Here is a 72,089-nt window from a genome sequence, read left to right on the forward strand (position 1 = left end):
TCATATGTGTGATATCAGTTTGGCAGTTTCTCACCCTTTCAGCTTCCTCTTTGTCAGAATCACAAAAACACAAGGTCACAACCGAGAAGAGGTGCTGCACGGCCCCTAAACCCCTCAACCCTGTGCCTTTCAAATTAAAATGCGACACACCCCAGCTAGCTCTCGCATTAAAGCTACCAAGGCAACCCGCTATGATGTCAACCATTGTTTGTGAACTTCAGTTTTGAAGTCTTGAGTCTGGCATTTGACCAACGCAATCTTGTTTTTTTTTTTTTGGAGCCAGATGTGACCATATATGGACAAGTTGGGGAGGAGCAAGGGGTGGATCTGACTGAGAACCTGAGGACACAACGCCCACTGGAAACCTAACAGGTATGTCAATCTAAATGGCTAAATTTAGCTAATGAACCCACAATAACACGTGTGCAAAATGTATTGACTTCGTATTTTATGAGACAAATGTATGCTTTTTGAACGGGATTCTATTGGAGGGTTTTTGGAGCCAGCCCCTATTGGCCGTCAGTGGTATTGAATGTTAGGGCACTTTTGCATTGGCTTCCATTTACAGACCTGACAACGAGGCCTATTTTTAAATACAGTCTGTGAGGCAACAGTATCGTTTCCATGGCACTGGATATGGCTACTTATTTGCCTTCAGTATAAATCGTCAGGAGGAAACGGGAATATAAGCCATATGTTTTTCCTTTTGATGGTATTCCATTGATGCCTAACGTGGCATAAACACAGCTGGGAGAATAACATGCTTTTCAAATGCAAACTAGGCTCTAAAATGTGTCATTTAGGTAGCATGTGTGTAAATCATTCACAATGCTCCTATTCGCAGTGGTTTTTATATTTTCCGACCTGTCTCTGACCTTCGGAAGCACTTTCAGTGGTCTGATGGATGCAGAGAAGAAAATAAAATATGTATTGTCTAATAAGAAGTTTGAAGTCTGAATATTAATGCCAAAGATTAACTCAGTTCACATTTCAGACTGTGCCCCGATAAAACAAACAGTCCTGCTCGTGTTCCCTTTACCATTTGTGTGAAATTAACATTTTCTTTAAAACCACATTTTCTTTTCGATGACCTCTGTTTCACAACCTTGCTGGAGTTTCATCATGGTCACCTTTTGTTGATCAGGGTAACTTTGCAGGTATCTTTTGTTGAAGCTCAAATACAGATTTTTTTTTTTTTTGGAGCGGAGCATGCAAAATGTATGCTTTGTGTTAAATTGTGAACTGCACAAGGCCGTCTTCTTTCACTTAAAAAGACTTGAAATGAAAAGAAGACAAACAAAAAAAGAAACTTTGTACTTCAAAACTCATCAGCTGATGTGCAGGCACCTTTAATTGTCCTGCGGCTTTGATCGACCCAAAACTAGTTTCATACATTTTGTGCAGGAAAACAGTGGCATGCAGAGCAGTAATGTCAGTAATTGAAAATTGGGAAATTGATTGAATAGACAAGCTTTACACGAGCGTATATGTCACAGCTTCCCGAATGAGCGGCTTCACAAGAGCCATTGAACCCTGAAATGGGATTTTTCCACCGAACATTTCAGATACTCGTTCAACAGTGTTCGCATGCTGCAGTTACATCCATTGCTAAATGCAGAGATGCATTCAAATAAAATGCAAATCACACTGAGGTGACCATTTCAACAGCACCACAGATGTCTGGTGGTGTTTTGTAGCGAGAAAATTCATCACATCTTGTTTCTTTTAGTCAGTATAAACTGTGGATTTTTGCCTGTATAACAGCCGCCTGAAATATTTGCTTGGCAATTTGTAAAGTAGCACATGCAGCACATTTGGTTCTCGCTGATGCGCTGCACCGCACATGGGGGGGCTTGCCTCTGCCTGGTACTGAATCGTTGTATCAATTGGCTCAATCAAAGAGAGTTTGCATGGTACAAGTGTATCTAATCCCCAAAGCGAATTGGATCCACTTGAAGATATAAGGCCAGGAAGTCATTAATTGTTATCCCAAAAAAAGCACATTGCATTCCTGCCACCACTGTAGATATCTCCACGGGATAGAGATAGAGAACTGGCCAAATTAAGATTCAGGATGTTAGTAAGTGTCCCTCATTGGAGGAGGGAGTTGAGTTTTAGTCTTCGGGGAGGGAACTGGATAACAGCTTTGCCAGTCTTTTCCAAGGTGCCATTGGATTCGGTGTGACCGCAGAGACCTCCATTTAAGGAAAACCATTCAGGGCAACACTTGTGAGACTGAGAGAGGAAGAAGCCGAGGGGGGGAGGGAAAAGAGAGGACCATGGGAGGACGAATCATGTGGAATACGGAGAGGCCGTTTGAAGCAGAAGAAAATGAGAAGTTCCAGAAAAATAAACTTTCCTTTGTTTCGTAGCTGAGAATTCCCCACGAGAACATCCCCTGACAGGAAGAATGAAAGGACCACAGTGTGCATCACACTTGAGGAAAACAGCAGTTGAATACATTTAGTTTACAGGAGTAAGTGGGCAGAAATTTTGTTCATGCAGGCAAAATTCATTTCGCTCTTTATTTCTCAGTGGTGCTAAGGATCCTTGTTAAGCCGGTCTTTGTTTTTGAAATATTTGTGTCAAAGGGAATCGTAAATGCTTCTGGTGTCTGTGTATCTAAGATAAATAACACGTGTGCAGCAGCTCTTTCTCCCCTAGCGTGTGAAAAGGCATGTCTCCTATTTGGAACATACGATGCAAAGAAGGTAAAGGGTGCAGCTCTTTTGTGATGCATAATACAGTACAGAATCCGATCCGTCGCCTTTTTTCTCACTGCTATTTTTATCGGCTTTTGATCAGAGCAGCTCTGTTTTTTTAAAGACGAGCACGCACAGAATAATTTTGGCAAGAATGACACGTCTTGTATAGACACTTCTGGATGAAAGGGACTTTTGAATATTCAAGCAAACATCTAAATGAAAGAAAAAAAATGTTCAAGCGGGTTCGTTAATGATGAATCCGTTTTTGATGTCGTCGACAAGCATAGGCATAGTGCCCGGCCCAGGGCCGTCCCACTCAGCAGGTGATAAGTTAGGGGTCCCCGTGTTGGGATGTGGCAAGAAATAAGTCAGATCCCACTACTTTCCCCGAGGTTTAATGGAGTAGGATCTGACAGTAGAATATTCTGAGTCTAACAGGGTGAAAATCTGTGAAACTGAGGAGAGTAACCTTTGCGCAGGCTTCTATGCGTGATATCTTTGCTTACTGACAGCCAGGAATTCAACTGCCAAAAACAAAAATAGTGCCAAGGACCTAAATGTCAGCTAATGCTGAATTTATTTGACACGTGTGTGTCAATGTTTTGTTTTTCATGAAGAATCATGAAGAAAATATCAAAATATCTCCTGCTTGACAAGAGGAAGTATTTCGTAGCTTTAACAATGAAGCAAGCCAGACCTCCATGTCACATTTACGGCGCACTCTACACTGGATTATTATAACATTGACTCGTTGCGTAACACAAACAAATACGTGTGTCTTGTGTCTTTGCGCGTTCTCGACGTGGCGTCGGGCCCACGCGCACCTGTGGCTTATTTACGTCTGAGACTCGGCTCAAAATCGCCAGTTAATCAGACACAAGTAATTAGGAATTGTTTGCACAGGCTGAGAGCAATTGTTTGCCCAGATGGAGAGCTCATACCTCCCAAAGTGTTACCTGCTCAGCGACACGCCGCATGTTTAGAATTTCCATCACAAATTAAATCTCGGTTTAGACCGTGATATCTCATTCCTCCCGACTCATCTTATCTCCTGTTCCCACTTAAGAAGTTGCCTCAGAGCGGCGATAAGCAGCAGAGGGAGAGGATCCTGCTCCTGACAGACATTTTTTTTTTTTTCAAATTCTTCCTGTTAATGTGGTGGCGAGGCATGTGATTATTTCGGCGATAGTCGTGAAGAGAACGATGGAAATGTGCCACAGGCAATTGACTTGTACATGCTGGATGTGCTGAATGGGACAAAAGCCAAAGACTTCTGACAAATGTAAGTGTTGTGATGACAATTTAAAAAAAAAAAAAAATGATGGCTGAAGATGGCATACGTATGGACTTATTTGCATAAAGCGTAAAATCGATTATGTAACGTATGTAGTGCATAAAGTGTGGTGGGTTAAAGACTGACGACCTCCGTGATTGCAGCGCAGCAAAATCTTTAGCATTATAAAGTGCATCGCCTTGCAAAGTGACTCCGTTCTGGTAGAATAAAAATATGGAATTTATAAGTGACACAATTGTCATTAGAATTACATCTCAAACTGCGACTAAAACGGATAATAAAACTGCAAAGACTAATAATGTCACGGTCTCTGCTGCTCCTGCGTGCTGCCTGCAACACCCAACACACCTGCTCCCACTTCCTCAGTCAGCACACCTGCAACCACTCAGGCCAATCACCTCGCTCCATACATGCACTTCCATCTTGCTGGATTTGTGTTTTTGTTTGCCCGGTTTAGTAAGTGGAACTGTAGCGTGTGCGTACAACTTTTGGTCAACCTCTTGCCTCCGCTTGCCAGCAACAAATGTATCCAATGAGAAAACCAAAGAAAAGCTTTCAGAAATGCAAATCACGTTTATTTATGCACGTCAATATGAGTTGACTCGTCGTCTGCGAAAACCGTTCATGTTTTCTGTGTCTCGTGAAGAGCTTTTCCAAGATTGAGAAAACAGCCGGGGCGATGTCACGTCACCGGCATCCGAGTTATCCCGGCTTGTGGTCGGCGGCTGCAAATGTATAGAGAAACTATAAATCAGAGGTGTTTACCAGGTTGAAAGAAAGAAACTACCAAGCTGAAGAATTGACCATCACATCCATCTCATTCTTTCATGATAGTCAAATGTGTGCAGGGTAAAAAGGATCTAATTTTATAAGGTGGTTCCAGTTGTGTCATATATCCCAAAATCCCAAGTTACCCCAGACGACTTCGCAGTCTGTCCAAGACACCCTTCGTTACCTCTTTTAATTCCTAACTTTATTTAATGTACATGAATGCATCTTGCCAGTTTGATTCTTAATTTACGACCTTTATTTGAGATTCAAGTTTTGTGAAAAGAACACCATGGCATCACAAACTATCACTGTTTCTGTATTGAAGCCACATCTTTCTATTTCTCTCTCTCCCTCTCTACCCTCCATCCAGATATTATTGAGCTTTTGGTAATTCCTGTTTCTATGGCAACATGAGTCAAGTCATCCTGTGGACGGCGGGGGGAGGGAGCGAGAGAACCAATGGGTAAGTATCTGGGTGTGCAGGCAGTTTTGAAGAGTTCACTTTTTGTCTTTCCAAAACTGCCATATTTCTTCTTTAATATTGTTTTAACCCTGAAAAGTTCGACTCGCATTCACACTGGCTTTGTCAATGACTAAATGTACAGACATGAAAAACAATAACAACCAATGCAACGTTGATTTTTTTTTTTTTTGTTGGAACGCTTCAGCCTTGCAAGGCCTTTTCCAAGATAATTATTCAGTTAAAAAAAGATGACACTTTATCAATTAAGAACTGGTTCCCTGATGTGACAGTCCAAATATGACCTAAAAAGTCTTTGAAAGGATTTGGATCTCAAAAGTGGGGCACGTGGAAGAAAGAAACAATCCCCCAGCCAGATGAAATCCACGAGGCGTTTGAGGCTCCCAAGTTTAGCTGCCAACATATTCTTAGGAATGCAACAAATATCGGCCGTGCTGCAAACAAGTCAGGATTTCTTTCTTTTTTTTAAAGCAATCAGGATTATTATGTGATTTTAGCAGTATCACATATCGGCCGCAATTTTTCACCCAGTGTTTATGTTCGAGCAGCTCAAGTTTGTCGTGGTGCATGTTTTCGCTGTCTTCCTGTCCTCAAATAACATGACACACTTCCAGATGCCTCCACATGCGCAATTGTCCCCAAGCCGACGGCATCTGACACTGTGAGTTCCTCATCTCCTAAAGGGAATAATTCATAATGAAGTTTCATTCTCCTGAGTGGTGGTGGAGTATATTCAAATACAGTCCCGCATGCAGGTTCATGCGATGTCTTATTACAGATAGGAGGAAATGATAATAAACATATATAAGGCGCACATTTAAAACAAGAGATTGAGCCTCAACATCATGCAGCTGCAGACATCTCAGATCAGAAAGTACCTTGGCCTTGTAGAGCCCAGCATGCAGCCAACATGTATTATATCCTTTAAAATAGTCGCTGAGTAGATTAAAAGCAAGAGGTGTTTCATAAAATCCTTGAAAACTGAATTTTCAGTGAATCAAGGATCAAGGTTTTTTTTTCCCCCCCTCTGACAGTTCTGAACACATTTGCCTGAGCCTGGAGGGCCTCAAGAGCACTACGGCAACACTAATGCCAGCTGATAACACATCAGGGCTTAATGGCCGCACAGTGACGTTTAAGAAAAATGCTCATATTGTAACATTTTCGTTTGAGTTTTGTTACATTTGCCGCAGCTGGACGTCAGGAATGCCAGGTCGAGTCAGTTTCTGTTTTCAGACAAATTTTGTTTCTCTATTTTCTCCGCCGTCCAAGGATAGTCGGTACAGTAAATGAATGGATGACCAAATGATGCCCAATTTGTGTGCATAGAAGTCCATTTCACCCAAAATGGAAATATAATATAATACGAGCAGGGAAAAGGTTAAATAATACTGAAGCAGGGCTACTTAACTGTTTGGTCCAAATTAGAAACTTACCTGGGGCTACACAAGAAGACTTTGTCAATTAATAGCTACAAATAACAATTGCAGTAGAATGTCAATAGATAGCTATGTATTCCTTACACTAAAAAAATGTTGGTTTATTACTTACTGTTTCTGGCAGAGTAAATAAATAAGATACGTCCGTTCATTTTGGAATTGGTGATTTTTACAATCACCGTTGTCTTCGAGAGACACATTTTGAAGCTCGTTGTTTGCTTGGCTCACTTTAGTATTTCTGTGCCCCCCCCCCCCCCTCCGTGTCCTCCGGTTTCCACCCTTCGTTCCTCCCGATGGCAAAAATGCCACATTCGAGGTTTAGAAGCAGCAGTTTAAAAACCATTGGGTGGGTTGCTTCTCGGGCTTGACTTGAGCGAATGCGTGGTGGGTGGAATTCTGTTGCAGTCACTAGGCACATACGGCCACAAAAACAGACACACACTGGGTTCCCCTTATACTCCCACAGAGATTGCCACCTAGATTACTTAAGATGCACACTCCTACTTACTTACATCCTCATATGTCTGTGATGCAGTTGTCTCTAAACGGCTCAGAGATATGTACCTTAGATGTATTTATCATATCACACATGCCAGCCTGATCTGCAGGCAGCATCTTGCGGGCCATAGACAACTTCAAAGGGGCCCTGCCTTGGCTGCAGGCCGCGACTTGAACAGGCTTCCATTCAAGGAAACATTGAGGTGAACAAATAAATTCATTTTTATAAATAAAGTACACTCTGCATCAAGTCATGCCAAAAGATGCATGTTAAGGAGTTCTGGAAAGCAAATAGGCCATATTCCATTATTGCTTAGCAAATATAGATAGATAAATTTGCAAAAGTTTTAGGTAGTTCAGGTTTTTGCATCTTTAGGTATCATGCACATTTAATCCAAAACAGTTTCAGGCTTGCTTACTGGTACTAAGCGGAAGTAGAGCAGTTCATTCCCTTCAAAAGAAAATTCTTGCAGGGTATATTTAACTGAGGTCTCATGAGTGTTTTAATTTCCTTACTGCGATAATTGTGTTGATTCTACTTATGTATTCTTTTCCCAGTGAATAAACATTGATATGTCGACATGTAAATAAGAACTGAATGAAGACGATTCAAGTGATCAATGTCGTTCGTTTGCAGTATTAGAAGTACTCGTCTTTGCACCTTTATTGCCAACATGTCATGTATATCGGGATACATTATTTAGATAATGGCATGCAATCCATTGTTTGTTGCATTTTCATTTGGTTAGTTGGTGAGACTATGTTATAATTCAATCTCAATATGCAAAGGCAGGCGATGGGGACTGCTCAACAAATATTGCATGTCCAATATTTGTTGATGGATGGATGAATGAATGAGGATCATACATTTTTAATCACTTTCCGAATTGGACAAGGCACAGCTGGGTGACCTGCAGCACCTTCTGCATGCTTCCACAAATGGGGAATGATGCTGTTTCCTGGTGGCAGTCAGTGACGGTAAACCACCAGTACATTCTTAGAGGGGCAGTGTGTTGGATTTAATGGTGTCTGGTGGGAAAACTTGCGAATTAATGAACACTCCTTTACCCTCCCTTTACAAGCAAGTAGGAGAATGGCCTAAAGGCAGAAATGCCTCTGTAGGACCAGTGTTTGGTTTGTCCCTTCTGGGTTGCCTTATAAACATGGTGGTGCAACATGGTGTCTCTGTGGAAGAGGATTGTAGTCTGAAGTGATTATACAGTGATGAAAAGATCAATTTGAAAGTATGTGCAATTTCTTCCAATTCTTTTCCCGATTTCTTCTTTCTTCACACTGAACCTTTTAACCTCAAAGAACAAGCAATAGAAGTCTAAGTTAATTTTTGCAAGACCTAATTTAAAGTTTTCTCAGAGAGCAAATGTCAAAAGCCATTGTGCAAGTGTTCCCTGCAATATGCCCCGCTATTCATTTGCTCTAATGTAGAACAAGTGGTCATTTGGGAGCTGTGTGTGCACATTTCCGTCGCACGGCGTTACTCATGATGCTCGCTGCGGCATCATGGAGGTCACATTACACCAAAGGTAGATCTTTAGATAACACCCAAATTGGAAGCAGTTGCAGCCTGGCAAAGCCGTTGGTAAAGATGACATAGATATTAATGGTGGCACTAATGAACATAGATGATGCATACGAGAGAGACCTTGTCTTTGTGTTTCCTTGGCGCCTGCACTGCGGACACCAAAGGACAACCCCGATGAAGGATAAGAAAGAGGAGAAGGAATAAGTGTTTCTCGTTTATTATGATATTAGCCCCGGCCTTCAAACCACCTTCTGCCCTCTGGTCTCTCTACATGTCTCTTGCAATGATTGTTTATGAGTTATTGAATGCAATGTCAGACTCCTCCAGCATGTGACATTCATATAATTTTGCACTTTATGTAGTTCATCTATTCTGGTTCCTGACAAAATAACAAAAATGGTGCATCATTAATGCTATTTGAATTTTGTATTAGGTGAGGGCAATGGTTTTGTCTGAGATGAAACACAGCAGGAGTAAGTCAGGCTTAAAATCTTTTAAAAGTTAATCCAATTTATTGCCAATGGTAGCAGCCGCTAAATCCCTGAGTAGTTAAAAAAAATCTACCAGCTGGCCATGACCAATGCTTCACACCCCAAAAATGCTTAGTCACCACACACACACAAAAAAAACGAGCCTCCTATTATTTAACTATAGAGATTAATCACTTTGTTTCATAACAAGCATAACTTCTCCACGACTCTGAAAGGAAATAGGGAGGGAAATTACAGCAGACGGGTTATTCTTGACATCCTGTGATAGCAAGTTTACAGTCTTTTACCCTAAATCCCTGTGTGATATGTGCTTATCCTTTCATCCTCTTTATTCTTACTCCCCCTCAGCTCGCTACTTCCCTTATAATATTGCCCTATCGTTTTCCCTCCGCTCTTTACTTCCCTACACCTTCTTTTTTCTTTTTTTCCCCATTTCCATCCACCTTACTTTCCATTACTCCCATTTCTCTCGTCCTTAAAGTCTTTCTTCAAGTAATATTCTGCAGCATTTGTGATGAATCAGTAAGACACCTTTCTGTGGTGTTTTTGCATTGCACATCCTAGAGATTACTTGTCGGTATAGCAGTGCGGGAGACCGGATTCCTTCTAGGTGCCGTATTATTACCAATAGGGTCCAACCTATATGACTCACATGGACTCAGTTTGACTAAGATGATCAAAGTTGCTCTCACAATCATTGTGTTTCTGCTCGACCAAGAGCTGTGCAAAACTTTAAAGGCACTTTAGATGTTTAAATTCTTATTCATCATGCGATGCCATCTGGGAGGCATCGCATTGGTCCCAAATTCATTCTGAGGCAATGCGTTGAATCCTAACACACAGCCAGAGCCGTAAAGAGCTATCTAAAGCCACAAGAAGAACAAGGAGTCCTGCAGCAGATTATACAACCGTGTACCTTGAAAAATGGTGTCAGGTGTACCAAAAGAGAACTTTCAAAGATTTATTGATCCGATATAGTTTGTTTCTTTTTACTGCAGTTTGTATGAAGTCAATTGATCATTTAAAAAATGAATTGTGAGAGCCTCCTTGTTTACATATAGTGCCCTAACACTTTACTGTCAGTGTCGGAGCTGTGAGGCTTCCATCCTCATCGCGTACCTGTTTCCACTTTGCCATCAGCCTCTTCTGCAGAAATACTCTTCGTCTGTTCTCATGTCATTCGTAGCATCTCTGGTTTTACATTCCTTTCCCGTGTTTGTACCCTGACTGGACTTCCCGGGATTAGATTGTTTTCCTGTGAACTTTGTGAAAGGTTGTTAATTTACCAAACGTGTTAAAGCCGTTGACGTGAAAAGGTCACGGCTTGAAGTAGAAAAGCTCTCGGAGCTGGCTGTCGGCTGAGCTCAAATATTGATTCTTGACCTTGGAAATAGTCTCACACACACACACACACACACACACACACACACACACACACACACACACACACACACACACACACACACACACACACACACACACACACACACACACGAATAGGTAAATACAAAATTATTGTCCACTTTGTAGCCTCTTTGGAACCTTTGAAACACATCTCTGGCCTTCATTGGGAAGGAAGTTCAAGCATTCATATTACTTGTTACTGTAGTTTCTGTATTGTGCTCAGAATATAGTCAAAATGTGGATTACTTACAGAAAGTAGTGTGCCTGAAAACCTTCTCTGTAGACACAGGAAGCTGCTGCTGCTCAGATAATGTCCCGCTTATATTTATGTAGATATATTTAATCAAATGGAATCTATTAATTAATCAGATACTGGAACCAGCTATGTTTTTTTTTTTTTTTTTTTTTTTTTTAAACAACAACAACAAAAATCACTTAAAGCCATTTCCATCAAATTAGAAATTAATGAAACTATTTTGAGCAGCGCTGAACACAAAGATATACTCGGTTGTACCTTCAAAGGGGTGTAACATGCACAGAAATGTATGTTTTGGGGTTATAGTTCAGGATGTTTTCTGTACTGCAGAGAAGACAAAAGAAATGCATAAAGAGCATTCTTGCAAAATGCAACATTCAACAGTGTTTCAGTGGTCATGATTCTTAATGTAACAGTTAAAGATCAAGGCAAATACATCCTTATTCCCCTAATTGTCACTTTTACTATTATGTAAAACAAAAAAAAGGAAATCTTAACATTTGATAGGTTAAAACTTTAAACATTTTTGTTTTAGCAGTTTTCCTTGGATAAAATATTAAACAGTGAAGCAACTCATCAGTGTTAGCTCTTATGTCTGCTTTTCTGTTGACTTCTAGCTGCGGATCTCCACTTTCCTCGCCAGACGCTGTTCACTTGTCTGTGTCTTTGCTGGCCAGGTTACCTTTACTCAGGAGACTGTTGAGCTTCAAACATACCGTCAATATGGAGCCACCGAACCAAGGTCATGAACTGCAAGTCGTTAAAAAGCTTCCTCGAAGTGCCGGCTTGCGCGTCCATTCTCAGTGGGTTCGGTACTACGATTGACCCTTTCTCATCACATCAATCGTTTGCTTGAGTATTCATGTCAAAAGTATCGCCGATTGCGGGTTTAAAATTCAAGTTCCTCTTCCTCCTTTTCACTGGCACACCCACACCTTCACCCCCACCCGTCACCCCCCGCTCGCACACTTTCTTGTAATGTGCAATAAGCAGACGCTCTGTACCATCTTCACTCAAATCATGCTGTGTTTGGTGAGCTGCCGTTGTACCCAAAATAGTTGTTGTTCTCCTCAGCATCCGATTGTCAGGGCTTTGAATCATATCTCAGCTTCTCCAAAAACAGAAGGCGCAGCAGCGTCTTAAAGCATCCCCCTCCCACCCCCACCCCCCCCACCACCCTCACCCGAACTCAAACATCAAGCAAGCAGAAGTGTCCTACTTAAAAAAAAAAAAAAGAAAGGGGGGGAGAGGGGGAAGCGACATGAAAACCCAAACGGCCTCCCAGAGGAAAGAACAACAAGGATAAGAAGACGGAGGATGAAGCAGTGAGACCCCATATACAGATACACACTGACGTACGCGAGCATGTGCATACACAGCAAGACCCCTACAGGAGAGTCTCTTGGTGTGTTTTTTTTTTTTTAAATTTTTCACTATTGTTAAACCCCTCAGTCCTCATGATTCACAACGCGTGAGAGCACGGGGTGGTGGCTGACAGGCCTAAGATGAACCAGTCCATACACAAACACGCAGCGGCTAAATAAAAGTGCACACACACACACACACATGCACAGGAGCAGAAAGAGAAACTAATTAAAATCACACCAACACACACACAATGACCAGCTCTGTTAATTATGATACTGCTGACAGAAGTGCCTCTTCAAAAATAGTACACACCAGAGGTGCAGTATTTCTCCAGCCTGCAGTCAGTGCATGTTGAGTACTTGAAAAGTTACGATACACATGTTCATTTCCTTTTCCATTATGCAATGCAATATTAAACTAGTGTAAATAAACTGAAACCAAATTCAATTGAGATAAAACTGATTTAATATACTGGAAATACATTTTAGACGTATTGAATGCATCCCCTGTGGTACAGTGTGACATACTGCATTACAGCTAGGAAACAATAAACCTATACCCTGCAAAATACATTTAATATGTTTTGCAGAAAATGTTTTTGCTGCCTGGAATACATTTGGTAGTATTTTGTTTTCTAATTTGAAAAAAAAAAAAATGACAGTCTTGCACTGTGCAGAAGTTTGAGCTGGATGGATGGATGGATTAGGGATGAAGTGCTGGGGTAATGAATGTGATGTGGTTCCCCCGAAGGAATAGGCGGCGTAAAATGTAAATATAAAAAAAAAAGACTGAGTATTCGACCTTTTATTTTTTTAAATGTATTTATTTTTTCTCTCATTCATTTCGGTTAACATTCAGGAGCTCAACAAAGGAGCCTCAACTCTCTTGTAATAATGTTTATGTCTTCCTGCCTGTAGTGACCATGACATAATGCACACAGGAGACGCGCCTTGTGGCGAAGACGCTGTACGTTGTATCAACTCTTGTTCGAGCTGAACTTTTTGAGTCCCTGTTTTTTTGAACTTGAGATGAGTTTCGTAACCCTCACTGAGTGGCATGTCATCCTTTATTTGAACTTGAAAAAGACTCAAATTTGAGATTTGAAATCTGATAATGGAATTCATTCTGATAAGAAATACAAACAGACAATGAAAATAAATACAAAATTGTGATTAAAATGCTGATAGCAGCGTTTTTTTTTTTTTTTTTTTTTTTTTTTGCAGCTTTGCAGTCTTAAGAAAAAAAAAAAAAACACTCCTGGTGATAATAGACCACAATCAAAATGGCTCATTTTTGGTAGCGCAAGTGTACTTCTGTGGGCTGCATCAAGGTCAACATGAGCCGTAATGGTAAATCAATACTTCACAACTCCCACTCACTTGTGTTGTGCTCTCTGCTGCTTTTTTTTTTTTCCTCTCCTCAATGCGTTTTGTCTTTCTCGTACAAACAAGTGATCTTTCAAATTCCAGAGATGGCCTCTGAGGAGGCAAAGTCAAAAACAACTTCATTCTCTCCCGGGAACACTGATGATCTTTAAAAGCACACACACACACACACACACAGGGGCAGACGAGAACGTGATTGATACTGCAAACGCAGCAATGCTCGTCTCCCACGTAATGGAGATTTCAAACGATTGCGTTTGCCGCTGTCCGATAAATTCACCTGCAGTGGAGCTGGAACCGCAGTGGTGCTCTGATATCGCAGTAAGGATGAAAAGGAAATAGTTTGATCACAAAAAAAAACCCTACATTTTAAATGTAGAACTTTATTGAGATAGAGGAAACGTTCTTTCGGCAGAGAGGAGTAAATACAACTGTAACGATGTAGGCGAGCGAGCTGCATAGACGAGCTGCAGCAAAGCGCTGGAAGATTGTTATTTTTTATCAACCGCAGTTTAAAACTGACATTCAAACTTGTTACACCAATTAGCACATCCAGTCCTGCTTGAAGCAAATGACCCGACGGGATGACAAAGCCGCGGACGGAGGAGAGCTAATGGCCATTCCCGTTCAAACGCTCCACGCCTCCTATGTCGGCACTCTCGGTGTACACAGAAAACGAAAACAGGCAATTACCTGTCTCCGAGGACCGGCTGGAATCAATCAAGTGTTTTCTGAAAGTTAGCGTGTTGGTGTTGGTCAGAGAAAATTGCAGGATCTGAGGAGTTTAGATCTTCAGGTGATTGATTACACAGTCCAGACGCGGGGAGCTTTGGAGCATTAGCCAGTGGTATTCACTGATGCTAATTGAGCTTTAAATGATCGCTCCAGTTTTGTTGCAGGCCTGCCGGTTTTAAATACTGCACGGTAATAGCTTATGTAACACTCCTGCATGGCGCCTATTGATCCCACAGTAGCGCTTGCAGACATTTCTTTAATTTTTTTTTTTTTTTAATGTTGAACAACCTCTCTGGCCGTCTAATTCTTTTCTTGGTCCTTTCTTTTTCTCTGCGTGTCCATGTTGCTTTCATTAAGGTCACACGTCGCAGGCTGGCTTAACCTTACGAAGTACTTCAGGCGCCGCACAGGTTAGAACTGCTTTTCGGATCCCTCACCGGCGTCCCACTTCCCACCTTGACCAGGCATGAGCACAAGGGCTTAATTTCACTCTCCACGGTGGCGGGTTCAACTGGCAAAACATAATCTTTCTTACTCAAGTTGGCGCTGCGTCCAGCTTCCAGGAAATAGCCATTGCCCCATACTCTGACACTGACTAAAGCTCTCGCCTTGTCCAGGAGAAACAACCTCGAACAGTGTCAGAATCTCGCTGAAGTACTGCGTGACGGGATTTTAGCTTGATTTTAACCATTGCAGTGGTGACTAAAGCGTTTGCACGTTTTCCCCGTAGACGTACGCATTCACTCGTATACTCGACCTGAATTTACTCGACCGCTGCAGATACCGGCTCCCATACGTAGTCGCTGACCTCAACGCTTCCCACGCATGTGCGACTGCTGCTGGTATCAGAGACCACAGTGCCAGGGTCAGATCTGCACAGTCGAAGCTTGCAAGTCTGTTAGCCTGCGGATACTGTTTCTGAGTGCCTGTCGACTTTGGCGAGACTCATCTCAACAGTTGCCGGGCAATTGTATTGTTTCATTATGTGTGTTGATTAAGTTTTTTTGACCCGATGCATTTCCTGTTTTTTCTACTGGTTGAAAACAAAAACAAAAAATGTGGATGTTAAAAAAGACTGGATCCCACACTCTTTTTATTAACTGTGGATGTACAGTTGGATGTAAAAGTAAGGAACATAAAGGCAGGTTAGGACATAGACCAACAAGTAGTTTTTACATTATTACTATTTTTCAGACACCTTTGTCTATCAAACCCCCCAAAATCCACAGAGACATAGACAACCCTGGTGCCCTCAATAGAAGCTGCAGCCCTGTGGCAGGCAAATTGTAATTTGTTCGCTGTCTTGAGATAACCAGTGTCTCCAGCACATGGGTAATGTAAACTCAACAACTTAAAGACCCAAATGAATAAGTTGTTCATCAAAGCTCTTAAGCACTAAAAAGCCCCTAGCAATAAGAACAGTATCTCCAGTGAATGAGCTTCTGGAATCAGCACTGACTCATTCTTTTTTTTTGCTTGAGCTTGAGAATAATTTCTTTAAAATCATTTGGTTTTCTTTTTTTTATTCCTTTCCCAGCAAAGTTCTGTGTAAAAGTATTCTTTGGAGGAATTAGATTGAACTTTTAACGCAAGCTTGTGATATTAACTTAAAATAATGACTCGTCTCTCCCATTTTCAGTGTAAAACACTCTTTTAAGAGCCCCACAGAGTAAATAATTTAAACCCTGCTACCACTGTTAACCTAACAGTGTTGCAGTAAATCCCCCAAAAAATGTTTACCGTGCCTGTCCATTTACCCAGATGGAAATAGTCGTTACAAAACATCAAGTGGTCTCCAGGAGCATCCATTAAAGAGCTGTCCAATTAGACTGTGGTCTGGTATTGCATATTAGTGCTACTAGCTGGTACTTACCTCCCATTTCCACTGGGTCTTTCAAAGAAAATCTTCATCTGCCGCACATGTGGTCATCACTGAGGCTAAGGACCATTTATTACATTTCATGAAGATGTGTTAATCTACTGGAGAATCATTTTCACCTTTTCCGTAATGACTCATGAGATAGTCAAGAAGGCTTGACTAATTTGCACCAGATAATAGATTTTTATCCATTTTAGCCTCTCATTTTGGTAGCGCTCTTCGGCAGAATGAAGGAAAGGAAAGGAGGAAGGAATCTGTTAATGGATTCATCAGGTTGCGGTTTGGTGAAATCCCTCTTTTCAGCTGCGTGCTGCTTGAAATTCAGCTCCCTGCCTCTAATTGTATGAAAGAAATGATTTTGTTGCTCAGACAAGGTACAACAAATGACAGCGTCTGACAACTGTTCATTTCGGAAACATCGATTTTGTGTCACAATTTGCATATTTAATTAGAAGCAGAACAAACAGGGTGCAACAAACATTAGCACTAATGAAGGAAAGACAGATGGCATCCATGATGGTTATCACTGTCTACCTGTCTTTGCCAAACTTTCTCCTTCTTTTTCCCCCCACGATCTCTTGTATCACTCAGCATTTCAGGTGTCCACATGATAAATAACGACATTATATCCATTAACCAGTTGTGAGCCACAGTGCCAATATAATCCATGAAGAGTAAATCAAGCTACAAGAAACTCCCCCTTTTCAACAGTTCCCTTTCTTGCTCACTTTGTTCTCATTAATTTTCCCAAAGAGGCCTGTCAGCTTGGATAGCACATTATCCATTCTTCAACACGTCATACTCAGGCAGCGCCACATATTGGCAAAAAGAAAAGGTCAAATAAGAACATTTTGTGTTTGCAACCTAAAGTGTGCCATTCAGCATTTTAATTAACAAGCCCGGGCCAATGAAAAATGAATGAGTAGTAAAACAGGCTTTGTGTAGCCCTGAGGAGTACAGCGCAGAGACATAATGATAATGTTCCAAGTCCCCAATTACAATGAAATAGCTAGCTAGGGATACCAAGTCAGAATGGATGAATGACATAGCAAACAGTCACTGTGTAAAGGCTTGGTGAATGTTCAACTTCACAGCTGCCTGTCGCACGAGATGAATGGCTTTTGTTTCTGTTCGTTCACTCAACGTTGTAACTTCTTTCATCAAACATTTAAAAACTTAGGGCTGTGGCTTTTTGAAATGAGAATTTTCGACATGAACGAAAGCAATGCCGCACGAATTTGTCATGAAAGAGACTGAGAAGTCTCAGCACCTTTGACAGCTCCGCGTTGACGTAACGCAGTATGAAAAACTGACACCCTGTTCTCATCTTCACCCCGTTTCACCTTTTCAAGATATTTAGACTCCATTTATTGACACAATGCTTCTGCCTCAAGTAAAATTAACAACCGCATACTCGCAAGTCTTTTCAGACATTTTGAGAATCCATATCACAGCTTTTTGGCCAAAACTGGTGACAGCTTATGCACACCCAGAAACAATGTGTTGAAATGAAGCGGCAACCCACCCATTGGTTTGTGAATGGCCGTTTTGAACCCTCCAATCTGGCATCTTGGTGATTGCCAAGGATTTCTGGAGCCAGAAATGACCATATTTGATTTCCAACCAGGTACGCCCCCAAGCATAGCTCTCTTTGGGGCCTAATATCTCATTTATGATGGAGTTATTCTCAGAAGGACTACCACAATTTTGCTAATGACATCATAAATGTATTTACTTAGTCTTACATGAAAGAAGTTGCATCCGCCCTCTGCTTCCACCGGCCAGAAGAAAAACAGACACACAAGCGTGTGGTATATAATGAAATGTGCAATTTAACACAACGATATGTTGTCCTAATTGTACATTAACATATGGAGAACAACTCTTCCAGCAGTGACCTGCACTCACAGGTACATTCACCCAGAGAGGCAGGGCATGGCCGTTTTTTCTGTTTCTCAGAATAGCTAAGGTGTAAACCCTCCTATATGGAGGTATTACTGTCAGAGAGGACGCAGGAACTCCTGAATGCTTCTTCCCAACTGTGCTCCTCACTGAGGACAGCTCATTGTGGAGTGGCTGAAAAGGGCTGTCCATGGTGGTGCAGAGCTCTCTGTCCAGAGTCACATCACCCCAGTGACACTTTGCACAGGTGTGACTGTGCAGCAGAATATAACTGACAATGTTATTGCCACGGGAATTGCCCGTTACAGGGAAGATGAATTCATTGGGCTTCATGAACTTTCTTTTTTTTGTTTGTTTTTGTTTGTTTTGGGTCAAGGCTGCAGCCTATCCCAGCATGCCTCTGGCTCTTGGCAGACAGCGGGGAAACACCTTCAAGAGACGAGCTGTCCATCGTATGCTTTACACAAATATACAGGCAATTGTTCTCATGTCTGCAACACACTTGACGTGCCTTTACGAAGTCAGCGGAAGCCTCACACCTGCAGGGAGAAGCTGCAAGCTCACTGCCAAGAATTGGACATTGAAAAGTAGCCTTTTTTTATTGTAAATGTGAGCTGCTTTATTGCGTATTCTAAGTGATCTGACCGAACTAGGTGCTTAAAGTCCTTTATTTACCATAATGAAATGGCAAAAACATGTTGCCAATGTGTTGTAAGACTTTGGTCAACCAGTAATTAGTTGCTGTTAAAGCAAATCAGAATATCCCAAAGTTTTAAATTCGTTTTGGGCCACATTTCCCAAGAAATATATCCCTGTGTGTGTGTGTGTGGGGGGGGGGGTGTTTGCTGATGGTACTGAAGTCGTATTTGCTGCTGAGAAAAGGCAATTCTTTGCTCAACAAAGATAACTCTGTTCGGAATCAAAGTCCAGAGAGAAATGTCAGTAATGGAGGAAACCGTTCGGTGACTGATTATGACACCATATGCTGTCACAGCGGTGACACCCAGACCGAAAGGGCCCTCATGGCTGACAAATGATCTGATGAGTGTTTCACTTCAAACAGGAAGTGACTAGAATGAAGATCAGATTTGAGCTGCAACAACAGCTTTAGATTTACTGTTCTCTCGCAGGCTGTACATCTTTATCTCCTTCTCCGCTTTACCCACAGAGTGCCCCAAAATGTTGGAATAACTCACGCAGACATGACTTCTCTATTTGAATTCATGTGTCATTCAACCTGTCCTTCATCTGCTGTTAGCCAATCTGCCCCCAACTACTGGCCGTCACTCAGTGGCTAAAGATTTATTCGGAACCTTTACTGAAGTGAAAGTACCAGTAAAACATGTAAACACAGTCTATTACAAGTAAAAGTCATGCATTCACAATCTCATTGATTAAAAGTAAACTACAGGAGGAAGGGGGTCAAAACTGTGGGCACGCTTCCCCGTTTGCTCAATAATATAATCAGTAATATTGATCATAAAGAAGAAATTCAATTTTTTGAAAAATAGTCTGAACTCGAGTTCACAACTCATCATTTTAATCCCTGTATCATCTCACTGTAATATACGACAAGTCTTGTTTATAATGATTAACACTTAACTCACAGCAACAATTTAAATCATGATTTCAGTATTGCTGGAAACTCTTAAAACTATCAGAACAGTTTTGCAGCCACAAATTAACCACACTACAGGTTCTCTGCCGCTCTCACTCACAAATGCACACTCACAGGCGTTTTACGCAAATACCTTTGCGTGTTTCTTATTTAAACCTGGTTCAACATCAACATAATATTTATTCAAGTCAGCTTAGTGATATCCCGGTGCAAATATCAATCTTTAATACTGACAAACAACGAACGTGTCGATTTTAGTGTCAACACCAAAACGGAGTGGAAACAACCCCTGCTGGCTCTTATTTAAAACTGGGCATGTTAGATGTAACAGACTCGTTTATTTCCAATTTAATTCATTATAAAAGCCTGCATGTTTGAAAATATTTCAAAGTGTTATTAAAATGAATTCAAAAGACTACAAGTCCACCTTTTGGTGGACTTGTAAGCTAAATAGAGGTCAATGGGCCCTCAACACCACTGCAAGAATGCCACAATACCACCAGACTGGAGAGACACCGAGTGATATTAAATCCAATGCTTTTTAATATTCTCTGCTTTATAGAATACATAAAATAAGGATTTAAGTCTGCAAAAAATACGAATAGAAATACAGGTGCAGTAAAAATGATTAATGACAGAAAGAGGAAAGCAGGTGTAATGGGTCCTCTTGTTGATCTCCCCCTGTGCCCCCCATACAACTTGCTATTGGTGTTTCCCCTTAAATCGCTGAGAAGAACACCTGAAGACAAATTCAAGGAACAAAAGCGAACAGCTGGTTCAAGGTTGAAGGCAGCACTTAATTCCCTTTGATCAATCAAAGTAAAACAACGAAAAACAAAATGGAGGCACCAAAGATGAGAACGGAAATACATTTTAATTTTTTTTTTTCTTTTTGGTTTTATCCCTCAACGCACAGATTTTCTGAAAGTAGGGCATAATGAAGAGCAGATTCTTTACTTTAATATAACAAGTGTTTATGCTAATAGAGGTGAGGAGGCTCTGCTTGATATAGATCATTGCTTGGGGATCAGTGCAATACAATCTGGGCAGAGGGTTAACTGGATATATTGTGGCCTTGCCATGTAAGGCAAATGCTTTGGGACTGCACTGGAGAAAAAAAAAAATGATGGAGCCTATAGTGTTCTGCTGTTTTGAACTCGCTTTCTGGTGAACTATATTTGGCTGCGCTTGCTCTTAACCTTTAGTCAATGATATAATTTGGGTAAGTGGTGTGTCTTTTAATTGCTAGACTTAATTTTAGAATAGCACTCGCTAATTGAAGCCATAAAAATGTCCTCAGGTGGCTCTGGCCAGCCATAAATGCACAGCATGCGTGCAGTAACTGGAGGGCAACAGTTTTACGACTGGAGCCAGTTGGGAGCGAGTTTAGTGGATTTTAGGCACTGTTACAAATGTTAAATGAGTTTCAAACTCGGTCAAATGGCGAATAAACTGTTCCATTTCAACACAAAGGTAATGCTTAACGTTGACCTGCATGCAGAACAATTTCCTTTCCGTCAAAACAGAGTCAACAAGCAAATAAACGAGAGATCCTTTCAAAGTAAATGTGAAGGAATGCTACAAATAATTTGTTTTGCCAACTCGAGCTAAAACGGCAAGCGTCACTTATGCTAAATATGTAAACATGCAGCAGCATAATGATGCATGTAATTATTGATATTATTAGTATGTCCTCACACTGTGATAGTTTTAATGGGTTTTTGAGTGAGCAAACTCCAACTGCAGCTAAATATGACCCAGAAAGCATACATTTCCTTTATCCACAGGAAAAAAAAAAGAAGCTATACCAAAAATAATGGCAATTATACAGTAGTACACGAGTAAATATGACATTGTTTTTATATTTTGTTGTCAGTTATGTGCATGCGACAATGCTAACCTCCTGTGACTTCATCTCGTGAATAAAAAAGACACCAAAACCATTGTTAAACGGGTTATTTTTGTTGGTATTTCAAACCCAAAGCACTTGAATGGATAATCAACCTTATTTACTTGCTGCCCTGTGAACAGAAGCTTAAGAGGAGCCCTTCTGGTCAGCATTACACCATCCCCCAATTTCACCTCAGGCTCTAGAAGTTGATGAGATACAGAATAATTCATCCAACTTTTGCATTTTTAATTAAAAATTAGAACCCCATATGTTATATGCCAAATTTACTCCCCGATGAAGGAGGGCCCTTTAAAAGCCTGAAATGGAAAGTGAAATAGCAAATAAAACACAGTGAGATTTCAAACTGTACAGATTCAAGCACACATCGCAGACAAATTATTACACGTTTAAATGTGGTATGGGTAGTTCATCAGTCGTAGGAAAGAAATTCAAAAGATGCAACAGACAAAGGAGGGCCGACACAGACTGCTTAATCATAGGGCCCAGAATTCTTTTCTACACCCCTGTGGTGAACTATATTTCCGCACACATCACGATGTTCAGCATTGTCATTGAGATGATGTTAGCATGCAGCTCAAATCGCTTCGAAGTCTAAGTATAGCCTCGCAGAAACATGACTCGAGACAAAAGAGCCATTTCAGACTCTCCTTCAGAGCTACAGACGGCATTAAACAGCTGGTTCCACAAGCCTTATGACAAGTGAATTCATCTTAATGTGTACAATCCACACAGTGCCCCTTTGATGCTGAAATGAGCTCGCTAATGTTGATAAGACATGCACGGCTAATGAAGAGCCTGTCTTACTTTTTTTTCTTTTTTTTTTTTACTTGCAGTGTGTGATTGCGACACATAATCCAATCAACCGCTCCAGCACAAATATTGTTATCCAGTCTGTAAATAAGGTATGTGGGCAAATTGTACAGCACATGTCTATGGATCACACATGCCAAATTAATAACTGTCTAGTGAGAGGTTTAGTATGTTGTAATATATTTGGCAGGACCAGTAATTATAAAACTAGGCCATATTGCAATGGGAGATAATTAACGTTAGCATGTCCCTGGGAGGTTTTTTTGTGGAGTGGGGGAGGCTTTGACACAGCCTATTCAATTATGTCCTTCCCTGTGGGTCCGGAAACCCAGAATATAGAATATCTAAATTAGGCACATGACAAATCTCTCACCGAGTCAGATTGAGCGGGTCACGGATGGCAAGGTGGCCGGCAAGTTGCGGAAGCACGTTGTGTTAAAAGGTCTCGGTGGATACGGAGGTTATAGAAAGTTGTCAACTTTTTGTACTGTGATAAGGTAGAGGAATACACACACACACATACCTTTTAAACTTCTCAAAGGCCTTCATCATTGAATACAAAAGTGAAATCTGTATTATTATGGACAGACATCCCTAAAAATGGTCTGGCAAGCATTTATATCAGTACGAATATTATCAGGTTTCCATTACGGAGGCGCAAGGAAATATATTAAAATAGGAAGTCAGGATACACGAGATCAATTAATGAGATGCCAGAGACCCCTCAAAATTGCCTATTGATTCCTCTACTGCGTACGTAGCGCTAATTGCATTGGAAATTCCTACAATGTCATGATCATAAGTTTGCTTGATGAAATTGGGAATGGCCTTCCAAATGATGCTCATGACTTGATGGGATTTAATAAGACTGCAATTATAGACAGGATGCAGGCGGTACACCTGAGATGTTGGTGCTTTGAAAATTATAGATGAAATTGGTTTCTAAATGGATGGAATACACGGCACAGTTAAGTGCAGGCAGGTGGGGGGGGTGGGGGCACTGCTATATTAAAAAAAGAAAGTTCAAGAGGACAGTGGTTAGATGTGTTGAAGACCAGAGAGGGAGTTTCGATGTTCCCCCAGATATCACATAAAACACATAAAATCTGGCGATTACTGTAGTTATAGAGTGGCAACCTCACATCACAAATGTTTCAAGGAAACAGCCCTTTCTTTTTTTTTTTCCTCTAACAAGCTGCAGCGAAAAGGCTATAAAATATGTCCTCCCTCTTCTGAATCTAGCACATCATGGACAAAGAAGTGGGTCACTTATATCAACACGGGAATTCAAGGCATCACACTTGACCCCCTATTCGTAGCCCCTTTCAACACCTGCACACCGGATGTCCTGCTAAAAATAATATATATGGCAACAGAGTTACATCTCACTGGGAGAGAGGCTCGACAATTACAAGCAAAGACACCATTACAAACAGCATTGTAGGTTAATGTATATGGGGTTAAATGGTATTGGTTATTTACCTGATGGTAAATGGCAAAAGTAACACCTCCTTTCCATTAGCACGCTCCCTGGGCATTAACATGTCCTACAGTCAGGAAGATCTAAAGATTGAGTGAAGAGAAATAAAACAAGTTACACGCTGATTACAATAAAAGTTAATTCTGTAAAGGACATTTTGATTTGTGTTCTGAATTCCTCTATCTTGGATTGTAAAAGAACATATTTTGGGAAGTACGTGTAAAGAATTTGGCTTTTATTGGGTCTTAAAATCTGATAAACTGGCTGATGTGTTGTCACTTGAGTCGCTGTCTGTTGGGTGCTGGAGAATTTGAAAATGAATATAATTTACTCTATCTTTTACTCTGCTATCTCATCAGTAGTGATTTTTTTTTGTTTTATTGATTTATATATTTTGTATATTTACTTCAAACAAAGTGCTGTCCAAGCCCTGATGGCAGGACGTCTTCATTATTTAAATATCAATAGGCTGAGAGGGATTTTGTGGGAAAGCCACACATTATGAGTGTTAATGTGCGTGTAGGTTAGATGTAGGTGTCAAGATGAGAAACAGTTAATGGCCTTGTATTCTATCTTTTATGAGAGTTGCATTAAATGTGACACCGCAAGGACTGAATCAATTTAGTGGCATGATTGGTGGATTGACACCAGCACAGAGCAACAAAACGCTTCCACTTCTCCGTCCTATCCATCCTCGCTTGTCTCATTAGCCTTCATTCCATTACCGGGCCAAAAACTACATCCAGGGTTGTTTATGTAAAGCAATTCTCCACTGCATCTTGTTATCAACAGAGGAGATGTGCCAGTTACATCGCACTGTCAAACCGAAATTGTTTTTTAATTCCTTATTATCAGCATTTTGAATGGATCCTGGCCCCTGAAAGACCCCGTCCTAGACCTGCCGAGTTATGACGGAAATTGCGAGCAACACCAATTGGCCTCTGGACACGCAAGCCAGATGAGACCTCACAAGTTAATCACAGCACAATGCGTGTCAGCCTCTCTTCTGACAAAAGAATTTGCCTTCTATTAAGGCACACGCTCCAAAATGTTCTCTGGCGTCATGAAGGTCTAGTTTGGAAGATTTCCGAAAGATAGAAAGGTTTTCTTGAATCGTAGCTTTAATAGCTTTACAGCCAACGCAGCTTTTGTCAGTTGAGAGGAGCACCTATTGCTAAATCAACGGAAATGAGTTCGTGAGATCAAACTGCTTCAAAATATCAGGCCCAGTAAAGAAAACTATTCAGACGAAGTGCACATTTACCCAGTCATATTTAGAACAATAAACAAGTCGGCACACTAAACCCCTCGCTGAACTCCATCCGTCAAGCACAACTGTAAAATTAAATGTCATTTCTGGAAGATTTGTGCTAAATATACCACTGTCAAATGACAAAAAACAAAAAAAAAAAAAAAAAAACATGGTGCTGCGGCGTCGTGTTGTACTGTATATCCCCGATGAGATGTTTTCTTTCAGGCACATTTCATTATTCCCACTGCCCACTTGCTTTTGGCTCCCGGCCTGTCTACCAGAAGTCTTTTCTCTTTGATATCACAGACAACCGAGTCCAAGAAAAAAAAAAAAAAAAAAAAAAAAATCCCAATTTGCACGAGAGCACCATCACAACTAATTTCACATTAGCAGTGGAGGATGGAAGTGTGTGATGTGCAAACTAAACTTAACGCAACTTAAGATCCAACAAAAGTTATATCTTTTAGAAGTTTGCTCTCACAAACGCACATCGCCACCCGGCCGCTGCTTTATCAAGGGTATCTACCTCTCCCGTCAGCGATACACAAAGTCATCTAAGAAACAAAAACAAAGATTTAGGACGGCTACATCCTCGCTTTGATGCCGCGATACCTCTCAGGGGAGCCGGCCCACGGTCCCTTCCAGGGGGAACGGAGCAAACACCCTGCTTGCATTGGTTCCTCCGCCGCTGCAGCCCAGCTGGGGATTCCGCAGATACGGATTCGTCCATCCCCGCAGGATAGACCACTTCTTAATGCGATTACGCAGCTCCCAGACTTTAAGATAATTCAATGCATCTCCACGGCTAATTTCTAAAAGGCGGCACGGGTGCCACATCCGCTTATTGTCGCTCCCCGCATGCTAAACGCAGCGTTAGAGTTGACTTATTGCCACACAATACTGGCTAAGTGGGAAATCTCTTTGGACATGGCGGCCCACCATATGCTAGATTTAATTTGATTTTCTGTTCGGGCTTTAGTTAAGTGCCTCTAAAGTTTCTTGTCCCACAGCAAGAGGGTAAGAGGGCAGCTGAGGCTTTGACTTGATTTTTTTTTTTTAACTTTCAACAAGGGGCAAATAAGCCCTGATTTGGTAAAATACAGAGCACTTACAGCAACATGGCAGCATTAGTAGGCTTGAGTATTTGGTCCAAAACTGGATTAAGCCTAATCCTACAGTAAAATCATGTCTTTCAATGCAGATCTCTTGCAAATTTGTGTTTAGTGGGACTATAGGCTTAATCCATGTATTTGGGAGCTTTCATAAAGAGATGTGATGTGTTTTTTTTTTTTTTTTTTGCTTGACCTCATTCACCTGCTACAACTTTAATTCCTCACTTCATAAGAGATTAAAGGTCATCTTAACAAGAGCATGCCGACGTGTCGGTTCAGCAGATGATGAATTAAGTGATTCTCTCTTTTTGTCTGTGCAAATCATGAAGCTCCGATTGTTCAACAGCGAAGCATCCCTCTGCTGTACGGAGGAGGGTGTTGGAGCACTGACGTATTCCGGCAGTGTCGAGCATCCCGCAATCATTTGAAAGCTGTCTCAAGGAATGTTTTCATTCCCCCCCCCCCCCCCCTGCACGGAATAATGAAGAGACACGACGAATCCGGGATGGCCAACGCGCATCTGCCTCCGCCCTCTTGAATCAAAGCACCGTTGAGGAGATTTTTGAAAGTATTAACGGCATTTTAATCCCAAATGAAAAGCCCCCTTGACGTGGCCAAGTTGTGACTTTTCGGAAGCGTTGGGAATAAGGTGGGCCCCTTATTGGGCTTTGGTGAAAAAAAAAAAAAAAAAGAGCTAAAAAGCTCTGAGTGACAACTCAAATGGCTGTTGCCGTTGAATTAAAAGACACCGACTTACAAAGTGCAGCCTGCAAATACAAGCCTGCCAAGATGCCTTTTTCATCATTGTGCTGCCCTCTACGGGTCTTCTTCCAGCCTCCATATTCTCCCTCCCTCCTCCCCTTCCCCTCCTCCACATCATCACCCCACCCCCTCCCCCCCCCCCCATCCTCCTCCTCCTCCACATTACCATACCCCCTTAAAGAGTATTGCACGCATTAAATTGCTTTTCATTTCCGCTGCTGTGACAGTCCTGAGATTGGGGGATTTATGCATTTTCACGAGTGCCACGCGATGGTAATTGTTTCATAATACGTCCATCGCTGCAGGGTACGCGCTGGTTTGCACCAACCAAGATCCAAGTTCCACTAGTTGAAACGCTGGTGGGAAGATAACGCTTGTGCGTGTGTACACATAGGGTATCGTATGACCGGCGCAGAGCCGCAGAGAGGGGATTGGATTCGTGCATCCGAAAGGAGAAAACCGGAGGAACGTATCCACTGATCTCCGGTCGTTTTTTTTTTTTTTTGGTTGTTTTTTTTTTCTCCCTCGGACGCCGTGTGTGCAATTGAAATAAAGAGAGCTCGGGCAGATCTATACTACATAAACTGGTACAAGCCGCACCACTGGCAGCAGACAAGGGGATTCGTGCCGCTCTCCTCCGCTTCGCCAGTGCGCATGGATGAAAGTCACTGTTAAAATGCATGCGGCGAGTCTTGTCTGATGTGGGATTACCGCGTTTTCCTTCGCCCCCTTTTCGTTACCATGTTCGAACTTTGGTTTTGGCTCTTTTTCCGAGATGACACTGCTAATTTCAGTCGCCGCTGGAAGACCACAGGCGCCCGTTTTGCCGCGCTGGCTGTCACGTCGTAAGCGTGAATGAGACTTGTATATGCGCTCTTCCCTGGCTGGTTCATGGAGCTCAAGACCGAGGAGACTTGACTTGATTTGCTTTTAAAGCCGACGGAAGGGCGGACGGCGAAATCACGAAATCCATGTTTTCCGTGAGGTTGGAGAAAAAAGACTGGGCACAGCCGTGATTTTTTTTTTTTTTTTTTTTTCGGGATGCTTTGGCGTTTACCGGGATCAGCACGGTAAGAGGACAATTGTATTGTGTCTTTCTTTCTTTCTTTCTTTCTTTTAATTCCTTTCTTTCTTTCCATTGCCTGTCTGGGCTGAGGCGTTATGCGCTTTCAACATTTTGGGGATCTGTCCGTGGTGCTGAAATCTCTTGTTTTCTCCCCCTCACTTGCATTGCTGAAGTTGATCCGGATTTAAGATGCTGTTAAGCAAGGTGTCTGCGGCTGCTACGGCAATAACAAGCACAGAGCCCGCATTTCTACCCTCACAGTTTTATTCGTTCCAAATAATAAACCTGCTGCCTCTGCACACCCCGCTGGAAGACAAGTTTGTATTTTTGTGTATTATTATTCCCAGTGACGTTAGGCATTTCTTCAGGTTATTGCAATAAACCCAAACGTAAGAAGAAATAATGAGATGAAAGTGCAGCGCTCAGGTACAGTGGAAACGTGCCCCTGTATGTTAAAATGCGCCTATTTGGGGATCGATGAGTGGGCTTTTGTATTCTTTTAAGGAACGCACACAGACCAAATGTGTGCGTGCGTGCGTGTGTGTGTGTGTGTGTGTGTGTGTGTGTGTGTGTGTGTGTGTGTGTGTGTGTCCGCGCGCTCACGCGTCTGTGGCGGAGAGAGGGAAGGAGAGAGGGAGAGATAGAGAGAGGGGAGTGGGGGGGGGGGGGCTATCTGTAACCTTCTATATAGCAGATGCCATACATAATACTTGATTATGAAATTATTTACACCACGTCAAAATGCAATTTCGATCAGAGATCCGCTGCAACATCAACGACACTTGCTTATTTGCCTTTGATCAACTCCTCTCCTCTCGTCTCTTTTTTTTTTTTTTTTTTTTTTTTTTCTCCGCCCGTGGGCAGAAGAAGGACTGCGCTGTCGCCTCGTAGGCTGATATTCACATTTTCTACGGCAGGCCGGATTTTAAAGACGCTTCTCCCGGTCGATCCGCCGGTTCTTACGTTCATATTTTCACCACGGATCGCTTGAATCGCGGGAGACGAATATATATCCCTCGTCCCCATGTTGTTTGGACGGAGGTGGAGAGAAGCGATCCGACAGTTACCCCCCCCCCCCACCTCCACCTCCCACTGTTACCAAGTCGTCGGGTATGCGGGGTGAGTGAGGAATCTTTATGGTGAGGAGATGGGGACTTCATCTTCAAGATTTTTTTTTTAACGTGAGTTTGGGGGAGGAAGATTGAATCCAGATGCTAAATCATCCATCACGCACAGCGACGTGGCGCGAGATACCTTGACAGCGAGTCCTCCTTTGTGTAAAAAAAAAAAAAAAAAGATCAATGGATTGAATTAGTAAACGACTAAATCTATCAGTCTGCATATGGAGGATTGCAAAGCCTCCCCCCCCCCCCTTCAAAGATGGATTGGAATTCAGGCGAGCTATCAAAAATGCGCAGTGGCCGTCCACCTCGGGTAGTTAGTGTTAACAACTTGAATATGGAGTGTCGTTTATGTATGCAGTTATTAAAGATTCAACTTGTTTTCTGACCGTCTCAAAACCACAATAGTGCCGACATTAAGCATCTGCATAGGGAGCAAACATTAATAGGCCTCCTTGTGTTTGCCTCTGTGTCATGTCTGATATGTGTTGATCAGGGGCTCTGCATTTTATCACTTGTTCTTGTTATTATATATATATATATATTTGTTTTTTGTGTGTAAATATTGCACATTTGTGACATGCATTTCCTGTGCCATATAAAACAGAACCCGTCCTTTTTCTTTTCCTCCCTCAGATGACACCTCATACTGGTACCACACTTGAGTGAGCTGGGGCATCCTCTCCCAGGAAAAATGCATATCTGGATCCTAAAAATAATCCTTCTGATTGCATCATCTCTGAGGCTGGTTGAGATGTATGACAATTATGGGGAGATTTGCCGAAACCTGTGCACATGCGAGGAGAAGGAAGGGATCCTGACGGTGAGCTGCGAGAACCGGGGGATCATCAGACTGACAGAAATCAGCCCGGTCCATTTCTCCATGTATCACCTCCTGCTGACGGGGAACCTCCTGAAGAAGCTGTCAGTCAATGATTTCATCAATTACACCGGGGTGACCATCCTGCACTTGGGGAACAATGACATCTCGGAGATAGAGTCCGGTGCCTTCAATGGGCTCCAGGGATTAAAAAGGTTGCACCTGAATAACAACAAGATTGATGTTCTGAGGGATGACACCTTCGCAGGACTGGAGAGTTTGGAATATCTACAGATTGATTATAATTACATCACCAATATAGAGCCCAACACCTTGAGCAAACTCCATCAACTAACAGTGATGATTTTGAACGACAACCTACTCTCTGTCCTTCCTCCGAATATCTTCCGGAATGTTCCCCTTACGCACTTGGACCTGAGGGGGAACCGGTTAAAAATGTTCCCGTACATTGGCCTCCTGGAGCACATGGACAAGGTTGTGGAATTACAACTGGAGGAGAACCCCTGGAATTGCTCCTGCGAGCTCATCGCTCTGAAGGCTTGGCTGGAGAGCATAGCCTACACGGCTCTGGTGGGAGAAGTGGTGTGCGAGACCCCGTTCAGGCTCCACGGTCGTGACCTGGATGAGGTGTCCAAGCAGGAACTGTGCCCCCGACGACCGACGGAAGACACGGTCAGGCCGGCGCCCCCCAGCAGCACCAATGGATATTACCAGACCACACCAGCTGCGGTCACAGCCTCCGCCACCTCCTCAGCCGTTTTGAGGTCCTCTTCTAGGCCTACCAAGGGCACGCGGCAATTTAACAAAACCAGGTTAAAGCCCACCTCTCGAATACCAGGCGGTAACCCGTACAACTACGGCCCCATCATTGCTTTTCAGACCAAATCTCCTGTGCCTTTGGACTGCCCCACTGCCTGCACGTGTAATCTGCAGATATCTGAAATTGGGTTAAATGTCAACTGCCAAGAGAGAAAAATTGAGAGCATTTCTGATCTAAAACCCAAGCCATACAATCCTAAAAAAATGTATCTCACTGGAAATTACATCCCTGTGGTACGGAGGTCAGATTTTGTCGATGCGACCGGATTGGATTTGCTTCACCTGGGAAACAACAGGATAACTCTGATCCACGACCGGGCTTTTGGGGATTTAACTAACCTGCGTAGGCTGTATTTAAATGGTAATCTCATGGACAGGCTTACAGGAGAAATGTTTTTTGGTTTGCAGAACTTGCAGTATCTTTATTTAGAGTACAACAAAGTCAAGGAGGTCGATGAGGGCACTTTCCGTTACCTCCCCAATCTCCAGCTGCTTTTCCTCAACAATAACCTCCTGAAAACTTTACCCGTGGGCATCTTTTCCAGCCTCTCCCTGTCCAGGCTTAACCTGCGCAACAACCATTTCCAAAACCTGCCCGTGAGCGGCGTTTTAGATCAGCTCAAGTTGCTGGTCCAGATAGATCTGTTCGAAAACCCCTGGGACTGTTCCTGCGACATCGTGGGGATGAAGATATGGCTCGAGCAGCTCAGCGCGGGCACCGTGGTCAACGAGGTGGTGTGCGAGACGCCCAAGCGCCACGCGGGGACGGACGTGCGCGCCATCCAGTCGGAGCAGCTCTGCCCGGACTACTCCGACGCTTACGTCTCGCCGACTCCCCCTACGGAGGAGCCCATGGACGACAGGGTCGTCACCACAGACGCCCCGCAGAAGATCAACACCCCCAGCAGCACCGTCCCCCTCTCTGTCCTCATCCTCAGCCTCCTGCTCGTTTTCATCATGTCCGTCTTTGTGGCCGCGGGGCTCTTCGTCGTGGTGATGAAAAAGCGCAAAAAGTCTCAGAGCGACCGCACGAGCACCAACAATTCCGATGTCAGCTCTTTTAACTTACAGTACAGCCTCTACAGCAACCGCTCTTGCCCGAAAGTTAAGGCCCCGGCCGGACACGTCTACGAGTATATTCCCCATCCCATGGGCCACATGTGCAAAAATCCCATTTACAGGTCACGGGAAGGAAACACAGTGGAGGATTACCGTGACCTCCACGAGCTCAAGGTCACATACAGGAGTACCCCGGATGAGGAGCGGGATAGTAGTACGATGAGGAGCCCGACGTACAGCGTCAGCACCATCGAGCCACGGGAAAACCCTTCCCCTGTCCAGGATGCAGACCATTTCTTCAGAGGCATCCTCGAGCCTGACAAGCAGTCCCCCCATCAGTCCATCCCGTCCATCCCAGCAGGTGCCAATTTAGAGTACAAGTACACAGGGCCCGTGGCGTACACGTACAACCCGAATTTTGATGTCAGACGTCAGTTCTTGCACCCGGAGAGGATAAGAGAAACAGTGCTCTATGGCACAGCACCCAGTACTGTTTATGTCGAGCCCAACAGAAATGAGTATTTGGAGCTAAAAGCTAAACTGCAGTCTGAGCCCGATTACCTCGAAGTTCTTGAGAAACAGACCACCTTTAGCCAGTTCTGAGAGACGGAGACATTAATGTGATGAAGCATTTTCTGTCTTGACCCTCCTTGAAACACTGGCTCAGTTTATAGGGTGCCTTGGCACAACACAAACAAGCAAAACGGAAGGAGTTAAAAAACAACAACAACAACAACAACAAAAAAAAACGGGGTGTGCCGAACAGTCTTATTCTTATTTCTGAAACATGACATTACAGGAATGGATACAAGCTTTCTGAAACACGGATGAACAAAATCGCTCCACTTAACTGATGATGATGCAAAATCTATTTTTCTATGGTGAAGATCGAATAACACACAAAATGTAAGTGTACAGGTAAATCTTACCCAACTTCATTTTCAGGAATATAACCATACATACGGTATATTGTGAATCAGAAAAGAAATGTTTATATATATATAAAAAAAAAAAAAGAATCACTCCTGGACAAAAACACTGTACAGCAGATCATCAAAACTGTGTAGGACTATTTTCTGCTGTAGTCTGTAAGTAAGTATTTATTGATATAATCTGCCATGTCTTTTCAAAACTTTTGATTCTACATCAATATTACCTGTGTCATCATAACTCCATGATCCTCTGGAAAAAGGCTTATGTTTGTAGTTTCATTTACTGTAGCTCTGCATTGTACAAGTGGCTTTTTTTGAAAGTGGCACACCCCCAATGTTCAAAACAGACTGCGTCATTTGAAGAAGATAAAGAAAAAAAAAAAGTGTCTTTGTATGCTTTCTGCACTTTTTGGAATTGGAAGGCGAGTCAGCCTTCAATGAGCTCTCATAAAGGAGATTATTATATTAAAAATGAATATGGGTATTCATTCTTAATATGTAGAATTGATATGTTATCAAAACAAAATTCATACATGATATTTGAAGTATTAATTATGTTGTGTAATACTGATATTTTAATCAATGTAACACCTATTTTTATACAAGCATTGGCAGATTCTCTATTCCTTATTAGTTTCCTTTGTTTTTTGATTGCTTTGCACTTATTGCACTATATTGACCAAACTATGTTATTGTCATCAAATAAACATGATGTCAGGTTCATATCATGTGCTTATGAGGAAACTAAGGCTGTCGGTGATGATACGATAAGAAGGAGGCCACTCTGGATTTTGGCTTAATACTCAAGGTTAACACTAGAAAATCAAATGGCAACACATTGGCTGACAGGAGCTGGTTGTGGACTCAATCAAAGCAGATGAAGATAAAGCATATATATATATATATATATATATATATATATATGTATGTATGATTCCCTCAAAGGGGCAGCTAACGTCTCAGTGAGGATTGAATTCAATGGGTTTCAATCAATGAGCATTATCTAAGGCTGTCCCTTTGCAATTACACCATAGCAACAGCATCCATGTTGCTGTCTGGCAAGTGATGATTTGCTCATTATATAAACACCGCTGGAGCTGTCCTGGAAATAAAAGCAATTTTAGTATTTTAACTACATGTATAAACTTAGACATATACCCGGGGGATTTGATGTTTTTTTTTTTTTTTTTTTTTCCATCGGTTTGTTTAATGTGCAAAAACATTTTTAGATAAGTGTCTTCACTTAACGAAATGACATGAGAAAAATATGTTCCAAAGCTTCTTTTTTTTGCATCTTTAAAGTGCTTGTTTTGATTTTAATGGTGCCTCACTTGACCTGTTTATGAAAAGCAGGTTTATATAAAAATGCAAAGGATGTACTAGACCGTGATTTTCAGTGGACAGTATGCATCAACATTTATGTATTCAGTGTTTTGTTAGTTGACAAGAAGCAAACGAATATCAGACACCTTAATCCATCATTCAAAACGACTGATTTCGATTCTTACGAGTTTATCATTAGGGCGACAAATTGCTACCGCGGGTATTAATCTGTCTGCAAAAATCTGCACTATGACTGTATTTCTCAGTAATTCTCACTTAATATCTAGCGGGGTGCCAGCTGCCTTTTCTCAATGACAAGACAAAAAAAAAAAAAAAAAAATGTAAAAGAAAAATGAAATGAAACGTTCTGGGTCCTCTCCTTTTGTTGGATCTTTTCATAGAAGCCCAGAATGAGAACAGAAGGCACCATTTGGGAGATGACGAGTCCTGGAACTGAGTGTAACTGTGGATGTGTCATACATGTAGCAGGGGATGTGAATCATGGCCAAGGAGTGTGTGCAGTTGCCCAGCATTGGTTGGCCTATGGGAAGGCACATTGCTGAGTTTTTGACATGTATTTTTATTTATTTTTCTGATGCCAATATGGCAAAAATATATATATATATTTATAGTTTACTGAGGTGCAATAAGGACCTGAGCAGTGCAATGCTGCGCAGATGGCGGTGTTTTGTTGCTATTATTGTTATCATTTGATTTCCTAGAATATTGCATTTTCCAGGATGATTTGGCTAAGATCACACAACTCCAGTGGGAAAAAAAAAAAAAAAAAAGGCTTGAGCACAATTACATAATCACTGAATCATGTATTCGAAATGGGCTTGTTATTACTGTACTGTATGCGTGTGTATGTACATCTCTCCCACCCAAAACTCCCAGTGTGGAGGTTTATCACTGTTATGACCCAGCACCCAGCGTAATGGGTGCACGGAGCATCCCGCTGCAGTAGGCTAGAGAGAGATTGTGTGTGTGTGTGTGTGTGTGTGTGTGTGTGTGTGTGTGTGTGTGTGTGTGTGTGTGTGTGTGTGTGTTTGTATGTGTTCAGATAGAAAGGAAGGGAAGACTACTGCCAATTGAAATAATGCTTTTAATCAGCCAATGGGCTCTTTAGTTCTTAACACAAATGGCAGCATCAAGGAAGGGCAAAGAGTTTATTACTGCTTCCCGGATTATTCCATCTATAACCTTCATAAGCTTTGTTTAACTATTGCTTACAGCATGTACACTCCATCAGTTAAGTTTCACACGAAATGCAGACAGCGATTTTTCTACGGCGGTCAACATCTGTATTCAGACATGGAAGGAAAAGTAAAATCTCACGCCACACGAGAGCCCCTGTGATTTATGGCTGAAACCTATTGTGCGGAGTCTGACGCGAGGCTGATGCAACGCAAGGCGTGATGTAGCGGCAGATGTCGCTGTCACACGAGCCTCTGCGTGCGGCGAGGAAAATTCAGAAGACGGCGGCGAAGTTAGTTCGCAGCTCAGACCTCGAATTTCTTCAAACTTTGAAACAAAGAGGTGGGAAGAGGCAGTGATGGGCAGCCCGTGTTCCAGCGTTCTCGTACACCCTCTGCTTTCGCACCATTCGAGAGTTAATCAATGCGGCATCAGAGTGGCACACGGCGCATGAAACCCATCCAAGCTGCATGAAGCGTTGGCTTGTCACTGCTATTTTCAGCACAAGGAGTTTTAACAGTGTGCTGAAAATATCAGGCTAATTAAACATTTTCTGGATTTGATTTAGCAGACTTTTTGCTAAGAATTACACGTCATCGCTCATTAGATGGTGTTGGCTGAATTTTCCTGTTTATGGTAAATAAAATCAGCTTGATACTAGACATGCACAGGGCCACATTTATCTACTGCAAGGCCCAGGGGCAAAAGTACAGTATAGGCCACCCCCCATTCACAACCTGTCTTTGTAGTGTGCATGTATCATGTTGTGTTTCAGCACTCACAAGGTACAGTTAGAATGTTAACTGCTTTTTGTGGTAATTTGAGTAAAAAGGAAATATAATAATAATAAAAGATCAAACATTGAATTTTGACAATGTTGGGGATGAGAGGCGCAACACCGAATTGAGTTTCAAGCCCTGCTCGGTTTTTTTTTTTAGCTATTAGTTGTAAGGATATTATTTCAAAATGTTTAATGTACTTTTATGTAAAAAAAAAAAAAGAAACAACAATGATATGCATTCTTTTTAATTTCAATTTTCTTTTATCTTCTTTTTTAAAGGCAAAATAGTATACAAAAAAAGAAGCTCAGAATAACATTGAGCAACAGATTTTTTTTTTCTAAAACTGCAATATAGTATTTGAAAGTCAGTTGCTGAAACTATTTGTTGAAAAAACGGATGGCTCAAACAACAACAGAAATGATTGTTAACTGTTTTGATGGGTATTTTTCAACCATTTGCTGCTTCTTTCTGTCTTCTATGATTTTTATTTTGGGGGTTTGTATTGTGAACATGAACAAAATGGCTAACAAAGATAAAAAAAAAAAAAAAAAAAAACTGTCATATTAATGAAATATTTGTTTATTGCAGCCCTTTCCCAGCATACGGCCTCGTGTGATTGGCAACCTAACTGACACTTAACCTAATGATAAGCGAGGTGTTTCTTTACTTCCACCCCGCACGCTTTACTCCCCACATTCGGACTGTCCCTCCCGACACTGCGACAATCTGTGTGAATGATAATCAGGCTAACACGTGGCTGCCCTCTGTATACCGAGACAGACAGAGTGGGTGGACATTTTCCATATGCTCGAGCGATGCCTCGCCCACCCTCCGCCGAAGATGCCTCGTCCCCAGCGCTGCCTCGCTGCCTTTCCGCCACCCGGTCTCCACGATGATGTGAGCAATTGAGTTCAAGGAGATCTGGGTAATTGAGAGGGCAGGGATGGCATCTGACAGGCACCGATGGCTCCAATGATTACTTTAATCAGAGTGGTTAATGGAATTCCTTCAGGCATGTAGAAATGCTCAAATGTTCATCAGCACTCAACCGATTTTACCCCCACCACCCACCCACCTCTTCTTCTACCTCACGTTGCCATAATTACTGATCAGTTTTCTTTTCCTCTTTAAGCTTTCGGTGTAACACTGCGGTTATGCATTTGATCCTGCAGTGGGAATCGCTGCTTTATGGTCGAGAGTCGTTTTTAACATGAAACGTCGCGGCAAAACCTGTTAACGTTAAAAGGGACGGTCAAGGTCTCGCTCTCAATAACATCTGTGTAAGGACAAACACATGCTTATATGAATAGAAAGCACTTAATGTGTAATGAAGGTATTTTATGCTAAAAGCAGGATAAAAACATCCAGATAAAATGATCCTCTTATTTCGTACGTGCTGCTGTAAAGTCTGTTCCATCAGTACCTTCCCCGACTTTCTGCTCGAATCTGCCTCTTGGTTAACACTCCCGCTGTCTGGCCTGTGCAGCATTAACTTTAAGAAAACAACCCATTCCATTTAAAAGTCTGGATCCAGACTTGGATGCCATCTGCTGAACAAACAGGCCTCAGTGCTGTTTTGAATTCTATTTATTTAATTGGTCTGATAACTTCCCCCCCCCCCCCTCCTTTTTGTGATACACATATTGACAAAAATGTGACTGCTAAATATAATTTGAAATTGATCTGCGGGTTCTGGTGTCCATCTGGGAATTGTCTGGCTATATAATGCTTGTTACAGAGAGAATAAATATTTTGTCTTTTGGGTGTGTTACGGTGAAAACAATGTTTTCCGAGTTCCTACGCACATCATATCCTCCAAATACGTACCCAAATGAGAGCCTGATAGCATTACCTGCAATTCCTTGTCTCTCAGATAACATTTTTCAGATACGCGTGCATTTTAATCTAATATTATACATGCCATTACATGCATGTGACGTACAGAAGCTCCCCAAGTAGCCGAGTCCCTCTTTGATTTACTTCCCTGACTAGAAATAATGGACGTCCTTCTAATTCTGCCGTTAGCATGAGCTGGATTTTTTTTTTTTTTAATTTATTTTACCCTTCTTTCAGTCTAATGTGAATGATAGATAATAAAGTTAATATGCAGATGGAAATGTTGAATCCAAAACGGATAGCAATTATTCTGTGAGCGATCACATCATATGTGCAGTAAAAAAAAAAAAAAAAAGCTGACATGCACGGATGTGGTTTTCTATGCACAAGAAGACGTGTGATCAAAGCGGAATAAGCAAAGAGGAATATGTGTGCATGGAGGGAGATAGATGCTATGGTATGTTGTTTTGTGGCGTGTAAAGGTTTCAGTTTCGACAGCAACGCTCGGCTTTTTTTTGGTTTTTTTTGTTTCTCCCTCCCTCATTTACCCTGCCCTCCTTTTGCAGTTCCCACCGGGCAGCCTGGTTGTATTCATCAGGCCTCCCCATTTGTTTGTTTGTTTGTTTGTTTGTTTATGGCGGCTGCACCCGTTGATCCGGAGCCGCGGTAACCCTGTCGTTTGATAAATGGCAACCGTAGCATTACTGACTCCCCAGCTGAGCATGGTGACGCCCGGCCAACCAAAAAAAAAAAGAAAAACAACAGGTTGATGTATGACTTCCTTTAGAGTGTCAGGTCATTTAACGAGAGCCGGCCCAGGCGTACAGCTACTCTGTAATGTCTGCGTATGCGTGGAATCTTGCTCTATCCTGGAGACAACATATGTAAATCAGTGGTTGATAAGGCATGACGAATATACCCTTAGCAGGTTATTGTTGGGGGAATTTTGTTGTGCACGTGCATATTGACAACTGTCAACATTTTGGACGTATTTTTCTTTGTAATTTAGAATTTGCTTGACGTTTCAGATGTTAAAAGGGGCTGAAATATCCCCAATTTTTGACCGTAGTTTGGTTTAAGCTCCAAAAAAAAGATAGGATCCCGAATTCCCAACGATGTAACATCAGGCCTTGCTTTGTAAATGTTGCGAACTTCTTGTCCCCAGTTTTTCAACGTAGGATTTATTTGTAGTCGAAGAACACTAATCCTCGCGTGCACAATCGCTGTAATGCTCCTTTAAGTCAGCTGTGCATCTTGTGCAACTCAAATTCAAAAATCAAAGTGAAATGTCATTTCTAATACCGTATCTCCTGTAATTTCTGCCATGTAATCCCTTTCTTTAAAGCTCTTTTGCTGCCTTTTCTCAAACACACACACACTGCATGTCTCCACCCGGGTGATTGGTTTTATTTTGAAAGGCTTTGTGCAATCCAACAATAGCATTTTAAAGCAGCCACACAGGTTTCCTCAATTCAAAAAGAAAGTGTTTACTTGGTATGAGTTTGGTTCACAATTAGACCTTATTGTTAATGGTATAATTAGCCTCTGTGAAGATGTGTGTAGGTTTGTAATAGTTTGAAGGAGTGAGATAAGGTTTGTGCGTAGGTGGCTTGCGTCTTTGTGGGTCGGTCTCTGCAGCGCGTAGACTTTTAACAGATTTTGGAGTTAGTGTAAAATTCCACTCGTTCGCTCTCTGTCTTTCCTCCTCCTCCTCTCTGTCTATCTCTCGCTCCCGTTCTCCTGCCGTCCCCATTTTGTTTCTATCTCTGTTGGCTTTCAAAGTGCGCTGAGGAGTCTGCAGAAACCGGGGCCTTGCTAAAGAAATTAGACTGCGCGCTGGGAGATCGCTCAGATAATGAAATGGTGGGAGGTAGAAAAACTCATTCTCTCACTCACGAGAGAGACATACTAATGTGGCTATTGAAAATAGCACTGAATAGTAGAGATGAGAAAGAAAGAGGTAATCCCCCCCCAAAAAACAAAAATCTGACTGTGTTATTTGATTTCAGCTCATGAGATGTGGACTCGCAAAGGGGATAAAGTTTGGCACTGGGTCTAACCACACAAAATGGACTTGTCACGATGGGTAAAACTATTGTTTTCCAACCGTGTCCTCCTCCCAGAGCGCGTTGAGTGACAGTCTGCTTGTGTTTGGACAATAGCAAGGCTGGAGTTGGCAGAGTGTGGGTGTGCTTGTTAAAAAAAATGGCTCCTGTGGAGGGGCTCTCAGAGCTCTTACAGCACTGTTGACGTCAGCTACTTGTGATGTTCTCTGTGCTGAACCTGTGAATGTGTGTGTGTGTGTTTGTGTAGGCTACATGTATGAAGAGTAGGGATTTAGAGTAATGAATCACGAGGGTTGAATGGGGAGACTGAAAAACAAACTAAGGAACGATAGAGGGAAATATTGTACTTTTTAGACTCTAAAAAGCTTTATTTTTGCACACGCCTCCTTGTGCATTACGTCAATGTTGTCCACTCTGCGTCCCCATTGGCTCTGATCCAGACACGGCAAGGTCTGCATGGAGAGTTGAATACAAATGGAGGCCAGTGAGGTGTGCTGACATGTTTTGATTTCTTTCTTTTCCTTGCTTGACCTTCAGCATGTGGAGCCTTTCGTTCCGTGTCGTTTTCCATAAGAACTGTAGCTTTCAATTTGAACCGTGAGCACCTCTGATTGAGATAACGGCATTTTGATTTGTCTTGTCATTTCTTGGAGGGCCCGAACGAATGACTCTTATTCTGCCGCATTTATTTCAAAACGTATCCCTTTTATTGAGCATCCCCCTCCTTCCTTTGTATACCTGAGCACAATTAAATATGTAGCAGTCTGGCTGCAGTTTGCGCCTACGAATCCAAAGACTTAAACCCATAATTTTATATTAACAACCGTGTATGTCTATCTTGTAGCCCCCAGGTGACTTTCCACATGGTCCAAAGCAAGGATGCAGGCAGTCGGAGCAAGTCAGTGCTGTGTATTAGATCTCATTTGCCATCTTAAAGTGTGTTAACAGGAGGAATTAGAACCAAATTAAACCACCAGAGAGTCCCAACTCATCTAGCTGTCAAGACGTTATTATAGACTCCATATAAATGTGGACGGTATCTTGGGAGAATGGGGTGATTGAATTATGCCCAAATTAAACCATTAGCGAGGAGGAATCAATCTGAGTGGAAACGGCGTCATGACTGCTCCATGAGAAAGTACATTTTGTCACAGACGGTTTGAAGGACACCGTGAAGTCTTTATCATTTTCTGTGTGTGTGCTGGCAGTTTGTAACAGTCTTATATGAAAAATGACTCAAAACGCTATATAAATTCGTTTACACAGTGACCTGTGGTAAAAAATGCATTCCATGGGTGCAAACAATTTCCCCTTCTGTAGATATAACCTCAGCTGGGACTTTTTCCACATAAAAAACTCTGTCTCTGTGGAAAATAAAAAGGGGATTTAATTGGCCTGCAGTAAAAGGTCTGTCCATTTTTGCACTTGAGGTTGACATTCTCATTTTTATACTGCCTTTGCTGCTAGCAAATGTTAACGGCTGAGAGACTGACTCTGTCAGCACAAGTGAATCTACTCCTAAACTCCAGATAAGGACCACCATATGGATCTTGCACGACAAGATAATATCCACTACTTAAAAACGGCATTTTATTCCATAAATTAGCCTGAAAAAACGCCAAAAAAGATTGCTTCAACTTACAAAAAAGACTCACAAATTGAGGTGCATGACTAAAGTAAACTCCAATTATTCTTCTCCTTTCTGCTGACAGAATGTTAACTGCTAATGGCTCCACAATTGGCCAGTTTACAGTTGGCCAGTTTCTAATGTGATGATTACAGCGTATGACCTTTGTGCTCTGTAAGGGATCCAATTTAAAATGGAGCACGGACAATATCTCAGTCAAAGTATAGTAAATAAAAAGTGGGAAAAAGGGAAAAAAGTATATAAAATAGCATAAGTTGTGTACGTTTAGTATATAAATATGTTACCATACATATGCATGCTTTATATACTTTATTTACCAGATGAATATGGATGCAACAGTAGATATTCAAATTGAAAATATAAATAAATAAGTAAAAGTAATACATAATGTATTTTGATCCATCCAAGTCCTTCACTAACTGCATTTATTCAGTGACACTCTGATTGAATTAATAATTCATATCAAGATAATTACATACCACTCTGCCTTAAACATCCATTTGTGTGTTTGAAAACCTGTTAATAGCTTTTAAATGAAAAACTTGATTTCAAAAGAGGATAATGTTCAAATGCTGTGGAAATTGGGGTCCCTGTAGGTTCCAATTTACTGTGAAAATTCAAACAATCAATTTGTGCCTCTGAGATTACTTATGTGGTTATAATTAAAGCCGGGAAGGCCAGAATAAATGCAAGACCAACGATAGCTGGAGCATTATCTCTGAGACCTAGTTTTTGATTTCAGGTTTCAGTATGTATCTCGCGTTTTTTTTTTTTTTTTTTTTTTTCTCTCGCTCTTGTTATTAGGAGATTTTCTTGTTTTGAAGCCACAGCTCATCAATGAAACTAATCAGTGTGCATCTGCAGGAAAAAAATGTTCATGATGAAAAGACTCTTTCATTAGGGACAACAAAGGGGATACTAGATGTCTGGACCGTCAGACGGTGAGAATTTTCAGGAATACATGAAGGAACACAAAAGAGGCTTTCACATGTTTGTGGTCGAAGGAGCTGATCATCTTTGTATTGCTTTCAGCCTCTGCATGATATTTAGTTCCACCCCCACCCTCTCCCTCCTCCCCGATGGTTGTTTAGTCTTGAACTCTGGTTATGCGTTGTAAACACACATCTACTCGGTCGGAAATTAACCATTTAACCTTTATTTCGTAGACCTCCCCGTAGAAAATGCATCAGATTTTTGAGTAAAGTTTTTGCTTTGTATTGTTTTTTTCTGTGCAACCACGCTGTCAGTGTACTGGGAGCCGTCTTGCTCAGGGGCACCGCATCAGCAGCTGCTGTTCGCATCAGCTGCCAAGGATCGTCTTTGCCAGATACGATGAATCTATAACTGCCTCCTGATCTCAAGCCTGCTCGGCACACCTCTGCCCTTGTTGCAGCTATGCCCAAGAATGCATTGAACAAGAGTGATTCCATTATCCAAGATTAGCAACGTGATAATAACAATGAAAACGTGTGCAATATAAGATTCTCAACATCGCCTGTATACGTTCAATGATATATCTTTGCACTAAAATAACCAATAGGAGATCTTTGAGCGTCGACTTTTGAACATATTGATGTTGAAAATTACAGTCATCCATGGTTCCCCGATGTAAGTGAGAATTTCCTCGCAACTGGTGTAGGAAATAAAAGCGGCATGTATCATATCACACTAAAACCCACAAGAAAGATATTTTTCAGGGTTTGAGGAGCTTTGCCTGTCTATGTTCCCCTTTCCTTTTCTTCTTCTCGTTCTCTGCTAAAACTATTTGTGCAGCAAAAATCGTAAGACCAAGCGTCACCAAATCTGGCAGGTAGGTTACAAATTCCTCGACTCCCTTAAGGCACAAAAAAATGACGCTCATTGATCTCAAAGTGGCGCTGTGACAATCAACATTACGTTTTTGTAATCATCTCTAAAACGGACTTAAAATGCTTTCAATTTTTCAATTCTATTCAAAACTATTTAAACCTCAGATGCACAAATCATTGAAGCATACACTCTAAAATGAGACAAAAGCTAAATATCAATATTAAAATATATTATTGCTGGTGTCTATTTCTCCAAAATATGCTGCATATTTTTGTAGTTGTGTATTGACATAAGTGACAGAATTAATGAATATAAGGCTTGGACACTGACATAATTGTGATCAATTGTGTAGGCAATTTTTTAAAACAGCTATCAATTTAGTTAGAAACTCATTTTCATCTTAAAAAATACATATTTATATATTACTGTATATAAATAAAATGTAAACTTGTCTTGATGGTGATGAAAAGAACACTATTTCTAGTGGGTATATTTTGAGGAATATGTCGGAATATTTGAATCATTTGCAGACTCTTTACCTATGGAGCACTACGGAGTAAAAGACCAAACGTGATGGATCTTGGTGAGATATTATGGAGCATATTTATGGTAAAGAAATGTGCCCTGCAACTGGTCAACATTTTCAAAACTGCACCACTGCGAGATGTACCGGCATAACCCCGAAGAAGGTGCTCTGCGAGTTCCATGACAATCTGCTCAACATTTCAGCACGCACTCATTGTGGACAATGTCAACAAATGGTAGTGTTACAGAAGAAAAGTCAAGGGGTCATCAAAAAAGGATTTGAATGGAGACCAAAAATCCATGACTGATTAATATCACAAACTTTAAACTGGACTGCTGAAGAGATGATCTGATATAAATGCAGCCTCAATCTCAAACAATTACTTATCTCATAATTTTATACTTCAGTGTGTTTATACTGTACACTACTGTTAATATTCCAGTCCACATGGATGCATGTATGATGGAAATCCAACAACAACCACTCTTGTCTTCTCAGCCGATGATTTCTGCAAAGACACAACGCTGAGCTTCTCGGATATAAATACTCAAAACTGAGGGAACAAACAAAGCTGTAGTGGAATAGCAGCTAATTAATAAATTATATGAGTGATTGAATCATGCACATACAGGGCATTAAAAAAAAATCGGCCACAGAAAAAATGAAAAGACACGAAAGAAGAATGCATCTTTTATGTCATTATTTATTTTGTACTCTTTCATGGCAGAACATATTTGAAAAATGAATGCAGGACATATCCAAAAGTCCAGTATCAAAATATGGGCATCAACTGTAGGTCTGATTGAATAATGTGGTGCTTGAATGTTTGTGAACCCTTCAGAATTTCTTATAATTCTGCATAAAAATGACCTAAAACATAATTTGACATGTACATTATGAGTCCTAAAAGAACAAAAAGAAAACCAAATTAGACAAATGAGACAAAAATATGAGACTTATTCTTTTAAGAAAAGGATCCACTGCTACATATCTGTCAGAGGCAAAAGTATGTGAAACTTGTGCTGACAATCAGGTGAGTGGGAATCCTGTTTTACAGGGCTCTATCAAAATCCCAGCTTCACAACATGTTTGTAGAAGTCTACCATGGCAGGAACGCATTTTATTGAGGCGGTTCGAAAATAGTTTTTAATGAGACCAAGAAAGATCAGTCCAAGGAGAAGGCATGTAATATTCTACAATGTCTCAAAGGAACCTAGGGTAACTTCAGAGCAGCTGGACGCCTCTCCCAAATCAGCAATGTTAATGTTTATGAGTCCATCGTCAGGAAAACGATGAACAACAGAGATGTGCGTGTCAGGGTGGCAGGTAGAAAGCCACTTCTCTCCAAACAGAACATCGCTGCCCGTCTGCAGATGTAGAAAAATACAGACTGGCAGAAATGTTTTCTGAACAAAAAGAATAATAACTTTTTGGTTTAAATGAGAAATGTTATGTTTGGAGAACACCGCGTTCCAGCAAAACAACCCGATTCCATCTGTGAAACAAGGTGTTGTGACTTCCTTCTAAAAGTTCTTTACATGGCCAAGTAACCTACTCAACAAGGCTGCAGTGCTCAATGGGTGCCAATTTATCAGCAATCCAATAATACGGTTGGCTACACGGGGCGCATACTAACCCATACAGTTAAATACAATACAGAGAGGATCATGGTTTGTGCCCGTTTCCTGCATCTAGGCCAGAGCAGCCTGCTGTCATTGAAGGAATTCTGAATCATACCAATGAAGTCTAAAGGAAATGTCAGGACATCTGTTCATGAAGTGAATGGCAAGAGAAAGTGGGTCATTAAGTCAGAAAACAACCCTAAGCTCACAAGACATTCTACCAAGGAATGGTTAAAAAAAAAAAAGAAAGAAAAGTGAATGGCCGAGTCAAAGTCCTGACATTAATTGCCGAGAAAGGTTGTGGAAGGACCTAAAGCAAGCGGTTCACGTGAGGTAACCCACAATCATCCCAGAGTTTAAGCTGCTCTCTGCAGATGAATGGGATAAAAAAAAAAAAAATGCCTCCAATGCTGATGTGCCGGACTGATAAACAGTTACCAGAAAAATTTAGTTGATGTTGCTGCACAAGCGGGGGAAACCAGATACTGGAAGCAAGGGTTCACATAGTTTTCTACGCACAGAGTTTAACTGGATTATTTTTATCAAATTTTAGTACTTGTGCAAAAATCTGATGGCATTTAAGATCATATTTATGCAGGAATATTGAACATTTTAAAGGGTTCGCAAACTTTTTTTGCACCACTCTGCCAGATTACATTTGCAACAACCCGCTCTACTTTTACATAAATCTTTCTGTGAAGAAGTTAGTTACAGTGCGATAGTCAGACCAGTGTAGTGGAGTGTGTCTAAATCTTTCCTGGCATTTCTTTTAATCTGCCCACAGTACCAGATGGCTGGGATTTACCTTGTCATGACAATTCAGATCATTTCAAGTGCACTGTCAATCACACACGTGGACCAAAATAACTGCCAAAAGTTTTCCTCTGTTTAAACTAGTCTTCACCAGGAATTTTAAATAGATTCACGCTAAGATTTAGGGTGAAGAGAAAATCCCCCAAAAATATTTTGAACACCAAAATAAAAGATGGCAATGAATATCTATATATGATCCATTGCAATACTCTGTCCATTACATCTTGGCCATTGTGATCTATATATTTAATAAGGAAAAATGTAAAATAATTGTGGCTTTCTCCTCATTTCAACATATCACTATACTTTGTGAAAAGTGCTTGGAACATTCTATGCATTCAGTGTGTGATTTATGAGCACACTAGCACACGGTATAGAAAAGTTTCAACTGCAGCTATCTTTCATTTGTGCTACACGGCTCCCAAAGTAACTTTTTTTTTTTTTTTTTTGTGTGTGTGGAATCGAGCGACGCTGCATCGCCAGCCTAAAACGAAAGAAAAAAAAAAAAAGTTCTGAACTTCCATTACAGTAGATCCATTCTATCAGTCTCTGAGTCCAACCTGATAGATGAGCCTCCCTGGTGTCCTTGTGTCACCTGCGCAAGATGATGGTTCTGCACCTGGATGCCTTGACCCGTTTTCCCCACAAACAAACTCTTGGCATTGGGGTGGGGTGGGGGTGGGGGGGTGTGGGGGTGGTGGGGAGGATGAGGTGGGCAGGTATTGATCCTTTGTTCCTTTTTAAGGCTAATTATCCACTCCGCCACCAGTTCCTGTTATCGATGTCCTGTTCTTCATCCCTGCTCGTCACACTGAGGCCTAACTCTTTGGTGATTTCCAGACAGCAGCCGCTACTACCTATACTTTTATAACATTATATACGAAAGATAGTGATGTGAAAATACAAACTGACAAATCAGGTGACTAATGAGCAGCCAGCTTTGCAGTTATTAAGTCTGCGTCTCAAAATGGGGGTTCTGACCTGCAATTAATAGAAAGACACCCCGCGGCTGTCACATTCATCCTGACGTGAGCTTTTTGATAATTCTTAAATATATGTATTTCATGCTAAAAAAAAAAAAAAAGATGTAATGTAATGCAAAGTCATTGAGGGAGGGACAATGGCATGATTGATTCGGTGATGTCAAATAACCTCATCGCTATAAAGGCACATATGGTCAAAATGTCCTTGACACAACCTTTTTAGCAATAAATTGGCAGGCGCTTTCATAACAAACAGCTGCATTATTCACAGAAAAGGTGTGCTGTGAATTCCAACGTCACCCTGGCATGAGAGAGGACTGGACCCTGTTTATTGAAACGGTCCAGCCGCGATAATGAAGGAACATTCATCTATTCCAATGGTTTGATAAAGCATCGCCGGAGCTCGCCAGCCACACTAATGGATTAGAATTTAATATGGGGCCCGTTTTTATTAAAACAAGTGTCCCTCAGGAAAATCCTTGGCAGAGGGCTGTTGTGGTAAACAACACCCGAGGACTGACGGGCTTTCTCTCGTCACATGTCTACTTCTCTCCGTCTCTCTCGCTCTCTCCGTGCTCTTTCCCATCACTATGCGCGGGAAGTGATTGATTTGCTTTCTCTTGTGAGTGATGATAAGCTGCAAACTCATTAAGATGGCCGCCGCCACGTCCTAAGAGCACATTGCACGAGGTCCAAATCATATATGCAACATCCACTTCATGTGGAACTTCCTGAATTATTGAGGCAGTTCATTGAAGTAAACTGGTCTTCTTATAGTGTCAGATAAGGACTCTTATTCCTTCTTTTGTTGCTTTTACTTCTTGAAAGACTGCAGAGCATTGATTTAGTCGTTAGTAGTTTTGAATCTGAAGGAAAACGGGACAAGGACGCAGACGCTGTCGCTGTCCTTTTTAAAAATCTGCTGAAGGCAGCGCCCATTTCTATCGTGGCGCTCATAATGGACAGACAGTCCATACAGAGAACCGTACAGACCATTTTATTTCCCCACATTCTTTTGCATGTTCTAAACCCATCAACATTTCAGTCTGAGATTTGGGGTTGTGTTGAGCGAGTAGCGGCGGATGTAGCCCTGAGCTGCTCGCCTCGAGCGGAGACTTGGAGCGGGTTAGAGAGGTCTGGTAAAGATCACTCCTTTATGCCTCCATAACCCCAGATTTTCTTCATTTTCAAACTTGTAGTCTTCAAGTGACATCCTTCTGGAGCCACACAGGGCTTTATACGACTCCGCTCACACATGCGGCCGTGCTCCCCTCGCCCTTTAAACACACTTTGATGTGTAAAATCAGATCAGACGAGCTCCCGCTTTTATACCTGGGACCACTTGTTCATATGGGTGTTGCATACACTCCTCTATTATGGTATGGTTATGTTTTAATCAATCGGCTACAATTACACACACACAAACAAATGAAGAGACCAAATCAAAGCCTGTGTGACTGGCTACGCAAAAAGGAAAAAAAAATGAAAAAAAAAATCCCCCGGGCGACCATACCCGTGTTGTCTCTTTGGTCAAATAAGGACATGACAGAGTGCTGTTTGGCAGAACGTACTATAAGTCTATCTTTCATTAACATATGCAAATGTGATTAAGTCACATTTAATCACACAAGGCATCACTCAGTCTCAGTGCTCGTTGCGTCCACCACCCGGTCGGCATCAGACTGCACAGGCAGGATCACAGCATCCAAGTGATTTAGCAGAGCTATTCATCCCGGGTGACAGCAATGTCAAAGGACTGCAGCCCCCCCCTCCCCTCTTCACCCGTCCCCCTGCTCCCCAGCCGACATTACCTCCGCAGGTGTATCTGGGGGCCGTGTGTGTGGCCCCCTTTTTACGTAACACACCATTACTCCTGAACAGCCTGTGGAGGGAAGTGGCCTTAGGCAAAAATACATAGAGACAATTCCCCCATTCACGCCAAGTCAAGCGTGGTCATTGAAATGGCAACTCACCAGAAAATGCTGCGATGCAGACACAAAGATGCCAGCGTATTGCACAAGAGCCACTGAAGCTGCGCTACGGAGTATGTTTCCAAAGTGGAGATCCATTTCCAAATCCACGCGTGAGACTTTTCTCGACCAATTCAACCGGTGCTGTCACTGATGTGTTGTTCGCGAGCTCGCCCAGCAGCGCAAGGGTTAATTCTACCTACACGTGTTTTGAGAAATTAATCTCCTTTCGCTCTATCTCTGGAAATATCCTACCTGTAAAGCCCCGGCCCCGGCTCAGCGGGAGACAATGGACTCGTTCACTCATTCTTACTCACTCTTTCATTTCCTCGGTGACGTACCCGGAGAAGATAACCGTTGCCAGATTATCAAATATCTTCTTTGAAGTACTGGTCAAACAGCCTCTATTGTCAGAGACAATCCTGTATCTGCTGTTTGAGTTAATTTCATGCAAATCCTTCGGGAGTTCACGGCAGTCTGAATTCATGGTACTGGTGCAATTTACCGGGCAACATTCGACAACGGCCTCACATTCAGATCGACAAACAAGCAAGCCGAATAGCGATCAAAACAAGTGGCGGCTTCAGAGAGCGGAGCCAGTGAAGTGGTAAATGCACTGCAAATTGTGTATGCGGCAGGGGAAGAACATCTGAAGAATATCTTGACCCCGCTTCGAGTATTTGTCCTAAATATTTAGCACACTTCATACAAAACAAATGGCATCCATGAGCACTGCATGAATGAGATGATCTCCTGTTAGGCAGTGATTGAGGCTCATCTTTGCGTTTTATTTTGGCACGTGTTCAAATCTCTGAATAAAATCACTGCCACTTTGGGACTTCGGAATGATTCGCAAGTTAAGTCTCACTTTAGGAGATATTCCGCATCAACTGTTGAGGTTTTAAAGGCTGTTATATACGCCCAGCTGCAGTGCAGGCTTATGACTAAAAACTGCAATATCATGACTTTCATTCCAGCAGGTTTTTGCTGTTTCTTTTGTGAAACAAGTCGACCACGCAGTATTCGCCATACTAATGAGGAAACTGCTTATATCCCCCGGTGGTCACTTCTCCACTTCAGGATTGTTGGATTATCAGCATGAGTTAGCCTCTTTGTTGCAGCTTAGATTTACTCCAAACTGTTGAGTTGGATTTTTAAAGTCCCCCAAAGGGCACTGATGATAGTGTTTACCAAAAAACACAGTCATTTCGATAGCAGCTTAGTGTGCCAGATGAAACATTTTTTTTTTCATGGCTGGAAATATAATTGTTCTTTACATCAACAGATTGAAGCTGCAACTGTTGAGTCCTTCTCAGAGGCCTGAGCAAAGACACAAATCTCTTTTTTTTTTACTTTTGCGCGAGCTTGAAAGTTTCCTGAATTTCTTCCCTTGTGAACACCCACATGTGTCTTCAGGTGCGTTACGTATGCGGGAGTTCCTAAGAAGAGAGACGGAGAAAGGCACGAACACGCAGCACGCCGATGTTACTTGTGGGATAACAAATTGATGAACGAGCGACCTTTACCCTCTCCCATCTACCGCCCCTCTCCCCCCCATATTGTCTGCGGATCGGTGCCTACATGGTTTTGCAGTTCCAGATCATCCCGTAAGTGCTGAGCTTTGAAAGTGAGAGGGCTGGGTGGTATAATCTCACTCTGGTGGCTGGTGAACAATCGGCGAGGTTAATACGGTCATAGGTGTGCATATGGCTTGACGCCCACACGGCGCTGCGCTCCAAATGAAGCACGACTCTGCAGGGAAATCAAGAAGGCAAGGGGACTATGGAAGGTTTAGCATGACAGACAAATGGGGTTGTTATTACTCTTAATGAATGCGTAGATTTTCAAGGATGAGAAAAGGAAATTAACAATAAACAGCATGGTGTCATTGTCCGGTGAGGCGTTTCTGCAGGATATTAACAGGGCTGCTTCTAAAGGCTACGGACGTACCTTGCTTTATTGTTTCAGTGAAACGCCAACCTTTTGGAACATAACTGATTCATATTTTAAAGGCATTTATGATCATATTGTAGGTAATGCAAAACATGTATGTGCCCATACGCGAACATAAGTGAATGGTTACGCAATATAGGCTTAGATTAATGAAGAGAAATATGTATTTCTGTCAACCATGCTCGTGGCATCGCTCGAGGGAGTGGAACATCCGCACAAAAAGTGGCACATTTTCACTTTAGATATTCTCGAAATTAGGATTTTATTAAATGAAACATTCATTTGAAAAGGTTTATGACCACAAAAAAAAACCTGAAAAAAATAATGAGACACCATTAGCTTCAACTTGCATGCTTACACACTAACCTAAGATTATGAACAGGATATCATCTTGTCAGCACTGTTATTGTGAGCATGTTAGCATTCAAGCTCAAAGCCAGTCTTCACCTAATTAAGGCCTCACAGAGCTGCGTGGTTCTATTTGGTTCTGTTTCTCATTTTAATCTGCGTTGCTCCAGATACACTCAACATGACATCATCTGAATCATCTTCCGATTGTGTCAGAGCAACAACACGTAAAGTGACAGAAAATGTGGCAGACAGACTGAGACGAGGCTCGGCAACACAAACCTCGCTGTGACCTCCATACACGGCCTGTTTTTTTTTTTTTTTTTTTTAATACGAAGGCTGCGACGTCTCGAGTCATCAGTGATCTTCAGTGGATGAAACGATGATGGAGTCCTGAGTGACGGGTGACACATGTTACGGTGGCTGGATATGATGCTTGCGCCTTGACAGAATATGTTTAGAAAAAAAAACAAAAAAAAAACGCTTCCCCCTAACACCATCGTACGCACGTTCACCTTCAGTGTTGACTCACGTCTCCGCTCGCACCTGCTGTGTTTTGTCTGGCTTCATCGCTCAGTAATAGTGAGTGACATGCTTCAGTGTGGTTCGAGGCATGGAAGCTGCAGTGATTTTGACAAATTTGAGACCTAAATTCAGCAAAATATATTCCGGTTTGCTTGATCAGATCAGTGGCAGACAGTGAGGACTGCCTCTCAGGAGGAAACGGGATAAATCTCTGGGGAGTTAAACGACAAAGCTGAGACCTTGTGTGTGTGTGTGTGTGTGTGTGTGTGTATCCCTTTCTACAAATGTCTGCCCAAGTGTGTTTGATTATCTGTGTTTGTGTGTGTTTGACACGATGCCACTGTGTCCACAAAAAGACATTTCAATGTGTGCTATCCCAGCAGGAGGCCATGCACAGATATACGCAGCTCCTTGGCTGGATGACTGACAGGGAAGGAAACAGCTCGGCACAAACGAGTGACGCCCCGATCGTCCACCGCGGCGGTGAAGCCCAGCTTCATTTTCCTCTTCCTTCTTTTTCCGTTTGATTGTCTGCTTGTCGGTTCACATCCCTGCTGGACTGTTTGTCATTTCTCGCAAACACCTCCGAGCGCGCAGGGCAACAAACACTCCCAAGGAATTTCACCAAAGAAGAAGAAGAAAAAAAAAACAAAAACATTTTAACTTTTAATGATGCCCACGCTAGAGAGCTTGGTAGGAGTTTACTCCCACTGTCTCCTCATGCCTCTGCCCCGGACTATTCCCTCACATCAGACAGCGAGTGATGGATGGCTTAATTAAGGTGAAAGACAATGAGTGAGTGCCTTTCATTGTGTTTGGTCTCAGTGGTTTGTGACAAAAAAAAATAAAAAAATGGATTACTCTTTTAAAATGGGTCTCCTTGGGGAAATGTCACATATATCATTTAAACACATCTATCTGGTCCAGGAGAAATAACTTACACGTGTGTACATCTGTGGCATTTAGATATCAATCACAAGTGTCTCTCTAAGAACAATACTTTAGCTCCACTTGGTTATGTTGTTATGTTACTCACAGTAAGATATTTTTGATGAAATGTCTTGTTTACTCAAACGACAAGGACACCATTATTATTTTGTTTGTATTTTCACAGCCTTTGTAAATCCTGGCTGTTGCTTTTACAATGATAAAGAAAAAGAAAAGAGCAAAATCAGCTTGTGCAAACATACCATCACCATCACCATTGTCGAAGGAGCACATTACTCACACGAAGCCAAGCACATGTTATGCCCACACAACCTCCCAGTGTCATTATTCTGCCTCTATATCCCCTCCCCACCCACTCACACACACATTTTTAACTCTTTTCCTATCACACAAGACTACTGAAGACACACTGGACACAGATTTTATTTTGCAAAGAATCCCAGCTTGATGGGATTAATCGGAAAATCGGGCTAAAAACTGATACCCCGCAGATCCGCTGATCCAAAAATAAATTGGACTTTAGGTATAATATGCTCCCTGGTGACAAATTAAAACCCAGGCATGAAATTTTAAAACATCAAAAGAGCCTGGAATTGAACCCGATGTGGGCGGATGCATCTCATCCTCTCCATCGCTACCACCAACTTAAGTTCAAAAAGCACCCGCAGCGATGTGTAGCATCGCATCACCTGATCAGTCGAGTTATCCATATAAGAAGTGAACTAAAAGAGTGTCATCAGTTGTTCCAACAAAGGCACCAAAGCGATGGGAAAAGGAGGAACCAGGAGGAAGCAGTATTGCAGTGCCATAGATTCGAAATAGGGAGGGATGTTGGAAAATAATTGATGGGTCCACAAAGTGTAATTATTAAACCCAAATAGGAGTAAGGAAACAGAAGGTGTAATTATTATTATTATTATTATTATTATTATAACACCACAGAGAATGTATCTGGGATGAAGATTGAGAAAATAAAGGTGCAATTTTGGTCACACAACCTCCTCTCTTTCACAAACCAGTTGCTCTTGATCGTGCGAAGTTATTCCAAAAATGTGTTTAGTGTTGCCCTTGAGAGGTAAAGACAATTCAAAGTTATCATTTATCATCTCTGAGCGGTTTATGCTGTGTAGATATGACATTCTCACGTTGTTATTTTGCAGATTTATGTTGCCCACATGAATGCATCTAAATAAAGCTGTGGTTAAAAAGTAACAACATGTGTCGCAGAAGTTCCAGGACAAGCTCGTTTCAGATCCCGCAGACTGTCTCAGGTTTGGCCTCACTGTTTCCACATTTCCACGCACCGTTTCCAGTTCTGCCGCAACATCTTTACACCCTCGCTTCCAGCCCCACCTTTGATGCGACGAAGCATCTACCTGCGCACACGCAACAGCTCCTCAGCAAACCAAGACCTGCACCAAATACCTACGGAAAGTTCATCCAAGGCTGAGGGCCAAGAAATGCACGTTGATAAAGTGCCGTTGCGACTGGAGTTGCACACCGCTGCTGCAAGAGTGTATTTTTATTTACTGCCGGATAGCCTGTGAGGTAATAAGCTGCTTGCAGGGGGAGTCGGCTGCTCACATGGGAGAGCGCCCCAGCACACCCGCAGCCTTCAGCTGCTGGACGGTGTGCAGCTCCAGACGAGTAAGTGGTGGTTCAATGACTTGTTTAAGGGCACGAACATGCTAATTATCTCGCAAGGACGGGAAGCAACTTCCCCTGTTTGTTTTTTTTTTAGAACTTCTTGCTGCCCTACATTTTGTGTTTTTACTCCGCAATCCCCCGATTTTTGCAGCTGCCATTCTTCACCAGCCACTTTGACACCTCCCTCCCTTTGTGCCTCGCGTCTTTCCGTCCTCATCTTCCCCACTATCTTCTGCCCGCCTCCAAGCTTCCTTTCTCGCTCTCCATCTGCATTATCCTTTAAATAATTCCCTCTGTATTGAGTCAGATTTCGATGTCCCCCCCCCCATCTGAAGGCACGAGCCTCGAAGCGCTAGTTCCTGGCAGAGCTTGTTTTGCGCCAGTGCTCCATCCCTCTCTTTGTTTTCTGCCTTTTCGTCTGCCGTCAGGAGACTCTGCTGCTTTTTTTTTTTTTTTTTTTTTTTTCTTTGACTCCACGCGGGATTACAGTCCTCCCACGTTTGATCTGCTGCCAAGAGACACGTGCGTGTCTTGTTTTTTTGGACTACGAATCTGACCGTTTGTGTCCACCTCTGTCCCTGTCGCGTTGCCCGTCACACTAACACCCACCGCCCCAGTCAGAACTACATTTGTCAGACAGTCGGTTTTGTCAGCGGCGCGTGAGCACAATCTCAGAGTAACATTTACAGCCTTTCTTTACTCCTCCATAAGCAGCGGGTCTGTCGCCTGTGATGATGGTGGACGAGAATTCGCACACGTGCGACCAACGCTGTGCAGCTACACGCAAACTCTTTTCATCCTAGTTTTCTGTAATGCTGCAGTATAAGCTGGACAAGAACACGGTTTTCCAGGATGTATGGAGCGTCCTTCTTTGATGAATTTATGTGATGCTCTCCCAAGGCAAACTTTCTAAAAGATCGTGCCATCGTCACGTGTGTAAAACACTTATTGTGAAAAAGTTATGGCAGCTTTAATAGGGCCAAATAATACCTGAGGTTTTCTAAGCATCACATTCTTGGTGGGGAAAAAGTGCACCTCCCCTTTTTTTTTTTTACAACACAGTGATGTCCTTGAGCTGCTCAGTGGCCAGCAGGTCAGACTGTGCGTGTACAGAACAGTTTGCAGGTGTTAACGTGAGTAGAGAATACCAATTTATTTTGTTGAATATTTAAGCTACAGACTAATTTTTATTTCTCAAAGAAAACTAACAAATGCCTAACAGTTATAATATCTTGAAAATGTAAATGTGGATGTATAAAGTTACAATTATCAGACAGAAATTAGCCAAGACTGCGAGTCATTGTATTGGACAGATTGAAATGTTAAGTTCATAGAAGAAGTCAAAGAATTACTAACATTCTTCAACTTGTGTGCCAACATTTCATTGTAAATTCCTCCAAAAAAAATAAATGTCAACTAATGGCACTGCAATAAAAGTCAGAGCATTACAGGATTTGAGGAATTCCAACCTTGTGTGGATGCGACATTTCTTTGGTGGACTAATCTAAGTGGCCATCCTCGCAACCATACCACTGGATTGGATGCAGGTGTGATGTTTCAGGCGGCAGATTACGAAATAGGATCCAGGAAGGCCGCGTGGGTTACAGATTGTTGAGATCGAAGGTTTATCAGGTGCCACAGCATTGAATCGTGGCGTATGACACGATGGGACAACACGTGACAATTTAACATGCTGCAGTTATCACACCATGGACAGGATAAAGCATCATAATGTACCTCGCGTGACTGACCAATGTGCATTGCTGCATTTCATTTTACTTACTTATTCATGTTTTCTATTTACTTTTACTGGCATTCTGTGTTGATTTGGGCTTATTGAAGAAGACTATATATATATTTTTTTTTTAATGTAGGGCAGATGCTTGGCTCAACACAGCCTTAGCCATTTCATAATTATTATTTTTTTGTTTTTACTTTTCCCTCTCAACTACTATTTAGCTGAGATATATGACCACGAAAAAAAAAATTGACTTTAAAAAGAAGGCAGATACTCTGAAAGCACTGCTTCAGCATATCCATCCATCATTGTCAATTGTTTCTCTCCAGACAATTAAAAAAAAAAAAAATCCTCCTCCTACATTTATACAATGACCAAGCCTGACTCGTTGTTTCTCCGTGCACACTTGTATCCCTCTTCTTATGTCGTGCCCTCAGGCAGCCCTCCTCACCCCTTCCCTCATCTCCCCTTATAAACGCTCCCTCTGCTCACTTCGGCGTGACATAGGTGACACAGCTACGGGCAGTTAACGTTTGAAGGGGTCCGACTGGCGTACGGCTCTGCCCGTGGCTCTCCATGCGTCCCCTTTTCTGCTGTTCATTTCTTGTCAGAAGTGCAACGCATACAGACTGCAGTCCTGGCTTTGTCTTTACACGCTCCGAGCAAAAAAACAAACAAAAAAAAAAAAGGGTCCGCCGCAGCAGCATGTTAGTTTTCAGCGTTGGGGAGCGCGGGTCCTTACGTGACTCTTTTCGACACGCTGCTGGTCGTACCGGCCTTGCTTGTCAGGATAACGTACCATGCAGCACTGTGGCAGTGGGAAAGCGAGCCTCCCTTTGACTCGCTGGCTGTGACACGACGGGCGCGCATTTGATTTATTCCAGCTCATCTCCCTGCATGTTGTCAGTCAGGACGGGGCGTGACATGTCACCCTCTTGGCAAGGAAAATCTCAAAACGCTGGATGTGTCACTATCAAGCTGAAATATGACTAAACACGTGTCAATTCATTGTGAAGGTGGTAAAAGGAGGCAGGATGACTTTTATTTTGTAATAAGGGAAGTGCAAAAACTGACAACTTTTATGTTTATATTCCAGATGGATGAAAAAAAAAAATCATTAAAAGATCAGACACGGGATTAATAATGAAAATCTAGGTGTCCAGTTATATGTGCAGCAGATCCTGACACACGGCTTGTGTGATTATAAGACTGCCAAATATCCAAATAATAACCACACTCTATGAGAACAGTTATTTTCTTTCTGTTTGCATTGGGAGTTTATTTCCAAAAGTGTGAATCCATCCATTGTCACACACATTTGTACTCTGTCCTTGCACCAGAAAGCAGCGGAAAAACAACCAGACCCTCGTGGCTCCCAGCAGCTTAGGCTTTATCATCCCAGTTTGCAGGCCACTCAGGGCCAAAGCAGCAGCAGCAGCAGCAGCCTCATCCTTTGCATCATATTATTGTAGACCAGATAAATTCCTTAAAGTAATCCAACGCAATTCTGCTTTACATATCTTGCAAGTGGCAGATAAAATGGAAAACACTTTTTTTTTTTTTTTTTTTTGTATTCCTTGTTGCAAGAAGTATTATGTGCCGAGTGGAGAAGTAAAGCAAATCGAAATGAGTATTAGTTGATTTAAGGAGACTGTTCTCCTCAGACAAATGACCCCACAAGTCATTTTTGCAAGCAGCTTATGAGGACACAGTTGTGTTTTGAAAGTTAAGCGCCCTCTAGAGGTGGTATAAATAACGATAGGCGTTATTGTTTGGGCCAGTAGTCTGCGTGTGTGTGTGTGTGCGTGCGCGCGTGTGCGCGCGCTCTGTCTCTGAAGGTAACCGTTTGATTGGCCGTACCTGACTCTGATCTCTCAACTGGTTGATTGGCAACAGCTGACACTGATTTTCCCATCAGCAGCACAGCAGCAGGCGGAGGTTGCCAGTGGTCCGTACAGTGGCTTTGAGATTGTGTTTTTGTTTTTTTTAGCAATTTTTTTTTAGTAATTTAATCACCTTTTGGTTCTCCATGCCCGGACTAAATCATGTTTTGTGCCTAAACCGAACCAGAGCCATGGATTTAGGAAACGCTACTGAGGGTCATATTCCAAGGTAGGACCAAACCTATATGACTGAAAGAGTTGCGGGACTTGGTGGACGGAAACCCAATGGGCTCAAACAGGAGTGTATTATTGTGGAAATAAACACCAATTATTTGCTTTAAAAATACTTCCTTCCGCCATCATATGTGCTGGCACAATGCGTAGAAAATTAGGCCTGACCCCTTGCTTGCTCCGAGTCTGAAAATGAATAGAAATAGTTGGCAGTAATGCAGTAGCAATTATACAAGGTGCAATTTAAATTAAAAAAAAAAAAGCTCAAGGGTAGGAGTTCTGTATTTGAGTTGGCATTCACTGCCACACTGATTCTGCGCATAGTATTGAAAAATGAGATGAACAGTGTTTAAAGCCAGTCGTGGCTTGTATGTGGACTCTCTGATGTCGATGGGAGTCCGGCCTCTGATGACGAGCCTCTCCGCCTGAGGAGAAAGCTCGGCTCACCGAAGCCGTTGATTTCATTGATCGGCACGAGCTGCGGGCCTGGTTGCCCTCCGACAGCAAGCCTAACCAGGCAACGCACCCTCCTGACCTGCCGCACAATTAATATTGACTTTGAAACACATTCTTTAAAAAAAAAAAAAAAGAGGACATCTGGAGACAATGGGAATCTGGGATTTTTGATGGAGACAGACACTTACTCAATAGCACGTTTAATAACTCCAGTGTCGGGGACAATTTGTTTCTTGTTGTTTTCTCCTAGATAACAGTTTATTACCTTATTTCCTATAAAGTAGAATGCCGGAGGACACCCTAACTCTATATACAGTAAACCCTTGGATCGCTTACACTGCCTGTTTACCCTATTTACCCTGTCCACCAGGCCCTGTGGTTGCTCTGCCGTGTGACAGTATGTACAGTGTTACTATGGAGGTTGTCTCTGCTCCAATGTCTCCGAGAGTAATACCTGCTCATTTATTGCAGCAGGCAGGATGAAGTGTTTTTTGATTTCTGCTCTCTGGCTTGTTGATTTTCCTTGTTATGAGCAGGAGCTCCGTGTGACATGTTGCACCTTGGGGAAACCGAGCTCGACGTTTGGCTCCGACTGCGAGACAAACTAAGTGTGTTTGTCTTTGCAGTTCGCCGCGTCTCCTGTGTGTGCACAGACGACAGAGTGAGAAAGGCAGCGTGATTGCAGCATTTTGGCTTCCTGGTTGTTGTTCTGTGATTTGTTTTTTTTTTTCCCCCCCCCCCCCACTATCTCTGAGACTTTGAATAATCTGCTGGGTGTCTGACTTTTAATCTTGCTGTCTCTTTGAGATACACTAAAACAGGTGGCTTATTGCGGTTACTGGTTGTCTCTCACTGTGACTAAAAAACCTGAAGAGACGTTTCAGAAGGCAAAAGGAAAATAACGTTACTCTGCACTGTCTTCCGAGCAATCGCTTCGTTTTCACGAGAAAAAGACTGCGCTCAGTTACAGCCTCCGTTTGCCGACTGGCCGCTGTTCCACGTTGCATTTTGACAGGAGAAATGAGCACCAGTTGTCCAGCTTTAATACTTCCTCTCTGCATGACACAGAGTGTGACTTTGGATAGTCGGACTCGACTGATGCTTCGTGGCGGAACGGTTATTTCTACTTTGGCTGCACAGCTGGTGGACTGTCAGCTCCAATTGTTTTTTCGCCATCCAGTCTCCACACCTGCAACTTTCTGCTTTCTTCCATCAGAGCCAATCAGCGTCTGCTTCCGATATGAGTGCAAAGGTAATCAAACGGTACTGAAGGTACGCACTAAACCTGTTGCTTAAACAAACACATTCTTTTCTTTGTTCATCCGCTATTCCCTCCCGACGGCGACTCCGGCGAGGCCCATCTGTGCCGGCAGATTCATGAAACAAAGTGGAACAAAGGAGAAATTTGTCCCGGCGACGCGAGTCAAAGATCCGCGGGGTTTGACAATAAAACTGAAAAAAAGAAGCCGTAAATCTGGTTTGACATATGTCACAACGATACGTTTCACCCCACTCGCTCTGAACATGAAAGAAAAGCTGGATGGAAGTTTGAATATGAAAAGTTTTGTTGCCGTTTTTTTTTTTTCCACCCAAAAGGTCCAAACAGGTGAATCCGACTCCCGCATTTAGGGCCTCGATTACCCGAGAGACAAATCTGACAAACACCCAACAAATAAGGGAAGATAGGTTTCGCAGAACACGCTTGATCTTTTGTCATACCTAGCTTTTATCGGTTTCACAACAGAAATGTGGCGCTACGGCAGCTGTTAGAGGAAACAATTATTTCTGAATGGAAGGAGCAGCTGAGCTACTTTTGTTTCCCAAATGACAGATGAGGAGAAAGAAAACAAACTTGTGAATCAAGCCCAGTTTATTCTACTGCAATGCGGATCTGTGGAGCAATGACGGCTTTTGAAATGATCTGTCATATTCAGTGTGTATTCCACTTCAAAATATTAGGACAAACCTTTCTCCGCACACGAGCTGTGTTCGAAACAACTTTGAAACTGTAGAGATTTGTGTGTGGTGTTGCGACTAAAATACGTCCTTGTAGAAGATTTTATCTTTCTACTGCTGACTACATTCTTTTACCCCATCCTCTCCATTTATATAAAAGGTGCAACAACCTCGAAGTACACACACGCATACACATAAAAATAGTGCTGCCACTGAAGTGGAAATCCAGCCTCTAATTGTCTTATAGATCTTTTCTCTCCCTCCCTTCGTTCTCCTCTAACCATTTAAAATCGATGGCTGCTACTTTTACTTCTGGCCTCGGGAGACTAAAGTAACTATTGCCACTCTGGTTCCAGAACTGTAAAGACACGTCTGCTGCCTTCATCAACATCAAGGATTGTCTTCATTATGACCGACTTTGGAATAAAAGGACCATTGCTTCCCACTACCAAGCCCCCTTTGCTTCCCACTACCAAGCCCCCTTTCTCCGATTGGCAGATGTTGCCTTCTGTTTAACTTGATGAATTAAGATACGAATGAAACGAAATGACGGGATCTGTATTTATGCATGGCTAAATGAAGAAATTAATGGATTGCTTAAGTGTCAGAACCAAAAGCACAAGGTTTAATTAATTGTTTCTATTATCATCTTTAATCCTCTTTTTTTAATGTAATGGAGCACTGCAGATTTTTTTTTTCTAAGAAGCTGTGATTAAAAAAAGTTAAGCACCTGGCTATGGTCCGGTGCAATGCGGGAATCATATTCTATGATGGATGAATGTATTATTCGTGGATACATCAACAGCATCTTTATTAGAAAACTAAATTGATTTGATGGCATATCATACCCGTACTAATTATTTTATGGGCATGACTAAATCTCAAATCCATTTCAAAAATAAGTACAAACCTCTGTTGTAAACAAATTCATTTTTAATGTGAAGTTTTACTTATTAAGCAATAATAAGTGGGTTTTTGGCACAATGCTATTTTCGTAGCACATCGTTGCCTCCTTTTGATCAGTCAGATGGTGTGGCAGCAATGGCGTGCATGGTCACCTAAATCAAGGCTTGATGCGAGTTTTTGGTAAAGCGACAAGTAAATGAATGAAGTCAGAGTGAGAGAAACACACATTTTGATCTGTTGTATGTAGAACCAGGCGAGCCATAGTGGATAGGAGAGGAGGGTAACGAAGGAAGAGCCAGTCTCACGTGGGTCTCTGTCCCCCCCATTTACCATTTGCCGAAGGCCTTTGATTCTATTCTTTGATCCTTGACTTTTAGACCGGACAGAGTCTCATAAATACAGAAGAAGAAAACAGCAGGTGTGAATGCATAACTTATGGCCTCGGCCTCACCTCAATCATCTTTACCTCCGTCATTTTTTACACCCCTCCCCCCGCCCCTGCCGAATCGCACTGTCTCACTCTCGTTCATGTTCTCCTCCTCCTCCTCCTCCTCCTCCTCCTCACCCTCACCTCTTTCTCTCTGTCTTCCTGCTATCAACCCTGTGACGCAATCCTGTTGCCATGTCGTTGTCATTCAGCACGGCAGAACTGGCTCTGTGCTCCGTGGGAGTGTTCCCGGCGTGCCCGTGTGCGTCTTCACGCAAGCGCACCCGAGTGTGGCGCTGTCGCCTCCCCCCCACCCCCCTTGCTCCGAGCGCATGATTTGCAGGCGCTGCTGATGTGCGTTGCGTGCGTCTAATTCATTTGCATGCCCGGGTCAGACTCGCTCACCATAAGTCTCCGCCAAGGTTGCCTGACATTGGTGTTCACCTCAGTCTTCCAGAGCCGAGGAGAGCGCAGCTGCTGAGTCAGGCACTGACTCTTCAGTAGAGAGACTTCAAAAGTGGATGGGGAGAGAGAAAGACAGACGTATAGAGAATGGGAGGAGGGGGGGTGTGTGTGGCACAGCAAAAACAAGAGGGTGGTCCACGACTATCAGCCGGTGTTTTGATTTCATCACCCTTTTTTCTCAGCGAGGGAGACAGCCCTTCCAGCCTCCCTCGCTAATGAATTACACCCTGCTTCACACCAGGTAGCAGTGATCTAGACAATGACGGACTGTGTGTGGTGAAGGCAGGCAGAGGGAGGGTGGGGTGGGAGGTGGGAGGGGAGTAAAGACGGAGAGATGGAAAGGAGAGGATACAGTGGAAGTGAGCTAGCCAGAGTCTCATTACTCTCTACTCCTGTGATCTTTCCCCCGTCAAGGATGCTGAGTAGAGCTTTGTTGAGTCAGAGGGAAAAGGGAGAGAGAGAAAAGGGAAGACGAATAAAATGAATAAAAACATTACCAAAAAAAAAAAAAATCCTTAACAGACTTAGCAGCAGCCCTGGATGCAGAGAGCCACAGTTAAACGAATAATTTACCACCTAGTCCTCATTTTTTTCTCTTTTCTGAGCCCCCTCCCTCCTGTACCTTTACTGGAGGAGAAATTGGAAGATAATCCATCTTTGAGGATTGGCTTTGAAGGATGAGACAGACAGGCCTGCGCCAGAATAGGAGCAGCTAAAATGTTTTGGGCGTTTGATGGCTCAGTCGGAGAAGCCTTAAAAAGGCGCGACAAGGCAAAGCAGCTGCTTAGCTTTGCTTGTATTTGCAGTGTACAGGCTTACATGTGTGCGCCACAAGGAAGTGAGCCACATTATGTCAAATCACGTTACGCTTTTGCTCAGTTTGGGTAACGTATGTGGGAATTACATGTTAATGGAACAGATTTTCTTCACGAGCACGTGTTCAGCGATCGAACGCTCTCAGATTCTGTGTCCTCAGCAGGTTTTTTTTTTCCCCTGGAACGACACCGCGAAGAGAGAGACAGACTCCGCACTGGAGCCTTCCAGCTTACAGTAGCTGGCAGGGACTGACTCTACTTTCCCAGACAGCTCCAGAGCTTGCCTTTCACTTCAGTTTGTTCGCTGGCGCCGTGGCAGCCCGCTGTTTGGCTCGTTCGCAGCTCGCGGCCCCATCCGGGCTACCTCCACTTCCCTTTACAAATGGCTTTGCCTGTCAGCACCTTTTTTTTTTTCTTTTTCCGATTGAGGCCTCGGATGCCCTCGGCTCGTCTGACAGGAGGCCTTGTTCCTGCACTTGTCGCGTCGGGCGCCGTGTCGAGGTGGCAGCGTGTCAGTCTCCCCCCGTCCGCGATGATATGCGGAGGTTGGTGGCAGGACTCTTCCAGTTCAAGAGGCAAAAGGAAAATGGCGGGAGGATAACAAAGCAGTAGTGTTACAGCTCTGCCACAGCGTCGGACTAGGCATGAATACGCTTACTGTCACTTTCCCTTTATGCCTTTCTCAGGCAACTCAGGAAGTTGAAACTGGTATACATTCTGCAGATAAACAACTAGACAGACAAGTTAAACAATATGCTATAAATAGGCAATTTGACTGTTCTGGTTCCTTTGTTCTGTATTTTTCTTACATGGGAAGTTTTTTTGCATAATCTTCGTCCTTTTTGTAAGATTATTCTCAAGTCAACCTTGATTGTGTTGACTATGCTATTTAAGTCACACTGATTAGATGTCAAGCTTTATAAAAAAGTATTATTGAAAAAGTAGACGAAGCAAAAGAGGGCAGAGAAAGGGACCTAGGAAAGTTTTCTGATATTAAAATCAAGAAAATTCACCATTTTGTGTGCATTCTGCGGTGGCCAATATGCCATGAATGTTACATGGTCTTAGTAAAACTGCTCCCCCCACTCTCCTCTCTTTAGTATACTATGGAGCATTACTATTGAAAGTGCTGTGTATCATTATCGACGTCATGTTTTTATGATTTTTCAGGTAATAAATATATAACTGCTTTCAGACGGCTGCCATTCCATACTGTTTGGAGCGAGCAAAAGTAGCCGATTGCAGCTTCAAATCGTTGTCGAAGAAGAAGTGGACCACGCTCCCACGTACCCACTAAGCTACTTTCCCAGGGCCTTTCAGGTCACAGAGTTATTTGACCAGAGCTGCTTCAGCCAATTTATGTCAACAGAAGTAGAGAATATAATCTGATCAAAGGCTTTCTTGGTACACTGGGGTACAGGTTAGTCCAGTCAGCACATCATGGCAGTTAAGATATAATAATAATGGCTGTAGATGGGGTTACTGAATAATTTAGTCAATGCATATAGACACACTGGAGATGTTTCGGCCTTACCTTAACTTCCATTTTAAAGTACAGCTTTTTCCACATAGAACCGAAGTTGCTGTCAGACTGTAATGTTGATATAGTGATACTGGGCCTGTCATTACTGCCCATGTCTGCAGACCTCCCCGTCCCATGACACCAACTCCTGACCCCTCACTTGGAACCTTAACCTCAGTACGGCGGGGTGGCTTCGCTCTGGTCAGCCTCGGCCGGCCTACAGGTACCCAACTCTCACCCCTTCTTTTGAAAGAGGCAGGCGAGGAGACACACATCCTCATTGGCGTTTGTGGAACTCCTCTCTGAATCGACCTTGTGGTTGGCCTAAATTCTCTGCTCCGGCCCTGAGATCAGAGCCTAGAGGAGGTGCAGAAGTCTAGTGTTCTCTTAGTCCACTTGAAATACAATTTTCAGAAAGGTTATTAGGGAATTATGGGCCCCACCCCCCACAAAAAATCCCCCAGCTTTAGGAAAGAGGAGTTAAATCATGTGCCCCGGTGCGTACACACTGTTCCAGCCTCTCTTTTACATTTAAACTCAAGATACCGCTGCTGATTAGTTTCTCCTATTGAGCCGAAGGCGTGCTAAGTGGCACAAGGTATGACACCCTGACTTTGGGTTTCAACTCTAATGACACTTTTTGTTTTTTCCTTTTTGCTTTTATACTCAAATAATCAGTTGTCCGTAGGTTAAAGGGTGCAACTCTTTCGCAGTCTCATGGCTCAGCAGTTCCCATTTTATACAGAACTGTCCCTCTGGACTGAAACCTTTCATTTGTTGCTCTAATGAATGCACTTTGTGAACTGAGCCTTTGTACTTTGCATAGGCAAGGTCACATTTCATTGCAGTTAACATTCCGACGCTAACTACAGCCTCCTGAGTCCATTCACATTCAGTTATAGTTCTTTCTCTTTGGAGATGTTGGGTGTGATTTGTAATGATCACAATACTTTCTGAATTTGTGTCTCTGCATTGCTTAAGATGTGTCATGGGATTATGATAGGAGTTGAAGCTGTGATTTTCAGCCTTAAGTAAAAAAAATAAATTAAAAAAAAAAGCATTCATGTATCCCCGTCTGAAAAAAGGGCACAGGATCAGTTGGTTTAGTGTCACCTTAATTTCAAGTTTTTAGTCACGCACACATCCAACTGGTTGGCTCCTACTTTGAAAGAAATTCTAACACAAGCTCCCGCCAACGTTCTGTGCCTTGCATTTTAGCATGTCGGCCACTTTCTTCTTTCATTTTTGAACCAAACTGACTGTTGCCCCGGTTGCACAAATGTTCAAACAGTGTCTGCTCCTCTACATTTAAACCCGTATGGGATTAAAGTAAAGGGGATTCTCTCCTCTGACTCTTCCTCTAATCTCCTTAACAATGTGTTGCTCCTCTCTTTCTCTGTAGCTGCTGAAATTCCACCAAACATGATGACTCAACCTCCCCACTGTATCATTGTTTGTAGTGTACTTGTGCATGCCATTTTTCGTTTCTTTTTTTTGTTTTTCACTGCAGTACTGGTTTGGAATATAGTTAATTTCAAAGACTTGCTATTGCAAAGACAAAAAGGATATGTTCTTCTAAATTTGTACTTATAAACCAAACGTGGACAAAAATCACAAAATCCGATTGTTGTTCTGTTTACGTGGTGGAAGGACACTTCACCAGCGCACCTGCTTGTACGTCTTTATCACAGCAACCCTTGCAGATAGGTTGGTGATGTCTGGACACCTTGAATCTGATCCGCTTACTGGGGAAACAGCAGCATGGACAGCGTGTCCTAAATACCTGATTTGAGAAGAATAATCTGATTTGCATGCAGTCTGAACATGACTGATTACACTTATAATATTACAGGAAGTATTGCGATGACAGTTTGAGGCCATTTGCTCCATGCACATACCTTTAAACCTTTGTTAACAATGTAATCACTTAACCGTTATATATTTCACACTTGCCAGGGATAATGCATCTCGTATGACCTTGTTCTATTCATATATCACAAGTGTAACTCCACACTTAATGATCAGTTTCAAAGAAAAACTCAGCAGTTGGCCTTTTATTGTTTGTTTCCTTTGTTGCGTCCACCCTCAACTCGCCATCCTACATTATGCTCTCCACCTCCAACACTATCATCAAGGACGATATGCCAATGAGACACTAAACAACTCTGTATACATTGGGCTGCCTGCCATCTCAGCTCGAGGCATGCAATGACTGAGTCAACACCGAAGTGTTTTCTTTTGTGCCAAGCTCATTTAAGTCTGTTCTTGTTGGCACGTTCATCCTGTTCAGATGATGACAGAGGTCTCTACAATGCTGATACGTACTTTATGTTTTGTTTGAAGTTCTTTATTTGTGACTAAAAAGTGTGTGCATAGAATCGCACGGTTTTTGGGGGCTTAGATTGCAACAGTAATACCGAACATGTTGTGTTTTGGAGACTTCAGACGGACATCTGTCAGCAGTTGCGGGGACATGCACTTTTTTTTTTTTTTTCATTCCGATTGAGGATTTGGAGTCAGCTGTTTACAGGGATGTGATCTAATGCGGGCTTGTGTTTACATGTGCCGACACGTTTGATCAGAACAGTGATGTGCAAAGGAGGTGAAGGCGAGCCATACACTACCACCTCTGAGTGGCTAGTACTCGCTGCCTTGTTAGGTTGGTGGGGTGGCTTGGGTAAAGAATATGGGGATCCCAGCCAATCAGAGACGGTGAGGACCTTTGCAGAATGCAAGTTTGGGAAAAATTACACTTGAGGATGGATATCTACACCATGATTGTGTTGCTCTTAATCATGCAACAGCTTGATAGCATTACATTTAGCTGACACTTTTATCCAAAGGGACTTACAACACACCGACGGTACACCATCGGGAGCAATTTTAGGGTTCAGTGTCTTGCTCAAGGACACTTTGGCATGTGGAGCTGGGGATCGAACCACCAACCCTCCGATTAGTGTGCAACCCACTCTACCGACTGAGCCACAGTCTCCCTAGATAGCAATGTCCTACAGTGTCCAATAATTCTCAAGTCATTAAGAGTTTGTATCAAACTCGGCTTGGAAACTAACATTTTGTTGGGAGTAAAGGGAGAAATGTACATCTCCACATATTTACATTAGGATGGGGGCATGTGCTGCAATTTGCCTTTTGATCTGTGGTTGTAAAAGGGTTTAAACTACTGCTATGCAAGTTCAATCAGTTTATGCCTGTTTATTCTGATTAAGGAGTTTATATGGAGCAATTTATTCACTGACTTTTATTCAACTGATTTTAATTGGAATATAAGGTTTGATGTAAATGTGGCCAGTCTCTTGACAAAGGGATATGGTGGTGCAAGTTTACGAAAAGGGAGATGGTGTGTGAGGCACTGGCAAACTCTGAAGAAGCAGCAAGTCTGTGCAAATGGGTAGGATTTTGATTGAATTGATACTGAAACTAAATGACTAACTAAGTGAATATAAGAAAATCCAGCACATCACAACTTGACAAACTGCTTCCCCCTCTGTCTATTTATGTTCTCAGTCAAAATCTAACTGGAACCTATCACCCGCTCAGATAAACATAAAGGTGAGCTAACCAGACAGAAGGCATCAATCAACCCCAAAAATGATAAATTATAAATTAACACTTTTATTTTAGATTTCTTTGGTTAGTGCAGTTAACTTATGGGTACAGATCTACTCCAAAACTACTTTGCCATCGCCTAATAGCACCCAGTCCCTAACCAAGAAGACCTAACGATGCACACCTGTTGCCACTTTCCCTCGATTGAACAGCTGGTAGGCAGATCTCAAATTAAACATACAAGACAGAAAAACGCTAGTAATGTACAATCCAAAAATGTTCTCCATCCTGTCTTCCAAAAAAAATCAGATGGCTGTTTTCTGATTTCCCATCTTTATGGTTAATACTTGGTTACAATTTGGCACATTAAACTTCTTTGTTGCAGTAAGGGAAATATTTTTGTCATGGTGAAAGAAACCAACATTGTCTACTTTTTGTGAACAGTTGTCTCTGGGGTTAAAAATCAGCAAATTTCCCTGCCCACCCACCACCTCATATTCTAAAATTGCATCCTCATTTCAAGCAGCTGGGGTGCAGTCAGGTTGCATAACGGTAGGCGTGCATAGTGTCCTCGGGTTCTCAGTCAGATCTATGAGTCAGATCTATCCCCCCCCCCCCCCGCTCCTCCTTTGGCTCCAGACTCTCATCCAAATATGGTCACTTTTGGCTCAAAATGCCAGACTCAAGGCTTTAAACTAATGTGTGACATCGCAGTTGGTTGCCATTTTATTTTCACTAAACCTGTACAGCCTGGTTAATGGAATTAGTCCATGATCATACAGTTACCCTTCAATACATTAATGATGCTCGGCACTGTCTGCTTTAATCAACAATCAAAGCCTTTGTTACCGTCGAAGAAATATTGAAACTCCGATTGCAGATTAATATACCAGCTGGCCAGATCTTCTTTCCAACTTTCATAAAAGAAAACAAAAATCTCTCTGATGTCCCATGATTACAGTAATAGCCCCATTTACATTTCACCAGAAGATTATGTAAATAGCTGGATTAAGTCCCAGTCTGCCATATTAATGTGGATGATCTTGCTGTTAAATTGTGAGCCAAATAAAGTTAAAAAGGCAACTAAGTTTCCCCATGCACCTATCCAGTCCCTTTCTGCCTATATGGTACTGAGCTAGGTTAACAGAGGAATACAAACGTTCTAATGATTGCATTTCCTTAATCATTTTCTTGAAAAAATGCATTAAATAATTTGTTTTCTAAATGTTTTTACTTTAAAAGAGCCAAGATTTGTATATAAAAAAAAACTAAAAACAAAGCTCAAACACCCCTAATAAAAGGTAATAATCGGAAATATAACACCGACTTGTAAAACCGTGGCTACTTGATACTCAAGATATGTTCAGTCTTTTATTATTCTCTTTATGGAGACAATGATTGATGCCTGAGGCCAGTCAGCTGTTTGATACAGAATATTTATTTCCTCGGAGTGAAAGTACAATATTGCACGGTCGATTATTTTCTATGCAAAACCTCTATCTGTCATGACATAGCTGATGCATTTGTTATTATAAGGCACTGTTAATCATGGCTGAAATTACAATGTTAAGTGGCACATGTTAAGCGTCGTCTTTTACTGCAACATATTTCTGTGTAATGCCGGCTGGTTGATTACTGTTTTGATTCTGAGTCATATCATATTTGGCTCTGAAGTATCTATTTCTAGCAGGGAAATATTGATTGTTTACAAAAACACCTAGTTTCAAGAAGCAGCACCTCTTGAATCCTTAATTAGACATAGAAACCTGGTTACTCGAGGAATGTTTCAGTCCTTTGAAGTCAAAGCGCTGTGGGATGGAAGAAAATAAATAATGAAATATTTTTTTTAAAATGGAGTGCTTCTCAAAGGAATATAATACTTCAAGAGCACATATTCCCCTCTCTCTCCCATGTTCTCATGAGCCGTCTGGGACTCGCTTAACAGTATATAATTACTCCAACCTGAAGCTGTGCAATGCTGTGTGAAAGGTAAACTTGCCACAAATTCCCTGTGAGAGACCATCTTATTTTTGTTCTTTTGAAAACTGGAATTCTTTGATGATGGGAACGCCGTCATCTCCACTGCAGGTATCCTGTTTTAGAAACTTCCTATCAATCAAGTGGAAATGCATGAAAGTTTATCTTGAGGCGAAGCCAGTGGGAATGAATGTATCTGGTTAAGTACAAAATTAGTATGGAATAATTGGCGAGCTCCTTGTGTAGGCAGGAAAAAGTCTTTTCACAACAATACATCCCAAAAACCTTCAGGTATGTCTGGTTTTAGACTTGCCAGTGCAATAAGGAGAAGAAAAAAAAGAAAAAAGACAAAAAAAAGATCATAACACTGCACAGTATCTTGGTTACATTGGATCATTATTGTGTTTTGCTTTGGGAATCCGTTGCATATTTGAATGCTGCAATATATCCTTAAGGCCAGATTCATTATCATTCTAAGAAGGAAGTGTGAAGGGGAACTCGGTTGTCAGCTCTCACCTCCTCCTCTGGGATCCTCGGGGGTTCAGTCCTTGGCCTGAGACCTTGTTTCTTGGATTCTCATTTCAATGCCAGTACCACTCAGGTCTATTTTTCTCACTCACCTTCTAACACTCAGGTTGAGGCGCATGTCTGTGCATGCCTCGGAGACCGATGGGTGTCTGCCGACCATTTTGTACTCCGTCTTAACAAAAACGGGCTCCTCTTTTTCCAAGAAGTTCCTTACTTCTGCAAGTCTTGTGTGCCACTGTGTACTATTACACAGCACAAACAATAAGGGAGTGATTCATTGTGTAAGTATTGATCCTGAAAGGGTGATAACCATCCCACTATGATTAGCCTGCTGAACCACAAGGTTGGAATCAGACAACACAGTAAATTGATAAATTAGTTTGTTTGGGTGAAGATTATAGATTAGGGTTCTTTAAAGGTTTGGTGATGTGATCAGTGATGGAAGACTCGATAACTCCTTAGTTTGATCATCAAATATTAAATTCTAACAATCAAATTCTGAGTTTTGAGAAGCTAGAACGTTGGAAGTATGATATTTTTTTACAATGAATTAGCTACCCAAAATCTGTAACAATTGACTTACCTTATTGACAGTGGTGTGAGTCTTGTCCTGGCATTGGTTGGTTTGTATCACAAATAGCTTTGATAGTAGGAGATAATGTCTATTTATATACATTACACTATATCTGC

At 42.1% G+C, this 72,089-nt stretch overlaps 1 protein-coding gene across 4 annotated transcripts; it reads left to right on the top strand.

Annotated features, from left to right (window-relative positions):
* The first annotated feature begins 5,180 nt into the window (after positions 1-5,180).
* LOC138620722 (SLIT and NTRK-like protein 5) lies at positions 5,181-33,655 on the top strand. 4 transcript variants are annotated; one of them, XM_069698132.1, is made up of 2 exons: positions 5,181-5,233; positions 29,918-33,655. In XM_069698132.1, exon 2 carries the CDS (start codon positions 29,976-29,978, stop codon positions 32,601-32,603), a length of 2,628 nt encoding a protein of 875 aa, XP_069554233.1. In that variant the 5' UTR covers positions 5,181-5,233; positions 29,918-29,975; the 3' UTR covers positions 32,604-33,655. The 4 variants fall into 4 exon arrangements, with proteins under 4 accessions (XP_069554233.1, XP_069554231.1, XP_069554232.1 ...); XM_069698130.1 differs by lacking the exon at positions 5,181-5,233 and adding an exon at positions 27,307-28,164; XM_069698131.1 differs by lacking the exon at positions 5,181-5,233 and adding an exon at positions 29,122-29,279.
* Positions 33,656-72,089: the final 38,434 nt, after the last annotated feature.

The sequence above is a fragment of the Brachyistius frenatus genome, unplaced genomic scaffold (genome assembly GCF_029030835.1).
Source record: "Brachyistius frenatus isolate BFR_SWC_R1_liver_20210118 unplaced genomic scaffold, ASM2903083v1 Contig_26, whole genome shotgun sequence".
Lineage (NCBI taxonomy): Eukaryota > Metazoa > Chordata > Actinopteri > Embiotocidae > Brachyistius > Brachyistius frenatus.

What these genes read in the sequence shown, in the direction of transcription:
- LOC138620722 (XM_069698132.1), top strand. Translation starts at nt 29,976, where the DNA reads ATGCATATCTGGATCCTAAAAATAATCCTTCTGATTGCATCATCTCTG.